The sequence below is a fragment of the Nelumbo lutea genome, chromosome 1 (genome assembly GCF_056320005.1).
Source record: "Nelumbo lutea isolate HS-2025 chromosome 1, American lotus-T2T, whole genome shotgun sequence".
NCBI lineage: Eukaryota > Viridiplantae > Streptophyta > Magnoliopsida > Proteales > Nelumbonaceae > Nelumbo > Nelumbo lutea.
In genome coordinates, this window is record NC_142684.1 from 180326983 (window position 1) to 180394428 (window position 67446).

General features: G+C 40.1%; 3 protein-coding genes and 1 pseudogene across 4 annotated transcripts; 3 read left to right on the forward strand and 1 right to left on the reverse strand.

Moving 5' to 3' along the window:
- Positions 1 to 11787: 11787 nt before the first annotated feature.
- Positions 11788 to 12333, forward strand: LOC148879571 (berberine bridge enzyme-like 22 pseudogene; annotated as a pseudogene).
- Positions 12334 to 26584: 14251 nt separating this feature from the next.
- LOC148879572 (choline-phosphate cytidylyltransferase 2-like) lies at positions 26585 to 37005 on the forward strand. 2 transcript variants are annotated; one of them, XM_088961138.1, is made up of 8 exons: positions 26585 to 27042; positions 29497 to 29610; positions 33868 to 33963; positions 34238 to 34280; positions 34375 to 34530; positions 34630 to 34698; positions 36559 to 36669; positions 36747 to 37005. In XM_088961138.1, the coding sequence occupies exons 1-8, from the start codon at positions 26786 to 26788 to the stop codon at positions 36834 to 36836; spliced, it is 936 nt and encodes a 311-aa protein (XP_088817264.1). In that variant the 5' UTR covers positions 26585 to 26785; the 3' UTR covers positions 36837 to 37005. The 2 variants fall into 2 exon arrangements, with proteins under 2 accessions (XP_088817264.1, XP_088817266.1); XM_088961140.1 differs by having other exon boundaries at positions 26597 to 27042; positions 34630 to 34709.
- A 1985-nt stretch (positions 37006 to 38990) lies between these two features.
- On the reverse strand, positions 38991 to 39632 carry LOC148879573 (F-box/kelch-repeat protein At5g03020-like). The gene has a single exon (XM_088974705.1). It carries the CDS (start codon positions 39630 to 39632, stop codon positions 38991 to 38993), a length of 642 nt encoding a protein of 213 aa, XP_088830831.1.
- A 2936-nt stretch (positions 39633 to 42568) lies between these two features.
- On the forward strand, positions 42569 to 44254 carry LOC148879574 (F-box/kelch-repeat protein At5g03020-like). The gene is made up of 2 exons (XM_088961141.1): positions 42569 to 43082; positions 43174 to 44254. Exons 1-2 carry the CDS (start codon positions 43076 to 43078, stop codon positions 43575 to 43577), a joined length of 411 nt encoding a protein of 136 aa, XP_088817267.1. The 5' UTR covers positions 42569 to 43075; the 3' UTR covers positions 43578 to 44254.
- The last annotated feature ends 23192 nt before the right edge of the window (positions 44255 to 67446 follow it).

Consider the following 67446-nt stretch of genomic DNA (forward strand, 5'->3'; position numbering starts at 1 on the left):
AAGTTATCCACCGAGGTATTCGGGATAGTCTCATTCCCCGGCGGAGTTGTCTTCCCTGTTCCTCTTTGGTCGTGGTTGTGACGTGTAGTTGATGTGGCTGAAAGGAAAGGATGGGGGCCACCACACTAGTATAGCTTGGCCAAACTGGGCCGACGTGGCCGAACTAGGGTGACGTGGTAGGGCGATAGTTGGGCAGCCATGTGTCTTGTAAGGCCAACTCAGCTATGACCTGATCACCACTCCCCCAGTTCTGAAGTCGAGGAATGAAGTCTCTAGGTCCATTGCCCGGTTGAGGAACTTCAGAGCATGCGTGTTATTCAGGCCGTGCTGGTAGTGGCCGAGGAGTCCTCCAATCGTCATTTGCAAAACTTGAACAAGAGCCAAAATTTTGGTTCCCGAACCACTCCCCCAATTCTGTTGTTGAGCGGGGGGGGGGGGGGGGGGATGCTCGGCCAAGCTATTGCGGGGCATAGCCGAGGATTTGCGTCGAAAGCTGGACTAGTATGGTGGGTCTCCACGTTGAAGGTTGGATCGGAGCAGTGGCTGAATCGGCGTAATTAATGGGCGCAACCATCTATACCATTGATCTCTCTTTGGTCTGCGCCCCTGATGGCTATAAAAGGGAGAAGGGGTCCCCCCCCCCCTTTCCATCCTTAGTGTCATTTGCAAGAATTTGGCATCCCTTACTCGACAGATTCATCGGTTATAGTTCGGTAGATAGCTCGGTGGCTTTCGCTCATCAGCTCCGCAAATTGCCATGTATGTCTTCCTCATCTCGTGATCCTCTCCCTCGTCTGGGTCCTCTAGTAGTTCTGGTTCCAGCTCTTCTCACGGCTCGACCTACGGGCCGAGTTGAGAGACTTCATGGTTTCCGAAACTAAGGAAGCCAAGGCTGGTCCCTCTGGGATGGAGACGAAGTTTCCTCTTCGAGCAGGTCATCAATTTGGCACCACACTCGGCGTCTTGACGGACAAGGATATGGCTCAGATCCGAGCTACATATGCCATTCCCGTGGAATACCAGATTAGGTGTCCACTACCCGGGGAGATGGCTATTGACGCTCAGCCCGGTGAGTTGTTGGGCGGAGTTCCTTGACCACCCTTAGGCCTTGGTGGGCGGGGGCGTTCTTCCTTCACATTTAGGCTCAGTTGTTGGCAGCTAAGTTGGGTAGCTTGCTTTGGTAATACGTTGTCGGGTTGGGAGTAATAGGCTCAGCCGTTCCGGGGATCGATGGAGTCAACTCGACTGGTAGTGTGACTTAGCATGTGTGTAGCATGCAACGTTAGCCTGGGCATGCCTCTGGATCGAAGAAGTAACGTAAAAAGAAGACTTGTATTGCTTATGGGTCTACTGGTAGTACATCTTAAGGTTTCCCGAGCTTCAACTCCTCGGAATTGGTCATCCTTCGAGGTTTTGAAGTCTGTAAGTGCTCAGCTCGAGGACCTTGGTGACCCTATACGATCCTTCCCAATTTGGTCCGAGCTTCCCTTCTCCTGGCATGGGTATGATGACTTTACACAGAATGAAGTCGCCAGTCTTGAATTCGCATCTTCTTACCTTAGAATCATAATGACGTGCCATCTCCTACTGTTGCGCAACCATCTTCACATGTGCTTGGTCTTGAGCTTCTTTTACCAAGTCTAACTCTGCACACAAATCTTCAACATTATGTCCCTCATCAAAGACTAAAAGGGGTCTCTCCAGTGGCAGTTCATGGGGTCGTTCTGTAAGCCTAGAGGATGCTCAGCAGCTCTTCAACCCACCTTCCCTTGGCCTAATCCAAGCGTGTTTTCAGGCCTTGTAGTAGGATGCCATTGTTTACCTTGGTCTGCCCATTGCTCTGAGGTCGATGTATCGCGGTAGTCCGATGATCAATCCTTAGGTCAACACATAAAGCCTCAAACTTCTTGTCGGTGAACTGGGTTCCATTATCTGTGATGAGCACGCGTGGGATGCCGAAGTGGCAGATGATTCCCTGCCAAAGGAAGGTCTGGGCATTATGGGTGGTGATGCGCGCCAGGGCTTCGGCTTCTACCCACTTCATGAAGTAGTCCACTGCTACGACGAAGAACTTCTTTTGTGACACCGCGGTGGGGAAGGGACCGAGGATGTCCATTCCCCATTTGGCAAATGGCCATTGGCTGGCAATTGGTCTCAAAGGAGCCACAGGCTGGTGATGTAGGTTAGAGTGACGTTGGCAACTATCGCACCTCTGAACTAACTGGGCGGCATCTTGCTTCATCGTCAGCCAAAAACACCCATGTCGGAGCACCTTATGGGCTAGTGTGCATGCGCTGGAGTGATCTCCTTAGATGCCTTCATGTATTTCCCTGAGGACGTAGTCTGCCTCGGCTGGGGAGAGGCACTTTAAGTAGGGAAGGTGTGGGAACGGCGGTACAATTGGCCCTGTATCAGACAATACCTAGATGCTCTGTGTTGGAGTTTCTTTGCTTATGCCCAATCTCCTGGGGAGGTGCCCTCTCGAAGGTACTCGATTATGGGGTCCATCTAGAATGAGTCATGTTGCACTAGGAGGATGAGGATGGCTGATGGCGCGATGCTCAGCTGGGCCAGTGTCTCTAGCCAGACAGTTGAATCAAGGTCGGACCGTGGCGAGCTGGCAAGCTTTGAAAGGGCGTAGTTTCGAGTGTTTTTAGCCTGAGCGATCCTGAACCTTTTGTAAGTAGCTCGCCATAGAGGGGGCCCGAGCTTTGAACTGGCCGTTGACTTGGTTGACTACGAGCTGAGTCACTGAAGGCCTCGACCCGTCATGCCCTGAGGTCCAAGGCAAGGTGAAGCCCAGCAATCAGAGCCTTATACTCGGACACATTGTTAGATGCCTTGAACTCAAATCTGAGGGCATGTTCCAATACTACGTCCTCTGGGCTGAGGAGGATAAGGCTAGTGCCACTACCTTGTTTGTTTGACTAGCTGTCAACGTGGAGGGTCCATGCTGGGGGTAGTGGGGATGGTTCCTCCATGACAAACGTACATTCCGCAATAAAATCTGCTAAGGCTTGGGCTTTAATCGTTGACCGAGGAGCATATGTGATGTCGAACTCACTCAGTTCCACGCTCCACTTGACTAGGCGACCCAACACTTTTGGTCTCTGTAGAACTTGCTTGAGGGGCTGGATAGTGGGTACTCGGACGTTGTGGGCCTAGAAGTAGGGTCTGAGTTTCCTAGCCGCAGTGACGAGAGCCAGAGCCAACCTCTCGAGATTGGAGTACAAGGTTTCTACGCCATTGAGGACTTTACTGGTGTAATAGACTGGCTTCTATGCTTGGTATTCCTCTTTAACTAACACTGAGCTAACGACCTTGTCCCTGGCCGATAGGTAGAGCAATAGCTCGTCCCCTAGGCTTGGCTTAGCTAGGAGGGGCGGCAAGCTCAGATACTGTTTTAGTTCCTGGAAAGATTACTTACACTTCTCCATCCACTAGAAGTCCTTTGGTCGTTTGAGTGCTTTAAAGAAGGGGAGGCACTGGTCCGCAGATTTGGACATAAACCTACCAAGGGCAGCTATTCTCCTAGTGAGCCGCTGCACTTCTTTGTGGGTCCGGGGGAATGGCATGTCAAGTATGGCTTTTATTTTTTTCGAGTTTGCTTCGATTTCTATCTTTGTCACCATGAACCTTAGAAACTTGCCAAAGCTGACCCCGAAAGCGTACTTGGTCAGGTTCAACTTTATCTTGTACTTTCTAAGTGTGTCGAAGACTTCGCAGAGGTCGGCTAGGTTGATGCTCGGCCTTTTTACTTTTTACGAGCATATCATCGACATATGCCTCCACATTCCTACCAATCTGCTCCTTGAACACCTCGTTCACCAGTAGTTGATAGGTAGCGCCAGCGTTTTTGAGGCCAAAGGGCATTACGTTATAGCAGTACTGACATTGGTCAGTGATGAAAGTCATTCGCTCTTGGTTGTCCGGATCCATCCGAATTTGGTTGTAGCTTGAGAAGGCACCCATGAAGCTTAGGATCTCTTGCTCTACTGTTGCATCGACGAGCTGGTCGATCCAAGGAAGGGGGAAGTTGTCTTTGGGACAGGTCTTATTTAGGTCGGTGAAGTCGAAGCAGATCCTCCACTTTTTGTTGGCCTTCTTCACCATCACTACGTTGGCCAGCCAATCGGGATATTTGACTTCCCAAATGAAGCTAGCGTCGAACAATTTTTGTACTTCCTCAATGATCATCTGCCACCTTTCTAGGGAAAAGTTTCTCTTCTTCTACTTTACAGGTCGGTAACAAGGGTCGACATTCAGCCGATGTGTGATGACTTCGGGATCAATCCCAGGCATGTCCTCTTCTGACCAAGCAAACACATCGGCATTGTTCCTCAGCAATCGAACAAGTTCCTCTTGGAGATGGTCAACTAGCAGGGAACCAACTTGGACTATCTTTTCGGGGTCTTCCTCAACCAAGGGGACCTGGATGAGGTCTTCCACAGGTTGGCCTCGTTGTGCCTTTACTTCATTGCGCAGGTCGTATGCTTCTGCCATCAATGTCTTGATCATAGGACGTGGTCCTCAGTAGGATAACTAGTAGCAATGTTGGGCTACTTTCTTTGCACGCCACCCCTATGCCATACTTGGTTGAAATTTTCATAGCAAGTTGGTATGTTGAGACTACTACCTACAGGGTGTTGAGGGTCGGCTTGCCGAGGATCACATTGTAAGAGGAGGAGCATTGTTCCACAATGAAATCCACCATGGCCGTTGCATTTATGTCACCATCCCCGACTAAGAGGGGAAGAGTTATTCTCCTTGTTGGCTGGAGGGACTCTCCGAAAAATCCTATCAAAGGGGTGCTGACTGGTGCAAGCCCTGGTGATGTCGAGCTTTTCGAACGCATCTTCAAACAACACGTCGGTGGAACTCCCCTATGTCAATTAGGATCCGTCGTAGCTCGAAATTGGCTACTTCGGCGTGATGACCAAGGAATCATCATGCGGTGTCTAGACTCCTCGGAGGTCATCGCCTGTGAAGATAATAGACGTGTCACACATCCTCCCATGATCTCGATCATCAATCTTGCACAATCGAGTATATCTCTTCCATCCCAAGCTGCTTTCCCCCCCGGAGGTGCTTCTGCTCGATATCACATGGATGACGTTGGATGGGAGGCCATGGGTCAGAGGTTGTCGAGCTTTGTCCGCTCTTCTTTCCTCTTGGGCAGACTTTTCCGTTCTGTCTACGAAACCGCTGAGGTAACCGCACCTAATTAGATATTCGATATGGTTACGCAGGTCAAAGCAGTTCTTTATGTCATGGTCGTGGTCCTTGTCACAATATTTTTCTTGGTTCCTCTTATTCCTTTGAGTCTTCATTTTCTCAGGCCATCTGACATAGTTGTGGTCGCGGGTTTGCATCAGGACTTCAGACCGCAGAACATTAAGCAGTGTGAAATTCCAGTAAGTCGGTGGAGGGGTGCGAGGCCTATGGTTGGCCTAGCTATCTTGCCTCTTGGGATCTCAGTTTGCCCTCTCTGATTTCCGTTCGTTGCTCTCTCTCCTTTTTCTATCGGGTTTCTCATCCTCATTTCTGAGTTGTGCCTGGGCCTCTTCCACGTTGATATACTTTTGTGCGTGGCTCATTAGCGCGGCCAGCGTTTGAGGAAGGTTCTTGGAAATGGAGAAGTTGAATGGGGAAAGGCGAAGTCCGTGTTTTATGGCAGTCACCATGATTGATTGATTTAAGTCCTTGACCTGAAGTACTTCTCTATTAAATCTCGCCAAGTAGTCCCTTAAGGAGTTTGCCTTCCTCTATCGGATTTGCATGAGGTTGGTCGAGGTTTTCTAGTGCTTCTGACATGCTATGAATTGTGCCAGGAAGGGCCTCCAGTTGTGCCCAGGATGCTACAAACCTTGTCGGAAGGGAGGAATACCATGCCAAGGCCGGACCTTGCAACGTGGTCACAAGGGCTTTGCACATTAGTCCCTCCGACATACCATTTAGCATCATTTGGGCCTGGAGCGCCGCGATGTGGTTGAAAGGATCAGAATTTTCGTCGTATTTATTGAGTTAGGGGGCTCGCCATCCAGTAAGCGGTACCTCATCTATGATGTCCTGAGCAAAGGGCAACTCTTTGGTAATGTGTGCGGTGGCCTGCACATGTTGGTTTGTGGTGGGGATTGCGCTTCTTGGGGCAGACATACGTTCTAACTCTTCTAGACGTTGTCGAAGTTCCTTAATCTTGGCATCTATGCTATCTGGGGCTGTAGTATGTACAGCCTCCCTTTTGGGCCGTGTAGGGTGATCCTTGACTGAGCTTAACCCAGTGACGGAGACTACAAAGGGTGGCGTCATTTTGCCGAGTCTTTCTCTAGCAAGGGTGCGCATTAGCTAGTGTGCCTAGCTGTGGCGGTCCCGTCCACGGGAACGGGTTGTGGCGGTGGGCCTTCGGGTCATGTTCTGCCTCATGTGCTCAAACCGTTCTCCCCTTGTATCTGTCCAGCGTGCTTTGGGGTTCCCAGTCTGAGGATCGTTCGTGCGCATCGGGACATGGGGAGTAGCCTAGTTGAGCGGCACAGTAGACCCTAGTGTCTGCATAAATTCGAAGATCCTGTCAACCTTTTCTTGCATAGCTCGAAGTTGCGCTTGATCTACTGAGGCTAAAGGCTGCGGGACTTCTTGGTGTAGGGAGTGTCGGTTCTCCCGAGTCGGGGAATGGTTGGCTGATCGCTCGTGCTGGTTTTTAGGCATCTTGATTGCCCAACGAGGAACGATATTTTCGGGAAGGCTTTTTGTACTATTCCCACAAATGGCGCCAATCTGATGCTGCTCAAACCGGGGTGGTGCACGAATTGAGGAAAGCAACTAGATAGCTCCTTGCTAGCAGGGCGGGGCCAAGCTAAAAGGATGAGGCCGCGCCTCAAGACCTGTAATCAAGGAAATAGAAGTCAGAGTCCCAAGGAGTTATCTCTGGGTAAGCACTCCGACACTCAAGTCAGTAGGTGGTGGATGGTCAGGCCAAGCTATCAGGATGTTGGTTTGAGCAAAATAGCAATATGGGTGTCAGAAGTTGGAATCCTTTACCTCGAGCATGGAGTGCCTTTTTATAGCCAAAAATCCATGTCTTGGTTGGAATTGGCTTTCGGGGTTGTTGGGATGAGGTTATCCGCCGAGGTATATGGGATAGTCCCATTCCCCGATGGAGTCATCTTCCCTGTTCCTCTACGGTCATGGTTGTGACGTGTAGTTGATGTGGGTGAAAGGAAAGGATGGGGCCACCACACTAGCGTAGCTTGGCCAAACTGGGCCGACGTGATCGAACTAGGGTGACGTGGTTGGGCAACAGTTGGGTGGCCACGTGTCTTGTAGGGCCAGCTCAGCTATGACCCGATCAGGTTCAACCACCTAGGTCAATGGTTTGCTGACCAAGTCAACATTTTTTGGCAAAAAATCCGGTTTTGAAAACCATGATTGCAACTAATTGAATTCGGATTCAGTCCTCACAAGACTATATTCACAGTGAATTTAGTATTTAATATTCAGTGCCAGTTGCAGTTGTGCATTGGAAATATTTTTTCATTGATAAAAACATACAAGCACCAAGATATTTCAAATATATGATTGCAGGTGGCTGTGTATACCGTGTGCATGGTCTTGCGAGGACCGAATCTGATCTCTAGTTAATCCAGACAAAGTGCTCTCATCCTATATCACAAATCTTTTGGATATTTCTCTTGGCATGTAATCCACATATTGCCCCACTCACCAAGGCCCATACATAGGAATGGCAATGGGATGGGTTCAGGGCAGCACCCTCTCCCCATCCCTGACCCATAGCCACAAAAATTTGCCCCATCCCCAATGGTGGGGTGGGTTCAAGGTAGGGTAGTAACTCCTTATCAGGGATAGGGAATCTCTGAATTTTCCCCACCCCGAGGCAATCACCTAAAACTATATCTAATTTGAAGATATTTTTTAAACAGTATTATGAGAATTTGAGAGATACTTAAAGAATTGAATTATGGCAATTTGGGAGTATTTTAGAAATGAAATTATGGAATCTTAAGATTTTAGGAATTTCGAAAAAAAAAACTTACAGATATTTCTAAAATTAATATAAAACCTAAGAACATTTTACTAATTTATCATCTAAATCCGGGCAGATTCGAGGAATTATATGCAAACTACATCCCCACCCCATTTTTCCATCTCTGTCCATCCATGTTTAAGACCAGGTAAAACCCATCCCATTTGGGGCAGGGCGGGGACCTGATTTTTTAATTAAAAATGCCATCCTACCCATCTTGGAGGCCAGAAGCTTTGATAAAGCTGCTTTGGAGAAGCCACTAAAAAACGGCTCTAGCAGAAAGCCATATTTTCCATCAAGGAGACAGGATCTAGTAGTAAGCATGATAATATTCTGACATAGTAGTTTTTAATCTTTTTTCAAAAGTAGGCTGTGATTATTTTTAAAGGATAGATGTCAAAAAACTTTCTAAGTATTCATTCAACGTGCTTACAATCCGATCGGACTGTCCATCAAACATTGTTCGTAGGCCGTGTTTAGGTGAGGCCCACCTTGTAAAGCCAAGAAACCATTGCGTAAAATTCCTCCCAAAACGGGCCCCAAGTTGAATGGTGCACATAAAGACAAGCTTAGCTTTATGAGGGAACATCAAAAGAAAGAAAGGAAAAAATGCAAATAGCCAAATAGAAATGAATACGTGTACAAGAGGGCCCATTTGCGCGGAAGATTTTTATGAAGAACCCTGACAAATAAACTGGTGGGCCTTGGGCTTAGATATCATCAAATTAAATTTCTTTTTAGTTTCTTGATTTATTTTCCCGTCGTTGATCTGAGCGGTCGAACTTTCAACAAGCAACGATCCCAGTTTTCTTGTGGTTTCTATGTAGGTGGGGGCGTGGGGCATCTATAAAATTATATTTATGAAATTATTATTTTCTACAATAATACTTTTTAATGATTTTGACTAACCTTTTGCAATCTATGCAATGAAACCACCAGGAATCACTAATATAGCCTATTAAAATTTCCTATTTTTGCCATAAATTTTAATTTTTAGCTTTCTTAATTAACAAAAATAAAACAAAATAAAATAAACAAATAATCTGAACATGTGGGTATACCTCTATATATATACATATATATTGACCTAACCAATTGAACCATTTATGTTAAATATGTGATTAGGACTTTGAAGTGACATTGGTAGTGGGCTTTCACACGGACTGTCAAGGATCGGGTCTGGTTTGGGTCTGTATTGAGTCCGTGTTGAATCAATTCCAAACCGATAATTAATCGGGATAAAATTATAGACTCAAAACCATCTCGGTTAATAATAATTGGGTCTATTGGATTCAAACCCAATTATATTGAAAACTATATTTTGTATTTAAATAATAACATAAATTTTAATTTTGATAATATAAGCTTAATAAAAATTATAAAAAGGACTAAATTATTTACGTATTAATAAATTAAATATTTTTATTAATATTATCTTATTTATTATCTATCAAATTCTCCGTTCCAAACATCAAATATGATAAAATTAATAAGAAATTTAAGAAAATATTATATATCTAATAAAATAATCAGTTTGGGACAAACAAGAACTAGAGCCAACATAATTATTAATCAGGACATTTTCATGAAACCAGAAACGTTATAATTGATTTGGGTTCATCAGGTTGACCCAACCCATTGACAGCCCTAATTGTACACCCATAAAGAAAGAGGTATTGCACATTTTTAAGAATACATAACTGTTATGTGGATTTGGCCCATGAATTTATTGCCTATCCATTAGTGTAAATACAGATATGTTCAATGCAAATGCAAATATACAAGGTTCATGAAGATGATTAGGAATGGCAATGGGTCGGGTTCTCCGATCCCAACTTTGAAACAAATCCCCATCCCAGACCTTGATCTCCGCTAGGGATAAAAATGATCATCCATCCTTGATCCCTGATATTGATAGGGAAAGGTTCCCTATTGGGACCCAAATCCCCAAAATCATTAAATTATTTAAAATAAAGGACAATTTTAAAATGTAAAAATATTTTAAATATACTTTGATATATATAATATAAATATTATCATAAATAATAGATATATATATATATATATATATATATATATATATATATATATATATATATATAATATAGCTAATATATATAATTGGGATCGGGGTGGTTAGGGAATTCACTTCCCATTCCCATCCCCATCCCTAGTTGGGTATCACTATCAATCCTCGTTCCTGTCAAGACAATTCAAAAGAAGCCTTAGGCTCAGTTTGGAAGGAATACAAATACAAATATGTAGAGTGTAAAACCTTGTATTTTGTATGTATTTATATTATACATATTTGTATTTGTATTTGTACTCTTTCCAAACTGAGCCTTAAGAGTAAAGACCTACAATTTGATGGGTTTCATCAAAGAGATTAGATGTGTTATAAATTGTCATATACATGGTTGGTTCATCTTTTGGACTCAAAACATTTTCAACTTTTCTATGTGGCTTACATGTATAGAATCAATTCATCTATCATGGTTCAACTTTGGTCACATGGCAATTTATTTATTATATGCTAATAATTAATAACTTAAAATGCAATAAAAATATAATATAATATATTAAAATATAAATATATTATAATACAATTAAGGTTCAAAGTTCAATACATATCGAATTGTATTGGCCGATATATATCATATCAAGAGCTTTCTGATACACTTTTTTTGAGGTCTGAGCTGGTTCAGAGGGTAGAAAGACCTTAAATCGATCCCTCTGAACCTGTTGCAAAAGAAAAAAACTAAAAAGTAAATAAAACTGAGACACAATACAGCCACGATACCGACATATCGGTTTGTATCGATAGTTTGAAACTTGAATACAATTAATATGTTTAAATGCATATATAATTATGTATTTTATCATATGTATGAAATTTATATTGCATTTAATACAATATAAACAGAATCACTTAGCGACATTGGCATTCTTTTTGAACCATGTAGTTGTATTCAAAAACTATCTTACATGGTTTTCTAATTCACTAACCAAAATGAAAATACCCTCCAAAATGTTTAGACGTGTTGATGAAATACCAACACAACCCCTAAAATGTCACAAGAAGCTGCTGCTGCCATTTGTTCTAGATGAAATCGTCAAATTTAATGACATTAACATATTTTCTAAAAAGGAACGTACCTCAAATATCGACGAAAGTCACAAGCTGCTGCTGCCATTTCTATATAATTACATAAATCCTAGCTGGTTGGACAATTTTGACCTTTTTGATCTTCTTGTGCTTAATTAATGTCGTGGATACAAAGCTATATATGAATATTATTAGAAAGTAGAGACATCGATCCTATGGTTAAAGGAAATAGAAAAAGTCATACTTTCAAGGTTTTGACCAACACCCAGATTCCAGAAAAAAAAAAAAAGGTATAAATAGGCAAGCCCATTAACCTTTCCTATACACCAAATACACGTAAAGAGCAAAACCAAATTAAATCATGGGGAGTTCATCAACTTCTGCACTACTTTCCTTGCTTTCAATCCTTGTGTTGGTTCCATGGGCAACCTCTGCCTCAGTGGAGGAGACCTTTCTTCAATGCCTCTCCCTTCGTTCTAATCCTTCCTCTCCAATCTCTGCTCTGGTTTATTCCTCCAATAACTCCTCATATCAATCCATCTACACCTCTACTATACAAAACCTCAGGTTCCTCCAGTCTGACACTCCAAAACCTCTCTTTATCATTACTCCTTTGAACGAATCCCACGTTTGAAGGAATATGTTAAGCAACCAATTCCTTCAGAGCAAGAGCACCTACAAGATGAAATCCGACTATGTTAAGCAACCAATTCCTGAATCTGCGTTTGAAGGAATATGGAAGAGGTTTCTTCAAGTGGAGACACCTATAATGGAGCTAAATCCCTATGGAGGAAGGATGAGTGAGATATCAGAATCTGCAACTCCATTCCCACACAGAAAAGGGAACATATACAAAATCCAGTACCTTGTGTACTGGGAACAAAATGAAACTCATGATGAAGAAACCAAGAGGCACATCAAATGGATCAGAGAGCTGTACAAATACATGACTCCTTATGTCTCCAAGTTCCCAAGAGAAGCATATCTCAACTACAGAGATCTTGACATTGGAACAAACAACAAGGGCAATACAAGCTACTCACAAGCTAGCATCTGGGGCCGAAAGTATTTCAAGAACAACTTCGAAAGATTAGTATATGTGAAGAGCAAGGTCGACCCACGGAATTTCTTCAGAAATGAGCAGAGCATTCCAGCAGTGACAGCATGGTAGAAGAGAAGAGAAATAAAAGGCTTAATATTGCACATTCAGATACAAGCCATACAACTATTAAATGTTTTTGTGATTATGTTTTGTTGCATTCAATATTGTACGTCTTAATAAGTTGTTTCTGATATCTTATTCTTTGTTAATAAATAAAAGTATTGTGTGATTTTTTTGTCATCGGATAATTCTGTTGTAATATTTATGTTTGTTTCAATGTCCTCTCGAGGTGTTGTATTATGCTAGTTCAAAATCAATTTATATAAATTTGGACTTGGACTTGGACGGGCCAACAAGACTTATTGGATTGAACCAATCTGCTAGATTGGATTGGACCTAGTCCGTCCATATAAATTTATATTGTATTGGGTTGGATTAAACCAATATCTGGTTCATTGATATAAGATAAGAATATAAGCGTCAATGGATCAGGTTTGAGTGGAAACCAATTTAAATCAAAATGAATTTGAATAGATTAAATGGTCCAGACATTGAATTGGATTGGCCCAAAATAGTTTGAAATATTCATTGGACTGGATTGGACTTGGTCCATTTATAATGGACTCACATTGGATTGGATCGGATTAGACCAAATCTAGTTCAATTAACACCCCTATATTACTAAATAAATTATGGGCCTAGGCCTGGCCCATTTTGCATAGCTCAATCTTGATGAAAGTTTAAGGTGGTGTTCGGTGGGGTGGATTGGCAACAATATATAAAGTTTCAATCCACACCACTTCCATGGCATGTGTTCGGTTGGCTGTAGTGTGGATTGATCCACACCACAACCCATTTTCTCATCGACGGGTTTATCTCGTGGAAGCATCTACACCACACCGTTTTGCATATGGAATAACGATCCTATACTTCATATGGATGTTTAACCCTAGTATAAGACCTCTTTTCTTTTTACCGTTGCAACACTTCTTTGTGAGCTCGTTGTTGTTATTCTTCTCTACTCGTCATTGCTATTCTTCTTTATTTGAACTATGGTTGTAATCGGATCAAACTCAGATTGGATGCAACAAAGCCTACATTCAATCAGATTATTGATAACCTACATCTGAATCCAATTGATTTGGATTCGAATTCAAATCCTAACAGACTGGGATTGGATCCGGATTTAATTCAACTACGCTATAAATTTTCTAAAATACCAGAAAATTAAAATTTATTTATTTTTTAAAATTTACATATAATAAATTTATTTATTTTTTAAAATTTTAATATATAATTATATAAAATTTATATATTAAAATTAATAAATATTATAATAATTGGTTTCATATTTTAATCGGATCATATGGGGTCAAATCCGAATCCAATCCAATTATTAATCAAATGTAGATTGTAACATTTTGAATCTGATCTAATTACATAAATACATCATTTGAATCTGAGATAATCGGATTGGATATTAGATCAGGCCTTGGATTTTTGAGTATTACTAACAAGCCTAGTTTGAACCACTCGTCACTCCTCCTCTGACCATTGCTACATCGGATCGTCGATGGTAACTAGTAAGTATTCATCCTTTGTTTATTCTCATGCTATATTACTCTTCTCTATTTGAACCACTTGCCACTACTACTCATGTTTATTAATTAATATTAATATTATTTTATTAATTATTAAGCTTTAAATATTACTTTTATTAATATTAATTGTTATTGATATTATTAATTATTATTAAATATTATTAAAAGTGTTGTTAATACTATCAATTATCATTAATAATACTACTCATTTTTAATTAATATTAATATTAATATCATTATTTGTTCTTTAACATTATCAATTATTACTAATATTATTTTTATTAACTATTAAAATCCTTAGCAGTTTATTAATATTTTTCTATTGTGTATATTATCAAAAATAATATATTGTTTTTTAATGATTAATGGCATAAATTATCTCAAATGTTGTAGTTGAAATTCATGGAATAAAATACAATATGCAAACTAAAATATGCCACACCTTGCAAAACGCCCATGAAGGTATAGTGTGGATCAGTCCACACATTTTTGTTCATGGTGTAGAACAACTACCTTATTGGGGTGTGATTTGTTTTCACCCACACCACAAACACTACCCAATTTCTCATCTATGCTATAGAACACCCCCTAAGTTTCAACTATAGAATCAATCTAAACAAATGTGTGATTAGATTGGATAAATTATAAAATTATCATTTCCAAATACGGGGCTCTCCTTTTGCAAATTTATTAAACCACAAAACGCAGCAGTATATGCTTTACAAACTTTCTACTTTTTGTTTGATGTGCCATGAAACCAAAAATGCTATCTGAAACTAGTTTGGTTGTCCAAAAATTTGGTTTGTTAACTTGCCTTCATTTTTCTTTGAGGACAAAATCACGTGAAGGTGTTTGATTTTATGCATTTTAACTAGACCTATTCATGAGTCGGGCCAAGCCGGGCTCGGGCCGAGCTTTCACTCTGTATTAACAAAATTTTCTAAGGTTTGAGCCCGAGTCCGACTCGACCATTAGGCCTACAACTTGGGCCCAAGCCCAGCCCTCATAAAAAGCCCAAAGCCCGGGCTTGGGCCCGAGCCCGAAATTTAGCCCATGCTGTTACTACTGCTGAAGCGGCTGAAGAGAGAGAGAGAGAGAGAAAGAGAGAGAGAGAGAGAAATTATAAAGAAAAAAATAAAAAAATGTATATATTAAATTATAAATATATATATTTCAATAAATATTATATTATTTATATATTTTATATAATATATAAAATACACATTATGTATTTTGTAAAATATATAATGCTGAATTGGGTCGGGCTGGGCTCGGTTTGGGCTTTTTTGACAAATCCCGAGCCCGGCCCGAAACACAGTCAGGCTTACTGTGTTAGGCACGAGGTCAGGTCCGCGGGCCTAATTACATGACCAAACCCGAAAGGGTGCAAGTCGGGTCGGGTCGGGCTATCGAGCTACCCGGCCCATGAACAGGTCTAATTTTAAGTAAGGGATTAGTAAATGTGAATATACGTTGCACATGGCAAATTCATATGATAATCATGATCATGATGAAATTGATAAATGGGCTTTTGGAAAAGCACTTTTTTGAAATGGATTTTTTGAAAAAGAACTTTTTAAGTATTGGGCCGGTCACCTGTTTTTGTTCAAAATAGCTTTTTTACAAACTTAAATGAAAAGTACTCCCAAACGAAGCTTTAGATGATGATGACCTAGGCTTTGATGACAAAAGAAAATATGGCATGAACCGGTCTTTTTAATTGGATGTCAGTGGGTGGGGGGTTCGGCATGGGTCAAGCGCGATGTGACCTGTTCCATTCATAGCACACCTATACACGCCTACACATGCAAATACTTCAATACTCCAACATCAACAGAGTGGATCAATACGGGTTCACCTCAACCCAACCTGATTATGGCTGACCCGACCATAGATAGGGTCAGGTCAATGCGGGTGTACTCCACTAGGCCACTACCACCTTACCCCATCCATTGGCATCTCCACTTTTAGAGTTGGAAACTGTAGAAATTGTCTAACATAAAGGTTGTAATGGATTGAATTATTGAAACAGATGTGGACCATATCCATCATCAATAATGATACGCGGCCCTTAATCCATATATTAGAGTGCGTGGTCCACATCGAGCTAGCTTGGGCCAGTGGGCTCATATATTCCATCTTTATAGTAAAATCAATTAGGGTTGTTCATAAGAAGATTCAAATCGATCAAACTGACTAATCTGATCTAACTTAACCTAAGTTGTGATGGAGGCCCATCCCAAGGCCCATCTCACCCCTAGGGGCGGCAGCTCCTAGGATAAGGTCAAGAGTCCAAGATAAGTCAAGAAAGGATAATAGGATAATTCAAGATCCATTAAAACTCTTCCAAGACTCCAAGACTTATCAAGAATCCAAGATTATCAAGACTCTTCCAAGATTAACAAGAACTCAAGACTCCAATCAAGATCCAACAAAGACTCCAAGAAGCAACAAGAAATCCAAGACTCCCAGATTCATGCATAAGGAGAGCCAGGGAGATTGGACGGTAGAAGATCAAGCCCAAGAAATCCAAGAGGGTTCGACTTTATCAAGACAGCCCAAGAGGATCAAGATCAACATCAAGATTCATGTTCTTTCCTAGTCCTTTCACAATTTCCAAATGTATTATAAATACTGCTATTTTCCCAAAGTTATTCATCAATTCATACTTCAGATTTTCAAAATTTCTTCAAGTTCTCTTCTTCTTATTTTCGCTACCTTTTCTCTCTCCTAGAGAAATCGGTGTTTTTCGCTAGGTGCTAGCGAACGCCCGGTGCTTGCATAGCCAGCTCCGGTTCTCATTGCTTCCACGCTGCGTCAGGTGGTATCAGAGCAGGGAATTCGCCCAGTCATGTCCAACCCAGACGGTAGCAGTCGCAACCCACCCCGTGATAGAGATCAAGGATTCCCAGTTGTTTGGAGAGCAATCGAAGAGCAGCGTACAGCCACACGTAACATCGAACGACAGTTGGAAGAGGTGACTGAACAACTGCAAACCTTGTTACGAGAAGTTGTCCCACGAATCCGGGAAAATCCACAGCAGATCGCAGGAGACAACCACAACAAACCACCCATCGCTACTGCGTCCCGACGTCCAGTTCTTGACGACGAAAGTGATGATGATTTCGAATTTGGTGGTGCTCCAGTTCTTCCCGGCAACGACAAAAACGGTAGAAATTGGCACAATCAAGGTAATTTCAACCCCCGTAGGAATAATGATGAATTTAAACTCAATGTAGATATTCCTATTTTTAGTGGAGATCTTGGTATAGAGGGACTTCTGGATTGGATCACAGAAGTCGATAGGTTCTTTGACTATATGGAAATACCAGAGGAACAAAGGGTAAAATTAGTAGCTTTCTGATTAAAGGGAGGCGCATCTGTTTGGTGGGAACGGATGAGAGAGACCCGGATGAGAGAAGGAAGGGGTCATGTTCGAACCTGGAGGCGCATGAAACAATTAATCAGAGGTAGATTTTTACCTCTTGACTATGAACAATATATGTTTGAATCTTATCAGAGGTGTGCGTAGGGTTCTCGTAGTGTTAATGAATATACATCTGAATTTTTTAGATTAGCTTAAAGAAATCAATTATCTGAAAGTGATAACTAGCAGGCAGCCCGTTATCTAAGCGGTTTAAGACCGTCTATCAGAGATAAAATTGGTGTACAGATGGTTCTTAGTGTGCAGGAAGCAAGGAACCTAGCCTTGAAAGCAGAATTAATGTTCTAGGACAAGGCACGCAGTGATAATTATTGCCGGTACAGCGGGAGCGACAACAAACCGGCAACTGTCGACAGGAACAAATCAGTTCCGGCAGTACAACCTTCTCACCCGGAAAGTACAAGTAACGCCGGTAAGGCTACTACAAGAGGGCATACTTGAGGTAATCCTTCCAACCCTCCTAAAACCAGTAACCCTTATGCAAGGCCTGCTCCTATTAAATGTTTTAAATGTAATGAGGTTGGACATAGATCTAGTGACTGTCCCAAGAGGAAGGTAGTTAATATGGTAGAAAGGGAAGAGGAAGAAGATATTGAGGAAGAAGTATATTGTGGACCTGATGGGGAGGATGAAGAGGGTCCATATGAACATGAGGAGTATACTTGTGTGGTAAGAAAATTAATGTTGTCCCAGAAAAATAAGGATACTTCTCAAAGGCACAGATTATTTCGTACCAGATGTACTGTCAAGGGAAAATTATTTAATTTAATTATTGACAGTGGTAGTCAGGAAAATATTATTTGCAAGGATGTTATCCAACAATTACAGCTGATTCCTGAAAAATATCCCAACCCATACACAGTTGGGTGGATCAAGGAAGGATGCGGCGTACGAGTGGAAGAACGCTGCAAGGTACCTTTTTCAATTGGTAAGTACCATGATGAAGCATATTGTGATATTGTAGATATGGATGCTTGCCATATTTTGTTAGGGAGGCCTTGGCAATTTGATACAGATGCAAGGCACATGGGTAGGAAGAATACCTACCAACTTGAAAAAGAAGGTACACGTTATACTTTGTTACCCATAGCAGAAAAAAAATATTACAAATACTCCAAAGGCACATGAGAAAATTTTCCTTAGCATCACCCATCATCATGCTGAATTTGTTAAAGAATGTAAGGATACTCATGAGATACATTTGTTAGTAGTAAAAGGAGAAGATGTTAATGATGAAAATACAATTCCAGCTGAAATACATGGACTACTGGATGAATTTAATGATGTAGTTCCAGAGGAGTTACCAAATGAACTCCCTCCCATGAGAGATATACAACACCATATTGATTTTGTTCTAGGTGCTAGTCTACCTATCCTCCCATATTACAGGATGAGTCCTAAGGAGAATGAAATTTTACGAGAAAAGGTAGAAGAATTATTGAAAAAGGGACACATTCAAATCAGCATGAGTCCTTGTGCAGTACCTGCCTTATTAACACCTAAGAAGGATGACAGTTGGAGAATGTGTGTCGACAGCAGGGCCATTAACAAGATCACCATTGGGTACAAATTTCTCATTCCTAGGTTGGACGACATGCTGGACCAACTAAGCGGAGCTGTAGTTTTCTCAAAAATAGATCTCAGGAGTGGATATCATCAAATCAGGATCCATCCCGGAGATGAATGGAAGACAGCCTTCAAGACTAGAGATGGCTTGTTCGAGTGGTTGGTCATGCCCTTTGGACTAACCAACGCACCCAGCACTTTCATGAAGCTGATGAACCAGGTATTGCGCCCCTTCATTGGTAAATTTGTGGTAGTCTTTTTTGATGATATTTTGATATACAGCAAATCTATCACTGAGCATGTGGGACATATTAGGGAGGTCCTGAAAACATTGAGGGAAAATAAATTATATGCTAATTTGAAGAAATGCATCTTTATGAATGATAATTTATTATTTATGGGATTTATTATAAGCAAGGATGGTGTGAAAGTAGATGAGGAAAAGGTGAAATCCATTAGGGAGTGGCCGACCCCATCCACCGTCACAGATGTCAGGTGATTTCATGGGTTGGCAACCTTCTATAGGCGTTTTATTAAGAATTTTAGTAGTATCATGGCTCCCATTACTGAATGCTTGAAAAAGGGGAAATTTCAATGGGGAGAAGAACAAGAGCAAAGTTTTGCTCTCATAAAAGAAAAGTTATGTACTGCTCATGTTCTTGCCTTACCAGATTTCAATAAATTATTTGAAGTTGAATGTGACGCCAGTGGAGTTGGCATAGGGGCTGTATTGTCCCAAGAGAAAAGACCCATTGCCTTCTTTAGTGAAAAATTATGTGAAGCCAGGAGAAAGTGGTCTACTTATGACAAGGAGTTTTATGCTGTGATAAGAGCCTTGAAAACATGGGAACACTATTTAATTGCAAAAGAATTTGTTCTCTATACTGACCACCAGGCCCTAAAATATCTTAGTGGGCAAAAGCAATTAAGAAGTGATTTACATGCCAGATGGTCTGCTTTCATAGACAAGTTCCCATATAAAATTGTGTATAAGACAGGACAACAAAATAAAGTGGCTGATGCACTTAGTAGGCGTGTAGCTCTCATCAAGACCCTCAACGTTGAGATTGTGGGTTTTGAGTGCCTAAAAGACTTATATGCCCAAGATGAAGACTTCCAACAGGTATGGGAGAAATGTGTGAATAAGCAGTCAACAGAAGACTTCTTTATTTATGACGGGTTCCTCATGAAAAGGGAACAACTGTGTATCCCTTGCACCTTCCTCTGCGAAAAGATCATCAGGGATTTGCATGGGGGTGGACTAGCAAGACACTTGGGAAGGGACAAAACAATAGAAGCTGTTAAGGGGCGATATTACTGGCTGAAATTGAGAAGGGACGTGTCTACCATCGTAAGCAGGTGCTATGTTTGTCAGACAACTAAGGGACAAACCCAGAACACATGTCTCTACATGCCCCTACCCGTTCCTAATGCTATATGAGAAGACTTGTCCATGGATTTTGTGCTAGGCTTGCCAAAGACCCAAAGGAACATGGATTCCGTCTTCGTGGTGATTGATAGGTTCTAAAAAATGGCTCACTTCCTCCCATGCAAGAAAATAGCAGATGCATCCGCAACAGCCAAATTATTTTTCAGGGAGATTGTTCGCTTACATGGGGTACCCAAGACCATCACTTCAGATCGTGACACACGGTTCCTCAGTCACTTTTGGATGACCCTGTGGAGGTTGTTTGATTCATCACTTAATTTCAGCAGTACAGCCCATCCGCAGACAAATGGACAAACAGAAGTGGTAAATCAAACCTTAGGGAATTTAATTCACAGCATATGCCAGGAACGGCCGAAACAGTGGGACTTCGCCATAGCTTAGGCTGAGTTCGCTTATAACAATGCAGTGCATAGTTCTACAGGCAGATCTCCATTCTCCATTGTGTACATGAAGGTCCCTAACCATGCACTGGATTTAGTGAAACTACCCAAGGTACTCAGCACCAGTATCTCAGCAGAGCAGATGGCAGAACAAATCCAGTCCGTCCAAAACGCCATGAAGCAGAAGCTAGAGCAATCCAACGCCAAGTACAAGATGGCCGCAGACAAACACCACTGACCTCAAGTGTTTGATGTAGGTGATGAGGTTATGGTCTTCTTAAGGAAGGAAAGAATTCCCGTAGTTACCTACAACAAGTTGAAGCCTCGGAAGTATGGTCCATACAAAATCATGAAGAAGATTAATGACAATGCCTATATAGTGGACCTACCAGATCATATGGGTATATCCAAGACCTTCAACGTTGCTGACCTTCACCAGTACCTGCCAGAGATAACACTTGCCTATCCTCGTCACTACTCGGGGTCGAGTTCTCTCCAAGTGGGGGAGAATGATGGAGGCCCATCCCAAGGCCCATCTCACCCCTAGGGGCGGCAGCTCCTAGGATAAGGTCAAGAGTCCAAGAAAGGATAATAGGATAATTCAAGATCCATTAAGACTCTTCCAAGACTCCAAGACTCTTCCAAGATTAGCAAGAACTCAAGACTCCAATCAAGATCTAACAAAGACTCCAAGAAGCATCAAGAAATCCAAGACTCCCAGATTCATGCATAAGAAGAGCCAGGGAGATCAGATAGTGGAAGATCAAGCCCAAGAAATCCAAGAGGGTTCGACCTTATCAAGACAGCCCAAGAGGATCAAGATCAAGATCAAGATTCATGTTCTTTCCTAGTCCTTTCACAATTTCCAAATGTATTATAAATACTGCTATTTTCCCAAAGTTATTCATCAATTCATACTTCAGATTTTCAGAATTTCTTCAAGTTCTCTTTTTCCTATTTTCGCTACATTTTCTCTCTCCTAGAGAAATCGGTGTTTTTCGCTAGGTGCTAGCGAACGCCCGGTGCTTGCATAGCCAGCTCCGGTTCTCATTGCTTCCACGCTGCGTCAAGTTGGATGGGTTTTCTTTAGCATCAGCCGATTTTGGGTTACTAAAAAGTATAAATCGATGGGTCGATTCGATTTTGGTTTTCACACATGAAAACCGAAACTGAATCAATCCAAAGCTGAACCAATCCGAACCGACTTAGTTCCTATCTAGTACTTAGTAGTTAGTACCTAACTTAGTTTCTACTTTCTAGTTACTTATAGTTTCTACTTTCTAGTCTTCTCTTTAGGAATGCCATTAATGACAAGCATTGCAAGACAATGAATGCTATTAATTCCATTAATAGCTTCTTGCATTTTTTTTGAAAGGTTTAAAGAAAGAATCTTATTCTCTAAGGTCCGTTACATCAAATAGGTAATTACAATTAAGTATCTTTTTTACTTAGATTAGAAGCTTTCTTAAAAATTTCAAATTTCAGTCTTTTTTTTTTAACGCAATTTGACTTTCTCTTTTCTTGGTAACTTCTAACTTGGTCTGCCCTTACTCCCTTAGCCCCTCAATTCAAGCACTCAAACCGATCAGGTCAATTTTGCCTAACATAGAGTCGGTTTCGATTTCATTTTCAGGCAATCCAATCAGGTCGGGTTGGTTGGAAAAACAGCAATAAACCGACCCAACCTGACCCATGAACAACCCTAAAATCAATAATTGATCAGAGGGTAAAGAAACACATTTTGATTCCAACCTTTTTGTTATTATTTTGCGTCTTATCTCGGCACTGCCACTGCCACTGTTCCATCTAAACTAGTTGTACAAACAAAAAATACAAAATCATTTGTTGCAAGTGCTCTCAACCATAAGTAAAGTGGGCTCCACCAAAAAATAGTGGTGGGTTCGGATATTATTCACCTATTTATTTTCTTAAGGCTACATTTGAAAGTGATGTAAATCAATAATCGATGTAAATTTTACATTGGTTCTGTTTTGTTTTGTAGGCATTTGAAAGGAATGTATAATTATGATCGCCATAAAATTCCACTTTGGTTCAGCTTTGCATGTGTTTGGATTGAGTGGAGTTTTACGTCAATAATCGAAGTAAAACCTCATCAAGTATAAAGTTTTACACTGATAATTGATATAAAAACTACATCTTTTTTATCGATATAAAACTTTACACTCTTCCACCTATCACGTTTTTCAAAAAGCAACGATCACTTTCATGGTTCAATATAAAATATTATCAGTGTATTTGACATTTTACACTGATTCCAAATGCAACTTAAAGAGGTTCAAGAAATTTTAATTTAAAATATTGATTATGTTAAGTGGCATGTGTCTATCCTTACTTTTTAAATCATGTTGTTTCATATCGTTTAATAACAAATCAAATCTGTCTGCAAATTCAAATAAAAGCCTCAGGAAAAAGGGGTTTTGAATGAGAGTGCAACGCGGTCAGGTTGCATTAGAAATTTGTTAATTATTTTATTGGTCCGAACCCTAACCTGAGCTTGATGTAGTTAGAAATTTTTAAAGTTGAGCAATCTGATTTTCAGTCTAATTAAAATGTTATATTATTCTAGGTCCTATTCTTCTAGATAAAGTGTGTTGTTTAATATGAATAATCTCCTAAATCAATCAAATAAAAAAATCAAACCTAAGCTCAAAATAAAATATTTAAATATAGTTTCCCAATGGTTGATACAGGTCATAAACTAGTTAGAGTTTAAAATATTGGAGCTTTCCAATCTAACGGATACCATATTTGGTTCAATATTGATGTAGTTACCACTAGGGATGGAAATGGGTGGGTTCATAGAAGGGTTTTGTAAAGTTTTAGACCCTATCACCTCCCTTGATCTCCCAACCATACACTCGTGGATTTATGAAAATGAAAAACCCTCCCTGATCTTCCCTCCGTGAGTCTAGATCACATATATCTAGTTTTCTATTATATATAAATAATAAGCAAATGAAATAGCATGAACAAATATCAAAACTTTCTATTATTTGATTAAGTATGTAAACAATGCATAAACTATCAATTATACTTTATATAAAATTAAAAATATTATTATATTTAATACCTAATATATAAATTCATATACATTTCTAACAATATACAAATTAGAGAGGATTGGATTTGGCTTAATATCAATACCCTATCCATACCCATACAGATGATGAAATCCTCCAAAATCTGCAAGGTCGAGTTGAACTTTTATCAAAATCTAAATGAACACGCCTGAAAGTACAAACTAGAACCAGGGTAAAAGGCCAGCTCGGGCCAAACGGAGTTACACACCTGGTTGCTTATATATATCTGCCTCTATCAAATCCCTCCTTTTTCATTTCGGTGGAAATATCAATTTTTTGTGTCCGATGATTTGGGCAGATCACACTTTTGACTAAGAAGAAAACAATTTTAGAACTTAGAAAATCAAAACATAAAAACTAAACGATTTTATCTTCATGCAATGCATATAGAGTTGACCAATTAGTGTGTGCCCACTATATAAAAATAGGATGTGCTCGAATCACTCTTTTTTTATCTATTGGCTACAGAAAATTATTGGTTGGAGGTTGACAGACACGTATAGATCTCTAACCAGCAGCCACCATGTATAAAATTCAGAAAGGCATGAATAGAACACAAAACTTAGACACTTATTTTAATTTATTAATCATATTTTAAATAAAATGCCTAACTTACCCCCCCCCCCCCCACAACCACAACAAATCAATCAAATGTTTTCACTTTTGAGAGTGCTTAAGCCTTGGTTGATTTGCTTTAACTGAGCTGCGGAGCTGCTTTGGAAAAAAAAGCCATTAAAAGAAAACTTTATTAGAGAGCCGCATACGTGGCTGAGAATGAGAATAATAGGACTGTGAGTGGATTAGATCAAATCAATGTTCCTAGATCCAAATTTGATTTGTTGATGTTCTGATCAAATTAATCAAATCTTATCCATTCGATTCGAATCAATTCAGATTGAAAACAGACATTATATAATATTAATAAATTGAAATAAAAAGATGAAATATTTATATATATATATATATATATTAATTTATTAATAAATGAATAAAAAAAATGAATTGATATTATATCATCATCATTATGAACAAAACAAACTGTATGAAAATTAAATGCATCCGAGCTGATTATTTAATCAAGCCTAGATCTTGAGTTCGAGTATGGCCTATGTATTTTTAGTGTATTTTTATAAATTAATATTTATATAACATAAATGCTTTTAATTATATATAATAATATTGGACCGAGCTTATTTGAGAAGACCTGGACCCAACCCGAAAAATGACCAGGCCTGGTATTTAAAAGCCCGAGCTCGAGCCTGAGCCCAAGCCCATAGGCCTAAAATTTTGTCCAAGCCAAAAAAAAATAGCAAGCTAAGCCAGACCGGGCTATCAAGCTACTCGACCCATGAACAGGTTTAATGGCAATCTAACCTATTCATGTGGGGCTCCACTCCACCCTATTCTACCTTAGTCAATGGTCGGGGTAAGTTTTTTGACCATTGACTGGGGTTCAGGGTGGGTTTAGGGGAAACCTGAAAACTTTAGGGAATGAGGAACCCACCCCAATTATATTATATGATATAACATATAAAATTATTAATACATGTCAATATATATAAATAGGGAAAATCTATCATGCAAAAAATATATGATATGGAAAGAGTTTTGACCAATCAAAACCCACCCATGAATTTTGATAAATAACACCTTATTTGCAACCAAATTTATGATTTCAGTTTATTGGTCAGTTGTTTTTTTCATATCATATCTTTTCTATATCATAGTTGAACCCATATAAATTTTATATTATATTATATTATAATACATAATATAAAATAATTCTAGATATGTTTCATAAAATAAAGAAAATAAATTTATAAATATGCAAATAAGAACGACCAGAATAGGATAAGACAATTTCCTGTAAAGATGAGGTTAACTAGTTAAGATTCTTAACCTTGATGGAGTTCGAGTTGAAGACGAGGCATTTGGATGATGAATACGAACTCATGAAAAGGTTGCATTTAGGAGATGTTTGCAAATGGCTGAAATGGTTGAACTATATGGCTTATTGATTTGTCTTTTAGTGAATAAAATAATTAAATTGTAGGAAATTTTCTGATTTGTGTCCTATAATTTGGGTCTAGTGTTATTTTGGTTTTTGAACTTTAAAATGTGATAATTCAGAACTCGAATTTTCAAAATATGACAATACAATACCTACTGTTAACTAGTTATTAACCAACTGTTAAGTGGCAATTGAAAAAGAGACAAATGTCCTTTGAGTGTCATCTAATTTTCTTTATTAATCATCCAAACATTAACAAAAAGTTAATATTTGGTGACCCCAACTTTCTTAAATGGAAAAGGCAAGAATTTGAGACTGTTAACTTTTTTGTCAATATTTAGATGGTTGATTAAAAAATTAAATAATACTTGAAGAGCATTTATATATTTTTCAAATGTCATTTAACAGCTGATTAACAACTAATTAATGACAGGTACGTTTTAAAAGTTTGGATACTGTATTATTGCATTTTAAAGTTCTGGGACCAAAGTGACACTAAGGGTATTAAATTTTTAAGAAAAAAATAAAATTCAAAGGACTATTAAATAATACAAAATAGAAATATCTATTAATATTATAATAAAAATAAAATAGAAATGCATGCATCTTACTTCGGATTTAACTTAACAAGTAAAATTTAATTTCGTAAATAAACGAACACTGAAGGCTATTTTGTTAATTATAAGGTGATGTAAACGATGTGAAGTTCAGTGTTTATTGTTTAACCATTTATTTAATTAATAATAATAAATTAACGAGAAAATCAAAATCTGTATCAGTAGTTCTTCAATACGTCCCCACCGGCCCATCCGTCTGATATCTGTCACTCTCGCTCTCGCTCTCGCTCCTGTTCTCTCTCTCTCTCTCTCCTCTGTATGCCGAAGGGAGAGATTAGAGGTGCGGCTTTCACATTCTCTCACTCTCTGACTGAGATCTGACATTGGAAGCTGTCCTCTGCCTGACCAGACACGGTTATAGGTCCATGACGCGCTTGCCTCTGAAGCAGCAGGGTTTACCTAAGGACGACGATTCGGCCGCAGCCGACTTCGGAGAATCAGCAGCAACTGAGAATTCTTCTTCTTCCGTAGGATCCGAGTCGCATCTAACTCCGTTGTCGGCTGCGGCAGCTACAGAAACTGATAGCAATTCCAAAGATAAGCCTGTTCGCGTTTATGCCGATGGCATCTACGACCTCTTCCATTTCGGCCACGCTCGATCGCTCGAGCAGGCAAAGAAACTGTAAGTTGCCTCACGTTAATTGGGTGTGCGGAACCTTGAAATGATTCTCGAAATACAGAGTTATCTTACTGTAATGATTTGAATTCATCCAACTTTCTTTCTATTTGCAGGGGATCTTGTTTACTGATAGTTTGAATGTTTGTTGGTTTATTGCATACTTATTAATAATTTTGCTCGTTTATCCATACTCTGAACTCGAAGAGGTGGTTATCAGCGTTTGTAACGACCATGTTCTTCGGAGATTTTTTTTTTTTCAATTAATTTAATTATGAACACGCTGGTTTGCGGTATTAATGCCAAGAATACCCGTTAATTGCTTCCGTGGAAACTATTCCTATTGTTAGCAGGAAATGAAAATGGATTTACCGTTTATTAGAGCTTAACTTCAAAACTCTTTTTTTGTTTGAATTATTGCCAACTTCTGGTGGTTGGAACATAGAAATAGCATTAACAGTCAATAAGGACCATAGTTGTTGGAATCAGTTTATAAATTTTACTTAAATAAGATATTCAATAAGAGGAATATTGATAATCTTACCTATTTCTGTTTTCTGTCTTTGATGGTGATGCGTCACCAAGTTGTTTAATTAGCAGGTTCATGTTAAACATTGCTACATACAATTGTTGTTCAGTTGTTAACTTATTATCAGTTTTATCAATGCAATGAAGCTATGACCAGCGGTTCTGGCCTCTCTAGTTAATGCAATAACAAGTTGGTGCTTACGTTCTGACTAGTTGATAAAATAAGATATGTTCCAAATTTAAGATACTCATGTTCTCGTATAAATAAGTTAATATAGACTATAATTATGCATGAAAAGATTGGTATTTAACATTTAGTTTACATCCTTTGTGTTGCAAACAAAGAAAAAGTTAGGTTGGATAGATTAGAATAGGGAATCACAGTCCTCGTTTTTTAAAGAAAGAGGGCAACCTTGCCTGTTTTATGTGCCCTTTTTTTGCGGCAATTCCATACCAACACGCCACTGATTGGATGGTTAAAAGAACTCTGCTGCCTTCTTTTATTTTATGTTTTTTTTTTTTTTTTCTATTTTATATACCATCATCCAATCATGTTATATCACAAATATTCAGAGCAACAGCATGAATATAACAAAATGTAAACATATTCTATTTTATTTTAAAAAATCAGAGACATTAACAAACAAATAAAGATTTAAAATGACTTTTTTTTTGTGGTTGACTAGTTATTAATCAACTAGTTGACTTAGTTGACGCTTAGTCATCCTAGATGACCACATCATGAGTATCAACCAACTAATTAGTAATGCAGTTGGTCTTGCCCTCAAGGCCTCAACTGACCCCGGAAGCAAGAGCCTCGTATCTATCCTTGGGATCTCAAAAGATATTGCTGCCATGGGAAATATGGTGCAGCAGCTCCCAAAGCAGTTTCTTGACTCATGGATCATTTCAGAATTTTGTTTGGTTAGTTTATGTATTTTGACTTTGTGGGTTTCTTTGAACACCAGTACCTATGAGGAGCCATGAAAATGGGTGACAAGATGTTTTTTTTTTATTTATTAATTTTCTTGGATTTTAATTTTATACTTGATGAAGATTGGATTGCTTGGTGAAATAGTAAATCTAGGGCCGACAAGTGTGAGAATGTGAGTTCAAGTTTGAGAGTGGTCAATTGTGCAAGAAATGCCAAAGGTTTAGCTTGTAAACAGTCCATCTCTACCAAGACCCTGAATAACTAGAACCAGCAATTTGGTTGGTAATTACCCCTCTATTATGAGATTTTGTTTGTTAGATTGATTCTCTCTTTGGAGACATGCAGATTTTGCCTTTCCAGTTTTTCTCCTTTGAGGAGTGGAGCAGTAATCACTACTGTGGTTGGGAATTTGAATTTATATTTTAATTAAACATGTCTTATTTCTTATATGGAGTCAAGTAAAAGTTTCTTTGTACTTACTGTGGACAGAAATGCCTTTTTCTTCTTGATTTTTGGTTTCTTACTATCGTGCAATGTTTTCTTTCATTCTTTGCACACATTTTGAATTAATAATATTAATGCATCTTATTGATAAAAGATAATAATATAAATGCACCTTATTTGGGTCTGGTTGGTCTAATCTCGGGCTGACAAGTGTGAACATGGATTCCCCATATAGCTGGGACCAACATTGGGTAATGGTCTTTTTCTTTTTATTTGAGCCTGGTTGACAACTAGAACCAAATCTAAAATTCCATTTTGTGTTATCCATTCTTTCTCTTCTCTTAAGCACCAAGTTGGATTCATCTTATCAAAAGAACCCTTAGTAAGGTTGTGTAAGTCCATGTCTCTGTGTTGCTTTTTGTTGCTTACTGAACTTCAACTTTTCTTGACTTCCTATTTTTCCTCATGGTTGTTCTTTCAATTCAGGTAAATCTATTCTTCCCAGTAGAAATACATAGTTGTCCTTAGTTTGTTTAATCTGTTTATGTTTTCAGGTTCCCAAACACATATCTACTTGTTGGTTGCTGCAATGATGAGGTTACCCATAGGTACAAAGGAAAAACTGTTATGACTGAAACTGAACGATACGAGTCACTTCGTCACTGCAGGTATTGTTGGTTAATTTCATGGGTGTTAATTATCTTTAGGATGCATGAGGTATGGTACTTAGCACTCCTAATGGCATTTTTAGTATTCATGGAATAAACTTTCTGGAACCTTTTCCATGAAGGTAGATGCCCAATTTTCAGATGGTCATCGTAGTTTTTTTCTTTCCATCTACTTTGCTTCATTTTCTTGGTTTACTCCATTTCATGTTTCAATTATCAGGCATCTACATGATATTATTGAATTTACCTTGAATTTTCATACTTGTAATTTCCTTTGTAAAGTGGATCCATAGCATAAGATGGAGAAATTTCATATTCTTTATCTATGTAGCAAAGCAAAATTATTATGTAAGAACTGATAATAAATGATTATGTAAGGGGACATCACAGATCTAGAAACAAATCACTTAACTTTATAGAGCAGCATGTTTTCATCTGCTTCCTCTGATTGAAAGGTTTTTGTGCTCAAAGAGCAGTGTTTTCAAAACCAGACCAGACCATATGGTTGGACTGGAAAAACTAGAATCCGGTCACCTGAACGGTTCCGTTTCACCCCAAAACCGCTTTTGGCCAAAAACCATTGATTTGGTCAGTGAACTGCTGACCCAGGCAATCAAACTGTCGAACTGTCAACCAGGACAATAGTTTTTGGCTGTTTTTTGATTTTTGATTTTTTATTTTTTTGTCAGAGTGGGTCAGGGGATGCCTTGTCGCCTAGCCGCCTAGGCAATGGATTTTTTTTTTTAATTAAAAATCACATATCCTAGGGTAGTTCCCTTGGTTCCATAACCAACTTTCTTTAATAACTGTCCATAATTTTCATAAGAAAATTATAAACTTGATGTTTAAGTCTAGAAAATCAACATATTTATGAGAAAATAAAGAAGAAAGGAAAGAAAAGGTGGAAGAAGAAGAAGATGATGATGTGGAAGAAAAGATGTGTCGATTAGACAAAATTTTAAGTTCTTCCCTTATTTATTGGTTCAGATTTTGAAGTCATTGAGGGTTCAATACAGCAGTTAGCAATGTTTGTGTTGATTAAATCCTAACAAATAAGAAAATAATAAAAAGAAATTAGTTTATAAACACAAAAAATGAATATTTTTCTTTAATAATATCTATTTTATAATTATAATCTCAAAAAAATAGCAATATAAAAGTATTTTATCACACAGTATGCAAAACTGCTTAGCAACTGGGCGAGGCAAGCCTCCAAGGGCACCTTGTCGCCTAGGCATCGCCTTGACAACTATGGTTCGGACCATTTGACTCAGGAACTGGACCCCAGAATGGCTCCCTGTCTGGTCCAGTTTTAAAAACCTTGTCAAAGAGGGAGGTGGTAATGTCAAATATTGGGATCACCTCTTTGTGTCATGATGTGGTTGTGCTTTTCAATATTTCTTATCAGCTGTGATGTGAATAGAAAACAATAGAGTTTACTAGTGAAAAAGATTTAGTCATGCAAAATGTGTATTTAGAAGATCTAGGTGGGTCAAAAATAATGTGGGTTGATATAGTGACAAAAAAACTGAAGATTCACAATTTAGCAGAAAATATGGTCAATTAGAAAGTGGATGGCAAAATAGGATTCATTTAACTGAAGCCAAATAGTTGGGGTTATGCTTTGTTGATTTGCGTTGAGTTGAACTCAGGTGAAGGTGAAGTTGAGATGAATAACTGGCAAAACTCAGGACAGAATCAATACTCTGGGCAGTTATGAGAATATCCAGGTAGGGCCAATAGATGACAAGACCCAGCAAGGTTTGTTGAGATGGTTGCACTGCATAGAAGACCAATTGATAGATCACTGAGGAGCGTTGATCTGGTATTAAGTTGAGGGCTCTAAATGAGCAACACAATACCAAAGAGTTTCCAGGAAGTAGCATAAAAGAGTTGAGGACTTATATGGTCAAGGCATATAAGCAAACCTAGATCACAGTGGTCAGTGGAGCACCAAGGTGTTGCTTTGAAATTTTACAGAAGACAGAGAATTCTAGTTTAGTTCCCGAGCTTTGTATTGCCAACAGAAATCATATAAATTGAAAAATATTAATGACCTCTACTATATAACAATGAATTTCATATCAACATTGTAATATTCATAAAGCAGTAGCACTGTAAATCTATTAATTTCCATATTTAAAACACAATATTGCATAACAAAAAAGCAAATAAACAAATTAAACGACACGTAAAAAGATGAATTCAATAACATGGGAACAAATCAAACTAAGTAATAGACATATGTATAATTTAAATTAACTAATCAACAAATTAAAAGAACTAACAAGTAACAACAAATTAAATACATTATGATACTTTTTGTTGTTTCGTGATAATCTTTACTTCTGTTTCGTGGTATTTGACAGTAACAGCTCAGGCATATGTCTAGCAAGAAAGTAATGGCATGGTGGAATAAATATTAAAGCAACAAGCCCACAACAGACTTTAAAACAATTCAAGTTCTCTATTTTTATAGAAAAGAATTCATTGGAAATTGGAAACTCTAACAAAGTTGTAGGAAGTACATAAATTTTGTTAAAAAGGAAAAAGAAAAAAAAGGGATGAATAGACAAGTGAAAACCTCTGGAATCTTACTGATAAAAAAACCTCTGAAATAACTAGAGAGGGTAAGAATCTTTCCCAGTTCCTGTCTCTTTGCTTCAAAGGTATCCTTTGTTTCACTCCAATTTGCAATTTGTGAGAGCATCTTCAGGACTGCAATAACCTCTTGTTGGGTTCAGCAGAAATTCTAGAAGTAAAAAGTTTGAACTACCATTTTTTTTTTATTGGAGAATGGGGGGGACCCTCTTTGGAGTTTAGTTGCCTAGGTGGTGGTGTGGTGCCTTGACAACAATGGACAGAATATAGCCCTTTTCTAGTGTGGAATGGCTGAACATGATTTGTGTAACTGAACCCAAGCAAATATGACAAGTCTGTCAATCAAAAGAGGAAAAAAATGAAACAAGAAAAAACATTTGGTATGAGGATTTCTAGGTTGAGGAAAATACCATCTCATTCTCATTGTATCATTACTTCACCAAAAATGTCTAAGAATTCATGCCTATACTTAGTGGCACTCATTCAGCGAGGAAGACATTCCTTACTTACCAGAATCTTTACTTGGGACTTAGGCCCCATTCGTTTACCGCTATGTTGGGGTGGGAAAGTGACCAACTTTCCCATGTTCTTTTGCAAATACATGTGGGGCCCATGGAAAATACAGATCCCCCCGGGTAAGTATTTTGGCCATTTACCTGGGAAAATCTTACCCACCTCAGAGGTGGGTAAGTTACTTTCCCATCGTGGGGTGATTTTGTTCAGTCAAAAATACCCTTGTTAACAAGTAAGCAAACCAAAAAAGAAAATTAATTAAGAAAAGAACTCACCTATGATGAACGATGCAGATCTCCAACCGCCGCTCTTGGATCTGCTAACCCGGCGACCTTTATGATCCACCATTCCTTCTACCATATCTCCTCCCAGCAGCGGGGATTCACTTGCTGAAGGTCACACACCTCCATTCTTCCCAGTCCCCTCCCAGGCCTCCTCTTTCTTTCTTTCTCTCTCTCTCTCTCTCTCTCTCCCTTCTACACAGTCAACAAAGAGAATTGAGGAGAGACAAAAGGGTAATGTTGGCAATAGTGTAAAAAATGGGCCTCTTACCCAGGAAAGTTGGTGAGGCAAAAGAACATGGGTAAGTTGGAGTGTCTCATTTACCTGGGTCAATTTCAATAGAAAGAACATGGGTAAATAAACTTACCTGGGAAACACTTGCATGGGTAAGTGAATTTACCTAGGTAAGTAAGGTAGCGGTAAACGAACAAGGCCTTAGGAGATTGTTCCTCTCAGCTGTTTCTGCTCCTGATTTGCTATAACAGAATATCTTAAAATCAACAGTTATCAGTCTGCACAAAATTCCTTTTACGCTCAAACTATGTGCATTTTTTTGGGTCTGTAGGTTCTAAATTTTCTAAGTAAGACATAATTGACATCATAACATATGAAATTTGTTCCTACTATAATTTATAAATATGCTAATTGAAGTAAATGTTTTGTGACATCAAGCAGCATTTTTACCAATTCCTAGCTCCTAATCCTACTTCATCTAATAAGACTTTGTTACAGATATTTAAAGTTTCTTCTTAATAAAAAAATGCAGGGATTTATCTATTGTTCCTTGTTAATGTTAAAAAATAGAAAGTGCTTTTGTTGCTTGATGTTTGGTTGGCTAATAACTGTTCAATGCATATATAGGTGGGTTGATGAAGTTATTCCTGATGCTCCATGGGTCATCACACAGGAGTTCCTTGATAAACACAAGATAGATTATGTGGCCCATGACTCTCTTCCGTAAGATTGATGAGCCCGTATCTTTCAAATATTTGGTAGCTTTACTTTTAGTTCTTTCTTACTAAGACTTACATTTGCTTACATCATGTATCCTATGAAATAGTTTGCTTGTTCCACATACTGGTCATGAATGTTCATAATATAGCTTCAAGCTTTAGTCCTTGACAATAATATGAAAACTGGTCTCTTTTTCATCTGTAATTCTAGATGTAGAATATATAAAGTGTTTTATCTCACGACAAAGATCTGACATTTTTTAACGGATTCTGTTTAGATATGCAGATGCAAGTGGGGCAGGCAAGGATGTCTATGAATTTGTTAGTTGCTTCCTTTGTAGTTTCATCATAGTTATTTGCACAATTAGTTTGTTTAATTATGCAGATTAACCAATCAAAACACATATGGGTATAGGTTAAAGCAGTTGGGAAATTTAAGGAGACACAACGCACCAAAGGAATATCAACATCAGATATTATAATGAGGATTCTTAAAGACTACAACCAGTACATAATGCGAAACTTAGCTCGCGGTTACTCAAGGAAGGACCTTGGTGTGAGCTATGTGAAGGTGCAATCAGATGCATAAATGTTAATAATTTTTATTACCATGTGACAAAGGATTTCTTAACAGGATTTCCTGACTGAAATTGTCTTTTATTGGTGGTAGGAGAAACAATTGAGAGTGAACATGAGAATAACAAAATTGCGTGAAAAAGTGAAGGAACATCAAGAGAAGGTTGGACAGAAGTTTGTATTTCCTGACTGAAATTCTATTTCTCGATCAGATATTTATTTGGGCCTGTTATTAGTTATTGTTCTAATGAGATCGGCTTCAGTGCTCATAAGACTGTGCTCACACCGTTTGCACAGCCTTTTACACCATGCATTGGGAATATCTCCATACTTGTATGTTTTTTTTTTCATGGGGAGATATTCCCAATGCAAGGCTACAAGGGACTGTGTGAATGGTGTGAGCACGGTATTGTGAGCACTGAAGTCGATTTCTGTTCTAATGATTTGAAAATCCTTTTATGTAGTAATATGGTCTCTTTGTTTAGGAATTGCAACTGATATGTAAGAGTTAACTGTAATAGGTTCAACATTGTTTTTTTTTTTTTTTGTATTATCAATAACAGCACTCTTATTAAAAGAGATAAGTAAGATACAACCAGAAAGGAGGGGTAAAATGTCTTAACCCTCCCTTTCAAACCCGAAAAAACATATTACAGAATAGCCCAAAACAAATTAGATCTTCCCACCCCCCGTTTAGCCAAGGAGTCAACCATGGAGTTGGTACTCCTCTTAGCCCATTGAAACCTTATAGTCATGTTCTGAGTTAATTGCTTGATTTTCTTTCTTTCATTTGAGAACTTCCACATGCTGGACTCTTCCATCTGCAACCATCTAACAGTCAGTTGGGAGTTACCTTCCACCAGCAACTTGCTAATATTCAACTGCTTAGCCCTTTTGACTCCTTCTACAACTGCTAGGATTTCAGCTCTTAGAGAATCCCCCCAGCCTATAGGTCTTGAGAACATAGCAATAATTCGCCCTTCTTCGTTCCTGAAAATACCACCTGTGCCTAAAGGGCCTGGAATTCCTTCACTACTACCATCAAAATTCAATTTGATGAAACCCAAGTCTGGTGGAGTCCAAACAGGTCTGATATCACTAGACAGGAGCTGACTGAGCCACTTCTTTCCAATTTCTAATGATGTCTCCTACTGAATAGGCTTCAAAAAGTTACAAAGACTTGACCCAATGAGCCATCTTGACCTATACAAGTTCTATGAGGGCTTCCCTGCTTTTCTCCTTTTCATGAAATAATCTTTGATTTCTTTCTTCCGAGACTGTCCAGCAAACAGCAGCTCTAGCGCATCTCCACAAAATTTTACCTCTCTTCTTTAGATCCCTCACGGAAGTGGAGCTAAACAAGCTTTGCACACTTGAAGGGGAGGGCCACTTGCAACCAAATAAATAAAAAAACAAATACCAAATATTTGAAACAAAAGGGCAAGAGACAAACAAGTGATAGCAGCTTTCACCATTCTTCTTACATAGGTTCAACATTGTTCTAGAGTGAATTGTATCCATTAACTCTTAATATTAGACAGAATTTCTTTGCTATGTCTAGTTACCTTCCCTAAAACATGTCTAATTACATCTGAGTGACATTCTTTTATGGAAGGTCACTGTGATGGGGATGCAAACCACACTGGTACACATGGATGCAAAAATACACAATAGGCATGATTTGCTAGGTCTTTCCTTTAGAGAAGATATCTGAACAACCAAAAGAATCTTTCATGTGGCGGCATGTTTTGGATTGAAAAGGTATCCACATGTTCCACCCTATGTTCATGGGACAAGCTGTGGCCCAAAACCCCTCCCCCTTTTCTAAGAACCTGTTGAGTGAACAGAATGAACCTTTGGACAATTTTTTTTTTCTTATTTAATTGATCATTGAGGCATTGCATTTGAGGGGTTGCACATATTCAAATAATTTATTTAAAGTAAGATATTATGTGAATTTCAAAGGATGTTTTTTCGGAGAATTGGAGACCTTTCTGATGGCCTTATGCTGTATTGATTTCAGTTGCATATTGTGGTCAAGACAGCTGGTATGCATCATGGAGAGTGGGTTGAGAATGCAGATCGCTGGATTGCAGGTTTCCTTGAGAAGTTTGAGGAGCACTGCCACATAATGGTAAGTTAAGAGTTACTTTCCTCTAACTTCCCATCCATTACCTCTTTCCTTATCCTGTCTTCTTATGTTATGAATAGGAAATTGCCATTAAAGACCGAATCCAAGAAGGGCTGAGAAGGCAGCAATCAAGAGTGATGATGAGCCTCCTCCATGATGAGGAATCTTGAGATGAATGGTTTCAAGTCCTTTGTTGGAAATGGAGGGAAAAAATAATAAACTTAGGTGCGCAGTCATAGTTGGTATAATTTTCTTCTCTTATGCTATTGTGTGCATGTAAAATTGGTGGTGGTGCATATTCTGACAATGGTAATACTACGATTCACTGCATCTAGCCTACACCATTGCATAGAGGGGCTTGAGAATTGTACCAGTGTCTTCATCTAATGTTTGGATGTTTTCTAGTCACGTATCATTTTTTGGCTAAGTACCTCATCATCTTGTTTGCTCTTAAATGGCCGATGATTCAGAGGCTGAAGTAGAGCTTTATAGTGTAGCGCAACCTGACTGCTCCCTGCAAGAGATAATCTACTCATCTCTGTAGACGGGGGGAACTGAGGAACCTGCAAGAACTGAATCAGAGAACTTGGGGGGGTTTACTCGGCGAGGTCACTCCGATGGTTAAGTTAGCGCTTAGTTGTGAGCTGAAAGTGATATTAGAGAATGGGAGAGTTAGAGGGCAGAAATTACCATCTCCTCTCTCCTGGCCCCTGGGGGGTGAGGCCTTTATATACTAAAGTCCTCGTGGATTTGGTGGAACAGTTCCTAGATTCCCGTTGTCTACAAAGATGAGCAGATCATCTCATGCAAAGAGTATCTGGTTTGCGTTACACTAGGGAGCTCTACTTCAGCCTCTGAATCATCAGCTACTTGGGAGTAGACAAGATGATGAGGTACTTAGCCAAAAAATGATACGTGACCAGAAATCGGTACATCAATTGGTGTCGTCTATGGGAAACGCTATAAAAAGCTAAATTTTCATCCTACAAAAAGCTAAGTCCTCTTCTCCCAGAAAGTTAAGTCCTCACTTTTTAGAAATTGAAGCTTTCGTTTTATAGTTTCCATTTTTTATGAACTCAAAGACTATGCAGTGAGCTAACAGACTACATAGCTCTACCAATTTTACTTTTAATTCAGATAAAACCTCATCAGTCTTCTTTGTGAGGTCCCCTTTACAAAAATGAGCTCTTCGTGGCTTCCGCGGGAGTTGACAGCCAATAGACTACATGGGCGCCTTTGCTGATCGAGCCTTCCAAGGCTCTCATGTGAGTTGGTGACCTAAAATTAGTAGTGCTGCCCCCGAAGGTCGAGCTCCTAATAGATTCTTATAGGACTGGGTGATCGGCATTACGAGGCTGATGCAGCGCAATCATAGCTCTAATGCGCCCACCTGGCGGCCTGGCCCGGCTTGACGTGGCTTGGCGACCTACGCGCGGCTTGGCAACCTGGCACGTGCGCCAAACTGGCGCAGGAGCCGACCTGGCGGCCTGGCCCAGGCGTGAACTAACGAAATGATAAAAGACTTCCTCATCACTTAAGATCCAGTCGCCTCTTCGGCATGGGTGAGTTTGTCCCAGTCGCCTCCTCGGCATGGGCACTTAAGATCCAGTCGCCTCTTCGGCATGGGTGAGCTAGTCCCAGTTGCCTCCTCGGCATGGGCACTTAAGATCCAATCGCCTCTTCGGCATGGGTGAGCTAGTCCCAGTCGCCTCCTCGACATGGACACTTATAAGACCTAATCGCCTCTTTGGCATGGGTGAGCTAATCCCAATCGCCTCCTTGGCATGGGCACTTAAGACCCAGTCGCCTCTTCAGCATGGGCGAGCAAGTCCCAGTCACCTCTTTGGTATAGACACTTAAGACCCAGTCGCCTCTTCGACATGGGCGAGCAAGTCTCAATCGCCTCCTTGACATAAACACTTAAGACCTAATCGCCTCTTTGGCATAGACGAGCTTGGACGAGCTAGTCCTAGTCGCCTCCTTGACATGGGCACTTAAGACACAATCGCCTCTTCGGCATGGACAAAATCAACAAAAGTCGACTATAAGTTGCCTCCAAAGCCTAAGGGCTACAGTACACAACCAGTAGAGACCTCAGCACCTTACGGGCATCTCGCTTCCAAGCAGCTCCTAGAGCCTAAGAAATTGAATCAGCGCTTACGAGCTCGTCGAATTACGGGCCAAAAGGAGAAATCTACTCCCTTTGCCAAGTTACTTTCAGCTCAGCAATCAGCAGACTCAGCACTCATAAGTCTCTGAGTTCCTCTGCTCTGTCTATTCAACTAATCAGAAATTGAGCTAATCAAAACTAGAATAACTTAGCTTCAAGAGAGGGAAGTAAAAAGGACCCACTTTCTCTCTTCTACAAATGTATTAAGGTGCTCTATTAGTCGCTGAAACTCATCCAAGCCAAGCTCTGAATCAATTCTCTTCCAACTCAATTGTCCCCTTATTTCTCTAGTTTGAACAGTTTCTTCAGAGGGCCTAGCCCATTTCAGAGCCATCTCTACACTGGTTTCAAGCTCAAATATCATGAATGGCTCCTTAGTCAAGGTCCAAAGACTGTCTTCCCCAACTCCTAGAATTTTCCCTTTGAAACCCTTCTCCACATATGTTCTCCCTATCAGACCCAGGCAGTCCCACCCCTTCCTCCCTTCATCCCAAACCACAACCATGTTAGACCCCATCTTCAGCCCAAACATCCTTCCCTTGAAACAAACTACACAAGGCACCTTCTCCTCCAGTGATTGCAGGTGCTTCGGCCACATCTCTGGCACTAGATGCCACTTCTGCAGCTTGGGCATGAATACTTCCCCAGAAGAAATAATCTCCAATCCTGCCCCTCCAAGTCGCCTGCCACCCAGCACCCAGACTTCACCATTAAAGACAAACCCAGCAGCTATGAATCTTGGCTCATTCAATTGAGCAAGCTTGTTCCATTGGCACCCATCAAAGGTCATAGTCATGGACGTTGCTTGGTTCCCAACGGTTCCACCAGCAACAACAAGACACGAATCAAGGCCAACCCAGGTAGACCATAAAGGATTGAAGTCTTCATTCGGAACCTAGATTATGTCGTAGGCCAATTCTTCACCCTTGAGCAAACAAGAATCAGTGTTGCCCTGACAAGTGGCTACAGCATCAACATCAGGTGCTTGTGAGCTGCCTGCAAAGGGAAAAGACGTTTCAAAATCATGGAGAATGCATTAAAAAAGAAAAAAAAAGCATTGAAATAGGAGTGGCTTATTCATTTACCAGCCATATGGGCAGTTGCAGCCCCAAAGTTGATGACAAATTATTCGACGGAAAACTGGATGAGGCTAAGATAAGGTTCATCTAGGCTCCGAATGAAGTGCAGGAAAATGTGGCCAGTAGTGGAAATGGCACGGCGAGAAAGTAGAGAAGTGAGGGTATCAGTAACTGGTTTAGGGAGCGACAGGCAACGATGGTAGAGAGGATCGATAATGCACCATTGGAGATCATCAGTAGAGGAGTCGGAGGGTGAGAGGGAAAGGAAGAGGAGTTGTTGGGAAGGGAGATTTAAGGATTTCCGAATTAGGTTGAGAATGGAAGGAGAGAGAGTGGCTCTCCAGATGCGTGAGGTAGAGCGAGTAGAGGCAAGATGGGAATGTGAGAGATAGGCAAGGCAGAGCAAGGCAAGGTCGTCGGGAAGGCCAGGTATGATGGGAGTTTCTTTAGCTGCTGCTTCTCCTTCCATTGTGGTCTATGATGTTGTGGCCTGTGGCTTGTGGGTGCCGACTGCTGCCGATTGAGTTACTTATGCAACAGAAGAGAAATTCCTGTTTGATTTGCTGTCTAATTGGATTGGGGGGGGGGGGGGGGCTTGGGGATTTGGATTTTGGAGTGATGTTGGGTCCGAGCTGAGGTGAGTGTGCTTCATGTGGGGAGCCGGGGGACAGAAGGTCAGTCAAACAACACTTTTTCTTGGTTTACTACGTAACAGGGACGATGGGTGTACAGTGAAAGAGGGACAGATTGGGGGCAGAGGGAGTTCACATCTACGCGCCACAACGTCCCACAACACATCCCCTCTGTGTATTCTCAATGATGGTATCATCATTTCTGGCATATCATCTCGAAATGTTTCCAATACATAGGAATTTACTGTGAGACGTTGTGGGGACGGAGATGTGAATTCCCCTTTCCCATTCCTGCTAAGTAGACTTATCAACGATACCTGTAAACCTGCGACCCAATCCCATAATGTCAATCGGATTGGATTCAAATGGCATAATTAGAATCCAATTAAAAATTAGATCAAACTCGGATTCACCCCATCTGATTCAATAAAAATCCGAGTCTGATATATTTATTAAAATAAATATATTTAGTAACAGTTTTATTGCTTCAACCTATAAAGCTCACTGTGCCACCGGGGTGACCGATTTCAACATTCAAATCCTATCCAAATATAATTTGTCTAGGAAATATAAAAAGCTTTTTTAAAATCACATGGTGCGACTATGATACTGAAAAAAGGCTTATAATAAAAGTGATGTCGGGATTGGGTCGACGACTCCAAGAGTAAGCAATAAGGAGTAAAGTGTGGAAGCTTCTAACCATGCATAATAGTCGCAATTAGACTTGATAATCGGTCAGCCAGTTAACCCTTGATCCAATCTAACATTCTAACCCAACTTAGTTTTTCCAGGTCAGGTCGGGTCATTTTCGCATTCAGATATTTAAATATGAGACATTAATCCTGTTTTTTTGGGTTGGATCGGGTCGAATTCACGGGTTGAATCAACTTTTTGCCAGTTCTATGTGCAGTCCAATAAGTTGAAAAAATAAGCTTGGAAGGTAGAAAGGCTAAGCCTGGCCTCGTTTTGACTTATATTCCTTTTGTGGAATCAACATTGCCTAATGGTTAGCGCTGTCATTGGACTCCGAAAGTCCCAAACCCGATTCAACATCTAATCCAATTATTTTAATTTCTGATCCTGGAACCTGCATTTATAGCGGTCAACGACTCCAAAAATCTGATATCTGATCATAGATTTAGATTTGAACCCATCCGATTCAATAAAAATATGAATCAAATTATATTTAATTTAATATTTATAATGCATATATAACAAGGTTAAATTTATGAAGCCAGAAAAGGTATATCATTAGAAAAACTTTGACTAATCAAAACATCACTTTTATTATAATCCTTTTTTCAGTATCATAGTTGCACCATGTAATTTTAAAAAAGTTTTTTATATTTCCTAGACAAGTTATATTTGGATAGGATTTGAATGTTGAAATCGGTCACCCTGGTGGCACAGTAAATTTTATAGGTTGAAGCAATAAAACTGTTACTAAATATATTTATTTTAATAAATATATCAGACTTGGATTTTTATTGAATCAAATGGGGTGAATCCGAGTTTGATCTGATTTTTAATTGGATTCTACTTATGCCATTTGAATCCAATCAGATTGACATTATGGGATTGGGTCGTAGGTTTACAGGTATCGTTGATAAGTCTACTTAGCAGGAACGGGAAAGGGGAATTCACATCTCCGCCCCCACGTCTGACAGTACATTCCCGTGTATTGGAAACATTTTGGGATGATGTGCCAGAAATGACGATATCATCATTGAGAATACACGGAGGGGATGTGCTGTGGGGTGCAGATGTGAACTCCCTCTGCCCTCAATTCGTCCCTCTTTCACTGTACACCCATCGTTCCTGTTACGTAATATACCAAGAAAAAATGTTGTTTGACTGACCTTCTGTCCCCCGGCTCCCCACGTTAAGCATGCTCACCTTAGCTCGGACCCAACATCATTCCAAAATCCAAATCCCCAAGCCCCCCCCCCCCCCCCTCCCCAATCAAATTAGACAGCAAATCAAACAGGAATTTCTCTTCTGTTGCACAAGTAATTCAAATGGCAGTAGTCGGCACCCACAAGCCACAGGCTACAACATCATAGACCACAATGGAAGTAGAAGCAGCAGCTAAAGAAACTCCCATCATACCTGGCCTTCCCGACAACCTTGCCTTGCTCTGCCTTGCCCATCTCTCACATTCCCATCTTGCCTCTGCTCACTCTACCTCACACATCTGGAGAGCCACTCTCTCTCCTTCCATTCTCAACCCAATTCGGAAATCCTTAAATCTCCCTTCCCAACAACTCCTCTTCCTTTCCCCTTCACCCTCAGACTTCTCTGCTGATGAGCTCCAATGGTGCATTATCGATCCTCTCTACCATCGCTGCCTGTCGCTCCCTAAACCAGCTGCTGATATCCTCACTTCTCTACTTTCTCGCCGTGCCATTTCCACTACTGGCCACATTTTCCTGCACTTCATTTGGAGCCTAGATGAACTTTATCTTAGCCTCATCTAGTTTTCCGTCGAACAGTTTGTCATCAACTCTGGGGCTGCAGCTGCCCACCATATGGCTGGTAAATGAATAAGCCACTCCTATTTCAGTGCTTTTTTTTTTTCTTTTTTAATGCATTCTCTATGATTCTGAAATGTCTTTTCCCTTTGCAGGCAGCTCACAAGCACCTGATGTTGATGCTGCAGCCACTTGTCAGGGCAACACTGATTCTTGTTTGCTCAAGGGTGAAGAATTGGCCTACGACATAATCCAGGTTCCGAATGAAGATTTCAATCCTTTATGGTCTGCCTGGGTTGGCCTTGGTTCGCGTCTCGTTGTTGTTGGTGGGACCATTGGGAACCAAGCAACGTCCATGACTATGACCTTTGATGGGTGCCAGTGGAACAAGCTTGCTCAATTGAATGAGCCAAGATTCATAGCTGCTGGGTTTGTCTTTAATGGTGAAGTCTGGGTGCTGGGTGGCAGGCGACTTGGAGGGGCAGGACTGGAGATTGTTTCTTCCAGGGAAGTATTCATGCCCAAGCTGCAGAAGTGGCATCTAGTGCCAGAGAGGTAGCCGAAGCACCTGCAATCACTGGAGGAGAAGGTGCCTTGTATAGTTTGTTTCAAGGGAAGGATGTTTGGGCTGAAGATGGGGTCTAACATAGTTGTGGTTTGGGATGAAGGGAGGAAGGGGTGGGACTGCCTGGGTCTGATAGGGAGAACATTTGTGGAGAAGGGTTTCAAAGGGAAAATTCTGGGAGTTAGGGAAGACAGTCTTTGAACCTTGACTGAAGAGCCATTCATGATATTTGAGCTTGAAACCAGTGTAGAGATGGCTCTGAAATGGGTTAGGCCCTCTGAAGAAACTGTTCAAACTAGAGAAATAAGGGGAGAATTGAGTTGGAAGAGAATTGATTCAGAGCTTGGCTTGGATGAGTTTCAGCGACTAATAGACAGCACCTTAATACATTTGTAGAAGAGAGAAAGTGGGTCCTTTTTACTTCCCTCTCCTGAAGCTAAGTTATTCTAGTTTTGCTCAGCTCAATTTCTGATTAGTTGAACAGACAGAGCAGAGGAACTCAGAGATTTATGAGTGCTGAGTCTGTTGACCGCTGATGTTTTGAGTACATCTGTGGTGAAAAGACAAGGAAAACCCTATTGTTCATATGTAATAAAATCCAAAACACAATGGTGTTTTTGTATTTTAACGTGTGTGCTAGGTAAATTTATCAAAAATTGGATGTGCCCAAATCATCTCTAATTTAGCTGGATTGATTTTGTCGAACTATGTATATATCCAAATAGCATACATGCATAGTACTCAAATTCATGGTTAACAACAAAAGAAAGAAAGTTTAAAACTTTTACTTCTCACACTGTTTGAATCTTTGGTTTAATGATCTTTGTAGTCCCTGCTGTACTTGTTTTGCTGTGTCAAGTGAATAAAAGAAAAGAAGAAAAAAAAGAACTGCAGACCCTAATTTAGGTGAATCCACTTGTTATAGAGAGTTATGGATCCAAATTATTGTACCCGATTAGTTTTTCAAATCAAATTATAGTCTATACCTTAAAACTCTGATTGGAATGTGAGTTTTTGAAGTAGTTAGTTAGATTTGTTGCATACCTGTCCACCCTTCTAGTCTATCTATCTACATCAATATTCAAATTCTGGTCTATTATTACTTCCTTTTCATTAACACAATTGCACCGGTGACTTGCCAGCATGGTTTTTAAAAACGAACCGGTGATCGAACCGGTCAGGGGTCCGATTATCGGTTTGAACGGTTCGACCGTTCAACCTGAATGGTCAGCCCATTTTGACAAAAAAATAAAAAATTTAAAAAAATTGGAAGGCAATTAAAACCGTTTGAACGATTAACCGGTCGATTCAGCAATTTACTGACCAAAATCAACGGTTTTGGGGGAAAACGGAACCGATCAAATGACCAGTTCCAGTTTTCCAGTCTGGTCTGGTTTTGAAAACTGATGTAGGGTGATTTGGCTCAACCTCGTAGCACGAGGACACATGGACATGACCTGGCATAAGTGACAACTCAGCTTGACAACCTGGCCACTATTCGGCGCAACAAACTCGTCGAGGCCCGGTCAAACGACTCGTCGGGTGTGACAGCTCAACGAGAAGCCAAGCCCTGCTCGCCCCGAACCTGAGGATGAAGCCCTCGAACTCCCCCGTGCAAAGGGACCCGAGCTCCTCGTGGGACCCGAGTTCCTCCTAAGGGACTCTGAGCTCTCCCTTCCTAAGAAGGAAGCACCCCAACTTTTGGCTAAGTGTCCTGAGGGAGAAACACCTCGGGACAGCGCCATCAAGACTCCTACTCGTACTTGCTTAAGGCTCGCCTCCAGTACGGGCACCTCGGTGCAAGGCAAACTTTCCCCTGGTGGTTCGGTGCACGGTAGCTCGGTAGACTGCAGGGAGATCTGCCTGACATCCGTACCTGCCGGATCCGGTGGCAGTGCTCGGATCCCTTTCCAGGCGGCATTCTGCCTACCATCTCTAAAAGGCATGGTCCACCTGACGTCCGTGCCCTGCAGTAGCAGCCTGTGGCAGCAGCCTGCACCTGCCACCTCTGCCCAATTAGTAACGGCTAGGGCAGTGACGGTTACGCCTGATATGACCGAGCTCCGGTGTAAAAGGACCCAGACCCTCACAAAGCAAATGTATTGAAGCTTAAGCACTTTCAACACTCTTACTCTCTGTTCTTTCTTTGAGATTTCTCCTGTTCTAACTTAGCCATCGAAGTATTCCCACCTGGAGAGCTCCCCGGGAATCCTTCACATTCTTCTTCATTTCAGGGCCACCCGTCCGAAGTAGAAACCAAGTCACAGCCAGCTAGGAATGCCCAGATTGTGCAGCATCAAAAACCATGCTTGGTAGAGTTTGGTCATTCGGGTATGGGTTTAACTAAGACACAAGTTGATAAACCTACCAAGAGTACAAATTAGTTCCATAGAATTTAGAAACTCAGCTACTGGCTATAGAAAAAATGGGGTCGGGTCAACAACCTAAAGATCCAGGCTTGTTCTAATTCATCGAAAGGTCTAATATGGGGTCATACCCCACCAACCAACAAATGCCAATTAAGATGTAACTTACTAAAACCATTTTAGAAAGTGCATGAAAAGGAAAGCCCAGACTGTTAAAAAAGGAAACCCAAGAGTGCTTGCGTTTGATTCTCTCTCTCTCTATATATATATGGCTTGTTGATGAAAAAAAAAAAAGAAAGAGAGAACAGAGGATGAATGGTGAGAATCTCTTGTTGTTCATGTACGAGGAGGAAGATCTCCATGAAACTAAACTAGTACGTAGTCTGCATGTAGCCCAGGAAGGAAGAGGATTGGGGAAGAGAAAGTAAGAAGCACGGAGAAGTGTAGGAACGTGCAAACAGGGCATTGAGGAAAACTGATTTCGTTTCAAAGCTTTTCGCTTTGGTAATGGAATGAACCTTCTTCTTCTCTATGTTTCTTGTTTTGATTTATTGTGATCAAGTTTTGGAAATAAGTAAAAAGACATAAAAGAAAAAACATATGTAAGAACTGTTATCTCAACGGACTAAAAATTTCTTGGCTGGATCTGGCACATTATAAACCCTACGTTGTTTATGTTGCACCCTTAATATGGTGTTTCTTTTCAATTTTGACTGAAGATCCATTCGTGATATCTGATCTTGAAACCAGTGTAGACCGTAGAGATGTCTCTGAAATAACGGTGTCAATTGGGCCAGATTTGGTCCAATCTGATATGGTCCAATATTAATCCATTACAGATGAATCAGGTCAAATCCAATCCGATGAATATTTTAGACCAATTTGGACCAGTCCAATTTGATGTCTAGACCATCCGATTTGATCAAATTAGTTTTAATTTAGATTGGTTTTAACACAAACTCAGGTTCATGCATACCTGTGTTTGTATGCACAGGATATCGGTTCAATTTGACACAATCCAAAATAAATCCATTGCAGATGGACCAGATCCAATTCAATCTAATAAATAACCATTAAGTCTGGACTGGTCCAATTCAATATGTTTTATTGCTTTGTCCAACCCATCTAAATTGATTTTGATTTAGATGGATCATGGGATCCAACCGAAAATCGGTCCATTCACACCCTACTCTAAAACTAAAATGGGCTAGGCCCGATTAGGCTTGAATTGGTTGACACAAGACAACTAACAAGAAGCACCTTAATGTAGGAGAGAAAGTGGGTCTTTCTTATTGTTCAGCCTTGAAGCCATGTTATTAGAGAAAAGTTTTAAAAACAGGACTAGACACAGAACCGTTTTAGCTATCGGTTCTTGGGTCAAACAGTCTGAATGTCTAGTTCAAATAGACAGTCGGTTCCGATTTAAAAAATTAAAATAAAAAAGTCAATTATTATTCGAGTCAATGGGTCATTAACCAAATCAACATTTTTTATTTCGAAGTAATTTTAGGATAAAACGGAATCGATAGCCTGACTGATTCCCTGATCAACCAGTCTGACCATCCAGTCCGATCCGATTTTTAAAACCATCTATTAGACTGCTACTAACCAATAGAGAAATTGACCATCTCCGCTACTGGGTGATGGGAATGACACTTTGGCAGTCCTTTTCCATAGACTGAACAAGCCTCATAAACTTGGTTTAGTACAATAAATTCATTTCTTATCCAGTTGTCTCATATCTGATGAACGAAAACAGTTATGAATTTCAGTGATCAATGGCTCTGATGGGTTTGCTCCCATTCTATTTTCTTTTCCTCAGAATTGAAACTAGTTTGTCAAATATAAACTCTTTATCGAAAGGAAGGAAAATATATCATCAATCTCCCCAAATGTTTCACATGGCAGGCAGACGTAATGTTGAAGTGTGGTTTGTGCAAATTCCAATATCCTTTAGAGGAGCTGAAATTAAATCAAGAAAATGTGATAGGCCCTCTCATGTATCAACTGTTTAAATTATAGAAAATAGAAACAAATTGGGTACCCAATTTGGCCCATCCAAGATTTGATGAATGTTCAACCCAGACACCCATAGTTGCAGCCCTGATTACAATACGGCATCATGATATAGTGAGTCCACACAAGTAATTTGATGGCACTTTGCAAGTGAGGAGGGCTTTAAATGGGGCTCAGTGCTTCCATGACATACATTCCCAAGCTTGTCAGCTTTCAGATTTTACCGTATAGCAAGCTCCCTCATAGTTTGGAGCATCATCACCCAAGAATACTTTAGGTTATGTTTGGTTTAATATAAATAAGAGCGAAAGATTTTTAAGTAGGGGTGCAACTTGGGCGGACATAGCCCAAGCCCGAATGGATCCGGCCCAAAATTTTATACGGGTTTGGTTTAAATTTTTGGTCATTGGATTGGGTTCGGGTTCAAGAAGTTGATCTTTTTAATTTTTTGGGTTGGACCTGTGCATATCACTTAGGTAACCCGAACCCGGTCCAAGCTTGACTCAACTATACACATTCATACATACACATGTATATATAAGTAATTTTTGCATTTATATTAACAATATATATATATATATATGCCTACATTTCTACATATTTACATAAATGCATATATACATATATAATTTTAAAGTGGGTTCATCGTAAAATCCAATCCCAACCCAGGCCCGAACCTGAACCCAATCCAAGTGCATCAAATTATAGTGCGAATTGGGGAGATCAAATTTGACCTCAGGCTCGGACCTTCATCCCAATCCACTGGACTTGCACCCCTATTTTTAAGTAAATTCACAAAATTCTAAACTTTCTATTTCTCTTATATTTTCTATCATACCAAACACTGCGTTGTGTATATTGGACTGTAGGAATTGAGGGGGGATTGAAATTTCAGGAATTATTATTTTGGGCATTTGGACATGATCAATATATTCACATGAATTATAATATTTATAAATTTTCTGTTCATACATTTTGTGTGAAGTTGAGCCCGCATTCTGATTTCTGCATCCACTTCGAGTGAACAACAAATGCGAAGTTGGGGTTAAATTTAAACCTCCCCAATTGCCATAAACGGTGAAGGGAGCAAATTCTGCTCATTGTGCACATACATATCAAGGGCATAATTGTAACTTCAACATATCAGTTATAGGATTATTAATGGAAAAAATGCATTTTCATTTTTAGAGAGGTTTGTACAGGGGAGGGGAAGTTTAAGTATTTATTTTTTCCCAATAAATTCATAACTTGACTTAAAAGGTATCCCGTACCCTGTACCTTGAGTTTTTCAAAAGGAGTTAAATACATTTTGTGAATTTTTTTCCCTTTATTTTTCTTTCGAATTTTCAAAACATATCCTATCAAACCCAAACTCATGTAAGTATTGTACATATTTATTAATAAAAAATGCCAAAGCACATGGACAAAATTGGATGTGCCCAAATCATCTCTAATTTAACTTGGTAACATAGCATGCATGCATGCATAATACTCATTTTCATGGTTAACAAAAGTAAAAGAAATTTCCATATTTCTAGTTTTTATTTCTCCATTTACCACTGATATAGATTTGATTAATTACTTAAATATACCTTACCTTTGTGATTTGATATACCCAACGCTTTGCAGGGCGCCTCACATCCACATCACCTTATATCCTATCATGCATTGGGAACATCTCTCATACTGAGATGTGCATATAAGGTTGGGCGCTGATGTGATTTTGGCCATCCTATTAAATTATGTGTGCCACATCATCTTAAAGTTTTTGTGAGAGCTAACGCCAGTGTTATGTTGTATTTAAAACCGCTTCAATATCAAGGCAATTCCTCCTCCCATTATCATTGATAGAGTTAAAAATTCTTTTTTGGAAGCTTCTTCAAATTATGGTAATAATTCAATGATGGAACATCAAAACAAATTTTGATGTTTTGTTGCATAAACAATCCATGCATCATTGCTTGTGCGGCCAGGAACTATCTTGACCAGATTTTGGATTTCAAAGTCTATGGTATAGGAATCACCACTATCAATTTTGCTGAAGTGTGGGCTCATCAGGAAGCTCACAATCTCACTCTCAACTTCAACAGAAGATCCATTATCATTGAGGGCGATTCAAAGCTAGTTTATTGGCTGTCTAAAGAACCAGGTAAACCCTCTATGGAGACTGAGAATGATTGTTGAAGGGAAGGGACGATGCTATGGAGCACGGTCACACTTTCTGGGAAAGAAACCGAGTTGCTAATTGGCTTGCTAATTGTGCTCATTCAAACCTTACTTCTGTTTCTTCGTTGCCTATCTCTTTAAAGTGTCTTTCTTGCGCTGACATTTGGGGATGGGCTACCCCCCATTGTGTGTAGCTCTTTTTTTCATCTTTTGTTTTCTATCAAAAAAATAAAAAGAAAAATGAATTAGAAAAGTGAACTCAGGGCCATACTTGATTTGCTTGGATGACAAATTGAGTTTCAACATCTCAAGAGCCCACACATTGAAATCCAGTGAGACTCTAAGGTTGTGTCTGGTTTAAAGGAAAATGTAGGGAAAGGAAGTGAAAGATGGAGAAACTTTTATAAATCTTGCATAGGTTTTCCTACCTTTCCCTTCCTTTCTTTACCTTTTCCTTCGAATCAAACATAGCCAAGGTGAACTGGATCCAACTGAAGAAGAAATTTTAATCTCTAGAGATGATTTCTTTGGCTTTCCAAGGAGGCAGAGGGAGATGGGTTGGGCATAGAGTAAAGAGAGAAGGGTGAGGATGAGGAGATGGCATATCTGAAAACGTTTTCTCGGTAATTTGAGAGTTCAGCGGCATAATCTGAGCAGCTTTAAATATGGTGTGAGACACCTTTTTCTTTCGTCCCTTCTCACTTTCCTCATCCTTTGTTGTGATATTGGGTGGGTTGGGGACGATGGAGCAGAAAGAAGAAAGATGGAAGAGGAATAGTAAGGAGCCGGGGAGCTATGGCCACTACTGTTTGTCTTACTGAGGAAGAAGATGAGGAGCAAAAGTTTTAAATTGGAATCTGCTCCTCACACCAACCTCACAGCCACATCCCACTATGTATTGAGAGCATCTCCCATAAATAATAACATATAATTGAGCTCGGATCTATTACCCACGAGATGTTCCCACATCTCTACCCATAAGATATGATAACTGCACATTGGGAATATCTCCCTTGTCATTCATGGGGAGATGTTCTATGGGTATGGATGTGGGAACACCTTGTGAGTAGCGGGCCCCGAGTTCATACAAATACAATTATAGGAGACGTTCCCGATGTACAACTGGAACATACTGTTAGGTCAGTGAGGAGCACTCTACGAGGAGCAGATCCAAATTCATAACTAGTACATATTTGCATTTATAAACTGAGCCAAAAAAAATTTAGTTTAAAAAGAATACAAATACGAGTGCAAACCCAATTAATTAAGCATGGCTCATCCAACAGATATCCGGCCCAACCAATTAAAAATTAATTATTTAGAACCAGCAGCATGTTACCCATACGATAGCTAATAGCTTAATATGAAACTAAGCTATTCAAATAAAACAGTCATAAGAATACATCAGGTTAGTTGCAAAATGCCATATTCTAAACTTGGAGAGGTGACAAGAACGATTACCTTTAGAAACCAGGCATCCTAAACACATCCGTGCAGCTTTTATAAGGCAGACAAAGGGTGCAAACATGGAAATTTGATCCGTAAATCCAAGAAGCTTTTTTGGCGAGAATGACGGTTCAGTCCAGAGTTAGAATTTTTAAGTCCAAAGTATAATTACGGAATTGAAGCCAATTCAATAAAATGGGGATTTTTAATATTTTAAATGTTTATAGCTTTGTATTAAAAATCAAAAATCTGCATTGGACCTATTCCTATTTCTCCGTTTTATAAAATGATAAGAATTAAGTACAGCGGTGGGAGAGAACAACACATGGTGCATCTTTTAACCCATTGCACTCTTACCACTATACCCTGATTTAGCCACGTAAACTGGTGAAGTGTCACAAGCCATTACCTTCCTTCCCAACCATCCCATTACCACTCTAAAGGAAATGATCAGTCTGTTAGCATTTAGTTCCTCAACCCCTTTTACACCTTTCATCAAAGCCACAATTTCTGCTCATAGCGAGTCCCCATCGCTAATTAGGCCTAAATACAAAGCCATAAAATATTTATATGAGCATTTATTTTTGTAAGTACTTATGTGCATATGTATATATTCATGTTACATGTAGACCTGTTTATAGGCCGAGTTCGGGCTTGGCCCATGAACATTTTACATTATTTCAGGCTTGGGTCCATTCAAATTTTGGCAAAAAGTTTAATCTATAAACAGGTCTAATTGCATGCATGTATATGCGCAATCATACATCTATAAATATGTGTATGTGTATGTATGTATATCAACTAAGGGTATAAATAAGCTGAAGCAATTCACGGGCTATTCAAGCTCATTTTGCTAAATATTTGAACATAGCTTGAAGTACTTGAGTTTGAACCGAGCTCAATTCAAGTTCAATTCAAGTTTCATGATACTTGGCTAGAGTGGTTGGCAATCTTAATTGAGCTCATAATAAAATACTATTTTTAATATATTTGCATTTATAATATAAATAGACATTAACTTTTTTGACATTAAATTATCTATAAAAATAAATAAATAGATTTGTAATTGATTTTCATACTAAATTTTTATTTATATTATCAATTTATCTATAGCTCTTTAATATATACTCAAGTTTCATAATATGTTTTTTTTAATATGTTTAATATAGTTTATTTATGATTTTTAATACTAATTTATTTATAGTTGACTTGAGTCGAACCCAGCTCGAATAATTCACGAGTATTGACTCAAGTCATGTTTGAGCTAGAAACATGAAACTCGATGGAGCTCGAGTTGAGTCTCTAAGTTTTTACTATAACATGTGCAACCTGATACTCACCTTGATTACACATTGGATAAATTTCTTAAACTACACTTACGATTTAGCTAATTGGCTAAGTATACTCCTATTGTTTGACTATTGTCTAGCATTACCCTATTATTTCTCATTATTACTATTTTTGTTAAATTTGTACCATTATAAAAATAAGGATGGTGATAACGTTCCGTCAAAAAGCCTGATTTTTTATTTTTCATTTTACCCTTTATCATGTTTTTTATTTTAAATCTTGATTTTCACTTTTCATTTTTACCCTTTATTATGTTTTTTATTTTTCCAATTTTATTTAATTAACAGTTAACACTTGTAATTAGATAATCTCTGTATCTCATCATTTATAAAATTGAGGGTGGTGACAATGTTTTGTCAAAAAACCTAATTTTCATTTTCCATTTCTACCCTGTATCATTTTTTTTTTTATTTTAAAGCTTCATTTTTCACTTTCTATTTTTATCCTTTGTTGTGTTTTTTATTTTTCAATTTTATTTAATTTATGGTTAACACTTGTAATTGGATAAAACAAATAAAATAACAATAAGACTACTTTGGAACCTATCCCTTGCCTTATCTAATCTTCTCCCAAAGCACCTACTTAATTAACCTCTTCATTGATTAGAGCCAACACGTGTCAAGTATCGGATGATTTTTCCAAACCACAAATTTGAATTGAAGGGAAGAATGGATTTTTTTTCAACCTCTATTTTCATTAGGGAACAATCAGATAATTAAATGAAACTTTTTTTTTTCAATTGTCTCTCTTAACATAATAAGTTGTATTGGATCAAGAAATGCTCTTAGGTTCATTATATTGATTCATTTTAGGTGCTTTTTCTCGATGATCATCAGGCCAGCCTGATAATCTAACACCCTACCAACATAATATCATAGGGATTGTACTTGATAGGGCCATAGGGATTTGGAATGCATTTTGTTGGCAGGAGATCTGGATTCTTCTATATAAATCGAACGGATGTTCGATTCGAATCTGAATATAAATGAATGTTAAGCATTAGATATGTAAATAACAACCCAACCATTGATGAGTAGAACGGTAGGAGGCAAAAGGCCAAATGTCATCATTCACACATGAAGCGAAAACATAAACCCTAAAACCCCAATTCTCTCCTTTAGACCCTTCTCTACATAGTGTATATCTTATCCACTCCCCCTACTTTAAAGTAGGAAGGAGGAAGCAAAAATGACATCTCTCTTATCCTAAGCACCTTTTTCCTCAAAATGAAGAAAACAATATAAATTACAGAAAAAACAAAGAAATACACAAAAAAATACAAAAATATAGAAAATCATAAAAATTTATAGACCATACTAAAAAATGAGAATGTTGTCTGTACCATTTATAAAAATGAGGATGGTGACAATGTTTCGTGAAAAAAACCTGATTTTCACTTTCCATTTTTACCCTTTTTTAGTTTTCTATTTTTATCTAATTAACGGTTAACACTTGTAATTAGATAAAACAAATAAAATAATAATATTTTTTATTCTTCCAATTTTATTTAGATAATGGTTCACGCTTGTAACAAATAAAATAATAATAAAGCCGCTATGAAACCTACTCCTCTCTCTCCCCTTAAGCCTTATATGATCTTCCCCCCAATAAGGCTGCAATCGGATCAAATTCTAATTGGATGTAGAAAAATCCGCATCCAATCCGAATATTAAGAATCTACATTCAAATTTGATCCAAAATTCAATTGGATTTAATCCAACTCCACTTTAAGTTCTCTAAAATACCAATAAAATTAAAAAATTATTTATTTTTTAACTTTTATATATAATAAATTAATATAAATATGGCATACTAAATTTATTATATATAAATCCATATATAATATAATATTTAAAATATATTTTTATAAATTTTAATATAATTATATAGAATTTATATATTAAAACTAATAAATATTATAATATAATCATATTCAAATTTTAATCAAATCATATTGGGTCAAATCCAAATTCGATCTGATTATTAATTGGATGTAGATCGTAACATCCCAATCTGATTCGGTTGCATAAATACATAATTTGAATCCAAGATAATCAGATTGGGTGTTGAATTGGTCCCCAAAACCCATGAATTCAAATTGAAGGGAGGAATGGATTTTTTCGACCTTTCTATTTTCATCCTCGAACAATCAATTTGATGATTAAATGAAACCTTTTTTGGTTTTCTCCCTATTTTTTCAGGTATTTTTTTCCCATTTCACTTCTATTTCAATTGTCTATGTTAACATAATAAATTGTATTGGATCGGGAAATGCTTTTAGGTTCATTATATTGTTTTGTTTTAGGGTGTTTTTTCTCGACGATCATCAAGCCAATCCAATAATTTAACACCTCACCAACGTAATACCGTAGGGGTTTGATACTTGGTAGGGTCATAGGGGTTTAGAATGCATTTTGTTGCCAGGAAATCCAAACTCTTCTACAAAAATCAAATGAATGTTCAATTCAAATCCAAATATAAATGAATCAAAATCAATCTATATCCAAATGCTAGTCATTAGATATGCAAAGAACGGTCCCACCATTGACGAGTAGAATGACATGAGACAAAAGGCCAAATATTATCATTCACACATGAAGCAAAGAAATAAATTCTAAAACCCTAGTTCTCTTCTTTAAACCCCTCTCTCTATAGTGTAATATCTTATCCATTCTCCCTACTCCACAATAAGAAAGAGGAAATAGAAATGGTGTCCCTTTATCCTATTCACCTTTCTCTTCAAAATAAAGAAAACGATATAAATTACAAAACAAAAAATAATAAAGACATACACAAAAGCATTTACAAAAAAAATAGAAAATCATAAAAATTTCTATACCATGCTAAACAAAATGAGAATGTGAAATACACAAAAAATTTACAAAGAAATATAGAAAATCATAAAAATTTCTATACCATGTATATCTTATATACTAGAAAATGAGAATGTTGCAATTGGTTTGGTCAAAACACCCTAATTTTACTTTCCAACATTACCCTCAACTTTCTATTTTTCCCTATATATATATATATATAATTGCAAAATAATTATAAAAAAAAAACACATAAAATGAAGAAAATAATATATATTATAAAAAACAAAGAAATACATAAAATATTTATCACAAAAATTAAAGAAAGTAACATAAATTACAAATCTATAATCGTATATAAAAGCATAATCAAACATCACCTCAGTATAAAATACTCCATTCCACTAGTATTTATGAAAAATATGAAATGTCTGTTTCGCCCTTAAATCAAATTCACACGCAAAAAGTTGAAATTACTTTGATAATGGGATCCCTGCCGAGAGAGAAAGCGCCGAAAGACCAGTTATGGTCGGTGTTAGAGTTGAAACCCAGCTTCATCCCGAGTAACTAGGAGTATGTCGATGGGGTAATCGAAGCTCTGCCACAAGACCTAGAACACGGTTCCATTAGAATCGTAGCTCTCCGCTATGTGTGATTTACATGCTGCCATCGGAGGAAATGTTTAGAGCTGTAGAGGAGAAGAAAAAACAGCGAGTGGAGGACACGAGTGTCGATCTGTTCCTTCCTAGTCCACTGGTTCTTCCTGCCGTTTCCATAATCAAGTTTTCTAAGTCCACCATTGCTCTTCTTCTTCTCCATTAGACTAAGTTCTGAGGTGGTTTAGGGCTCCTGTTTCGTTGGTAACTGACCTTCTGTGGCGAGAAGAGAAAGAGGAGGTGAGAGAGTGAGCAGGGAAAAAGTCAACCCAGTCGGAAACTGATCCGAGATGCAGTTTGGTGGGAGCTCCTTCAGACGGCAGTGGTTCTTTCTCTTTCTTCTCCCCACCACTACCGTTGCAACTTATGTGGGAAAGATGAATGCAACATCGGTGATGCTGAAGGGACCCAGAGCTTGTCGAAATGGTTTTGGGTATCCCTCTGATCTCCTTTTCTACGGTTGAAATGAGATATCAGTCTGAATCTGAGAGAAGAGATAACCAGAGAAAGCGAGCAAAGACCAAAGAGAACTGGGTTCTATCACTTTTTAAAATTTCTTTCTTTCTTCAATTTTAATAGGAAATTAAGGAAATACAAGAAATTGAGGAATTTCGTGGTCTATCTGTCTGTCTTTACCTCTCGGCAGGGAGCCAGAGACAGATGCAGCTGCAGCTGCGTAGAGAAGAGGTTCTGGGTCTGGGTATTGGAATGGAGACATCAATTACAAGTAATAACTATGTATCATATCAAATAGATACATAGTAAGAACCCAGATTTCCTACACTCGTTTTGTTGTGAGGATTAAATTAAACACGTCATACGTTATATGCTTCCCCATTTCACATGTGTGGATTAAATTAAACACCAAGTTTGGAGTGTTATGTCCCAAAATTTAATTCTTAAACCTTAAAAAATAAAAACGCAAAGAAAAGGAGATCATTTTCTAGGACAGATCGTTCTTTTGTCAAGAGGCAGAACAGTGCATTCTTCAACAGCCCAACAAAGATGCCATTTAACAAGCGATTTACAGGAATAAATCGTTCTTCAATCATTTTGTGGGAAATGGGGTTTCTTCTTCGCTGGTTTGTTTTTTTTTTCTTTGGGCGCCATTAACAAGAGATTTGTAGGAAATTGTTTTGCATATAGATTCAAGGGACAAAAATTGTTTTGCAAGGGTGTGAGTTTTACAAAGACAGCATATAGTTTCTTCCCACAAAAGTCCTTCTAAGAGCTTTAATCATCTCAAATGGATCCCAAAAAATTTTTTTTGTAGCTTGATGTCGCAAATGCTATTGCTGTTGCTATTGCTTCACTCGCAAAAAGCAGTGTCTTCAAGCTAAGTGAGAAGAAGAAGAAACACAGATGAAATCAAACGATTTCTTGTAAATGGCTTTTGCCTTTGGCTTAAATCTGAAGAACTAAGAGACATCTGTAAATCTCTGCTTGTTAATGGCGCCCAAAGGAGAAGAAAAAGAAACAGTGAAGAATCTTGAAAAAGGATTTTTGCCCCTTGACCAAAGAATGACCTATTCCGGTAAATTGCTCGTTAATAGTGTCTTATTCGTCTAGGATTTGGAGAGCAAAAATTCTGTTTTGTTTTGTTTAGTCTATAGTCAAATTTTCATTTTTCACTTTTTCTTTTTTTTTTTAATTTAAAAAAAAAAAAAGAATTTTGGAGGCATAACACCCCAAATTTACCATTTACCTTAATCCACACATGAGGAGGCATGTGACGTGTGACGTGGTTGAATCTGATTAGAAGTTTACCACGACCCACACCAAAGTGAGTGCAGAAAATCCGGGTTCACATAATAGAGCTTTCTGATAGAAAGAGCTTCCACGCGATGGCTTTTGGCTTTTCGTGGTTACTGGTTATAGGCAAACAGTATCCATTTTATCGGATTGATCCTAATATAGGCACACACGGCAAGGTCCAGGATTGTGCCACGTGTTATCAGCAGACGATATCCTGGCCATCTACTCCTAACAACATCTAACCACTCTATGGCTAGGTCAAGTATAAAAGGGGGTTCCTAGCTCACGGTAAACCATCTTGCTCACTCTTTCTCTCTAGCTTATTTGCTCTTGAGTGGCCTCATCTCAGCCCTCATCTCAAGCTTAGTCCGATCCCTATCAAGCATTTGATTAACTTGATCATCAGAATCTCCGCCCCTGGGATAATACTCTAGGCCTCTGACATGTGATCTCTTTTTTACTCTCAGGTTGGACTCGTTAGTCTCATCTAGAAGCGAAGTTACCTTGTTGCCCTCGACCCCCTCCTAAGTAGCAACAACTGGCGCCATTTGTGGGATCAATTCTTAAGACTTCCCTTAAAGAAAAACACTTAACTTAATCAACTAAGCTTCCAAAATGGCTGAGAAACAAGACAACAACCAAAATGCTCATAACCTAGTCACATGGACCAATTTAAGCTAGTCCTCGATAGGCTAGATAACCAAGCCCAAAGACTGGATGAGGTGGGGCACTCGACAGAAGGCCACCCGAATGGCGGCCACCCCATTGGAATCCAGGCACATCACAGTCGACATTCCACCCACGCATCGCTAGTTCAACGCCCCATTGGCCCTGGAAAAGCCAACACTCAATGTCCAATAACAATAGCCGATGGGCAAGCAAGCCTCCATCAAAGACTTCCTAGCTCCCCAGTCAAAGGGGAGATGATCCAACTGGGTTCCGCGGCAATCGCCGGGACCACAACCGCTACCACCATTTAGAGAGCAATTGGGACGAAGGCGAGCACTCTGGCCACAATAGTCCTTCTCCAAGGGTTGGGGGTCAACACTATGCCTCTCCCCTACCAGTATCGGACCTCCACAATCTCCTCAATGATCGTCAAGAGCCCAAGAGAACCAAGATGATGCCCAGGACCCATTCCATGTCAAAGAGAACCAAGACGAGGCCCAGGATCCATCGGCCAATGTCTTGGCGACTTATAGGCGCAGATAGGTGCCACTCAAGACAAAATCTGATAGGTGAAGGAGGGCCGAGGTGATGCCTCCACTAGTTAGAACCCATCGTCCACCTGGATGGATGCCTTCCCTAACTCCATCACCTCGGAGTCACTCCTACCTCATTTCAAGGCTTACACATTAGAGATGTATGGTGGAACCATCGATCCGGATGACCATTTGGAGAGCTTCTAAGCACTCACGCTTCTCTACAGGTATTTCAACGCCCCTATGTGCCGAGCTTTCCAAGCTACCTTCAAGGGAGTGGTGCATAGATGGTTCTCCACGCTCCCTCCTTGGTCCATCAACACCTGGGAGCAATTTGCCGATCTCTTCCTCTCCCACTTCATTAGTAGCTGATGATGCAAGAACACCATCATCTCACTCATGTCGATCAAACAGAAGCACGAAGAGAGTCTCCGAGCCTACATCGACCATTTCAAGAAGGAAGAGTGTGAAGTCTAAGACTCGACCCCTTAGTTTCCATGCATATCACAATCAACGGCCTCTAGCTAGGACCCCTCAAATGGTTCATTTCCAAGACCCCACAAAAGAACAAGGTGAAATTCTTGAACAAGGAAAAAAAGTACATTGCTGCTGAAGAGGCCAAGGCCAATGAACGCCTCCATGAATCCGAAGCCAATCCCAACTAAGGGGCCTCCAAGAAGAAGCGGAAGGACAGAAATGGCCATAGCCATAGCCACAACAACAACAAAGACAATGACAAGAAGCCGTTGACCCCTTCCTTTAGCAAATACACACCACTCAACTCCACCCAAATGCATATCCTCATGCAAGTAGGAAGAAGGAATATATGAAGTGATCTACCAAGATGAAGGGGAATCCCAATAGAGGTAATCCTAAAAATGCATATCCTCATTCGTCGTGGTCACTTGAAAGAGTATGTAGGGGTGACGCCGGCGCCTAGTTCTCACAACAGCAACAACAAGCAGGGGCCCAAGCCCATCACACCTTGGTAGGGGTCATAAATGTCATCGTCGAGGGCATGGGCTCAAGCAGAGCATCAACTTTGGCTAGGAAGCCATACGCTAGGAAACTCAGCACCTAGGGCCTAACACCTAAGAATCCGAAGCTAGATTATGTTATCTCCTTCTTGGACAATGACCTGCAAGGGGTCTTGGTACCCCACGATCATGCATTGGTGGTGTCATGACAATCGCCAACTACATGGTGAAGAGTATACTCTTCAGTAGACATCATCTTCTACGACACCTTCAAGAAGACGAACCAAACCCCGGATCAGCTGCAGACGATCAACATGCCATTGGTTGGCTTCTCTAGGACCGTCAACAAACTAGAAGGAAGAATCACCCCACCAGTCAAATTAGGGACAGAGCCACGATAGGTCATCAGGATGACCAAACTCTTAGTCATGAAAATAGGCTCCCCATAAAATGCCATCATTGGGAGGCCGACCCTTCCTGCACTCAAGGTGTCCATCTCATCCAACCACCTTGCCATGAAGTTTCCATCGAGCATGGTATCGAAGTCATTAGGGGAACTAACAAACAGCTAGACAATGCTATGTGGCAGCATTAAAAGGCAAAACTAAAGAATCTTTGCCGTTGGAAGGGCTCGACTTTAGGGACGAACCAGTGAACTAGGGCCAGCCGGTTGAGGACCTCATCTCGGTTCCCCTAGATGAGGCCGAGCTCGAGAAGACAGTGCATGTCAGGTTTCGCCTTCCTCCAAACACTTTTCGAATTAGTAAGCTTCCTTAAAACTAATGCTGATGTCTTTGCTTGGTTAGCTGCTAACATGTCAAGAATTGACCCCTCAATCATTACTCACAGGCTAAGCGTGGACCCAAGCTATAAGTAGTTTGACAAATGAAGAGGAACTTTGCACCAGAGCATTGGAAAGCCATCGGAGAGGAGGCAGACAAGCTACTCAATATTGGCTTCTCCCAAGAGGTACATTATACAAAATGGTTGTTTAATGTGGTCATGGTTAAGAAGGCTAATAGGAAATGGCGAGTCTGCATTGACTTCACTAATCTCAACAGATCCTACCCCAAAGAGCTTTCCTTTGCTGAGGATCAACCATCTCATCGATGCTACCACAGGGTATGAGCTGTTAAGTTTCATGGACGCATTCTCTAGATACAATCAAATCAAGTTGCACCCTGAGGACGAGGAGAATACCTCATTCATCACTGAGCATGTCACCTACAACTACAAGGCCATGCCCTTTGGATTGAAGAATGTTGGAGCCACCTACTAGTGACTTGTGAACAAAGTGTTTAAGGATTAGATGGGAAGGAACGCTGAGGCCTATGTCGACGACATGGTGGTGAAGAGCCTGAAGGCCGACTAGTACACCTCGGACCTCAGTGAGACCTTTACAGTGTTGAAAAAATACAACATGAAGTTAACCCTAGCAAGCGTGCCTTCGGCATCACCTCAGGAAAGTTCTTGGGCTTCATAGTTACTTAGTAGGGCATAGATGCCAACCTAGAGAAAATACAGGCTATACTTGACATGGTGCCACCTCAGTCCATCAAGGAAGCACAAAGACTCACCAGCTAAGTGGCTGCCCTCAGCCGATTCATGTCCAAGTCGGTCGATCGGCCAACTCGCTGCCATCAAGAAATTGAAGGACTTATAGTGGACTGAAGAATGTCATAAAGCCTTTGATGAACTAAAGTCCTACCAAGAGAGACCCTGCTCTTATACCTCTCGGTTAGGGACAAGGCCATCATCTCTGTTCTAGTACATGAGGACGGAGTGCAGAGGCTGATCTACTATGTAAGTAAGGTCCTCTACGGAACCGAGACTAGGTACCCAAGGTGGAGAAGCTAGCCTTTGCATTAGTGGTCTCGACCAGGAAACTCAAGCCCTACTTCCAAGCTCACATTATCACAATGTTGACCAACCAACCCCTCAAGTCTGTACTCTCCAAGCTAGAGACCTTGGGTCAGCTAACCAAATGGGCCATCGAGTTGTTTGAATATGCACTATGGTTCAGCTGGAAACTATTTGTAAATGGGTCTTCCAATGCCAAAGGAAGCAAAATAGGCCTTATACTTCTCACCCTAGATGACAACGAGGTAGAATATGCACTATGGTTCGGCTTCTCTACCTCTAATAATAAAGCCAAGTACGAGGCCCTGCTCGCTAGACTACAACTTACCAAAAACCTCAGAGTCAAGCACATTGAGGTTTTCAGCGACTCACTGCTAGTCGTGAACCAAGTGAATGGGGAGTTTAAAGCCAAAGAACCCAATATGGCTAAGTACTTGGCCAAAGTCTGGGAGCTAGCCAACCACTTCCAACACCTCGCCCTGCAATAGGTCCCTCAAGTCGAGAACATGAAAGCCGATGCCCTATCTAAATTGGTAAGTAGCTCAAGGTCAGCCCTCGACCGCACTATACATATTGAGAAGATTGCACTGCCCAGCATTGAAGATAAACATGTGTGTCCTATCCAAGCCAAGTCCTATTGGATGGACCCTATCCTTGCCTGCCTGCAACACGAACAACTTCGCTCCGACAAGAATGAAGCAAAGAGGGTCCGATGGTAGGCAGCCCACTATGCTCTACTCAAAGACAAAATATATAGATCTTTTACCTTGCCCTACCTTTGATGCTTCCATCGAGAGGAGGACGAGTATGTGCTCCAAGAGATTCACGAAGGCATATGCAACAACAACCTCGGAGCTGAGAGTTAGCATGAAAAGCATTAAGGCAAGGATATTTTTGGCCAACCATACAAAAGGACGTCGTCGACCTAGTGCAAAAGTGTGACTGATGCTAGAGACACTCCAACATCTCCAATAGACTAGCTACAACCCTCTTAGCACTCAGCAATCCATGGCCCTTTGCAAAGTGGGGAATAGACCTCCTCGGACCATTCACTCAAGCCATTGGAAAATGGAAGCACCTTGTCATCACAGTAGATTACTTCACCAAGTGGATCAAAGTCGTGCCCTTGGTGACCATCATGACTAAAATGATCCAAAACTTCTTCTAGAAGAACATCATCTGCCGATTTGGCATCCCCCACATGCTCGTCACTAACAACAGCAAACAATTCAACAATGCAAGGTTCAGAGAATGGTGTGCAAATTTTGGGATAAAGCAGTAGTACACCTCGGTCGGTTACCCCCAACCCAACAGCCTAACCGAGGTCAACAACAAAACCATCTTGGAGGGATTGAAGACAAGGTTGGATAAAGCCAATGGCCTTTGGGCCGATGAGCTGTACAACATCCTTTGGGCCTATCGAATGACACATCAGACTGCCACGGGTGAGACCTCATTCAACTTGGCATACGGAACCGAGGCAATCATCCCAGTAGAGATCGACCATCCGATGCTTGAAACTGAGGTGTACAATGAGGCTGAGAATGATGAAGAGTTAAGAAAAAACCTACACTTGTTGAAAGGCATTCAACAACAAGCTCAAGTCAGGGTTATGGCCTATCAACAAAGGATTTCCAAATACTACCATTCTCGGCTTAGAGAGAACCACTTCCAAGAAGGTGACCTCATCCTCAAAATAGCCATGGTACCTGAGCCCAGCATTGGAAAGCATGGCCTTAACTGAGAAGGGCCTTACAAAATCAAACAGGTGGTCAGCCCCAACACCTTTCGACTGAAGTATTTGAGTAGAAGACTGGTACCTCATACTTGGAACTCCGAGGACCTCCGAATATACTACCAATTATGTAATCTAATTTGTGAAAGCTTTATCAATTAAATGTGCAAACTTCCTCCCACCTCCGCTCAAGTCTTTAGTGTATATACTCTTGCTCTATGTGATAGCCAGGACCCCTTGGCTACACGACTAGCCATATCACACAACCTTCACTAAGGCTATATGCTCGAACTGGACAACAACCAAGGCACACCTCTTGAGTAGTCATACACATACTCTCCTTTTACCTAAGGCAAGAAACTTTTGGGACCTCGGCCACAGTATCGACCCATTACCTAATGCCAACTAAGGCGAACAAACACAATAAAACAAGTAGCGTTACTTCGCTAAAGCAGAGGTACTCCGCGACCTTGGCAGGGTGCCACTTGCTAGGCCTCAGCTGCATGCGAGTCCATTTGCTAAGTTCATAAGGAAGTCTAAGGCATTCGCCTCCCTTTCTTTCTCGCTAAGGAAAGGGGTGCCAAGTCCTTGACAGCAAAGCTCGGCCTCAGCCTAACTACCTTGACAGGAAAGAAGAACACTCCAGGTAAGCTAAGGAAATCGCCTCCCTTTCCTTCTCACTAAGGAAATGGGCTTTGAGTCCTCAACGACGAAGCTCGGCCTTGGCCTAACTTCCTTAACCTGAAATGGGCTTCGAGTTTTTCTACTACTACTTGTAAAAAACTTAGTCTATTTCTCATTAATTCATTTCCTTTGCACTATATGCTTTACAAAAAAAAAAAATCAGCCTCAAATGGGGGAGGCTGAGACCCTTACAAAAAGTGAACAAAACAAAAAGCAAAAACAAAGTGACTTCATGGAGGATACCTCGGCCCTACATGAAGCAACTTTTAGCCTCGATATCCACATGTTCATTGATCGCCTCAATTTGCACAGGCTACTCGGGGCCGACTTGGTCTTCGATTGGTTGCACCACCTCAACTGGCCCCATTGCCTCAGCCAACGGATGACTCCCATATTGGACCCCTAGCAGATTGACATCGAAGTCCAGTTGGAGCGCCAACACTTGGGCCTTTGTGTCTTCGATGCCCTACAAGTATGAAGTGACACCAAATCGGGCCATATTGTCTTTATAGGCCTCGGTGATCTTCCACTCCTCGATAGCCTTAGCCAAGGCCTCCTTTATCCTCCTCTCTGCCTCCTAGAGCTTCTCCCTAGTCTCCTTCAACTTCTCTTTGGCCTCATTCAAAGAAGCCTAGGCAGCCCTCAGCTGCTCCCTACTTGTCGAGACCTCATCTTCCATCTCCTTCCTACGGTCAAAACTCCTCACGCACCACCGCAATGGATGCCTCTCAGTTGGTCTACTCCTCGACCAGCTAACGCTTCATCTGGTTGATCTCCTCCTAGGAGGTCCTTAGCTACTGAAGAAGGACCCCCACCTTGTTGCATAGGCCGACGACGGTGGAAGACGTCTACAAGGAAAAAGCGATCGTTAGTTGAGAAAGCAAAGCAAAGAAAAAATTGGTTAAGTGTAAAGAAGAGGGGACCTCACCTCGCCCAGCTGATCGAGCAAAGTGTCCCAAACCCCCTGGATGGTCACCTAGGTCCAGAACTGCCTATCCCCTACTAGGAAAATCCCGATCACTAGGGCTCGATTGACAACCGGGGTGCTAAAGGAGTTGCCCTCTCGGATGCTCCAGCTAGGGCGGAAGATTCTATGAGCCTCCAACGGCATCTCTTTGCAGTGGTCAGAAGAGTGGGAGTCGGATTGTCGAGAGCCCCTAGCAGTACCCTCGGCTTGGTGGTCCCTCACTGCCAGTCTCTTCCCCTCGAAGCTTGAGGGGCTTTGGTAGGTCTCTTGGGCATGGTCACCTTTCTCCTCTCGACCTCGGTGGGAGCCTTCGCCTTTGGTGCAGTTGGCCCCTTCGATGCGGGCCTCTTCAAAGGCCCTTCACCCTAGCCTTTCTTGGTGGACTTCTTCATCTGCATGATTCATTCATTGATGCCACTGTCCATCTCTACAATTCAATATGAAACAAGTTGGAATAGTGACGAAATGGAAAAGGAAGACAACATAGACAACCGATGGCAAGAGTGCCCATATCGAGGCGGGTGAGGCTAAGATCAGCCCACACCAAGGCTTCCTTCGCTACCAAGGGCTCAACGCAAATCATTCCTGTCAGCCGAATCTGGGTCATCACATCAGCCTCATCATTATTATACGGTCATATCCTCTTGGCCATGACATCTAGCTCCCCCTAGTCAAACCTAAAAGGCCAACCCTTCAGACAAGACACAAAAAAGTACTTCTTCTTCTTCCAGTTGCGGACAAACAACGAGTTGTCCACTACTTTACCCTGTCAGCATTGGAAGTAGAACAAGTCGACCCCAATAGGATGCTTCCTCAAGGTGAACATACATCGGAAAATGTTCATGGTGATGTACACACCTTGGAGGCGGGCCATCTCCAGCACAACTATAATGGTCCTAATAGCATTCAAAGCTAACTAACTAAGGGAGATCTTATAATAATTAAGGAGCTCAAAGACAAGCAAAGGAATAGGGAATCAAAGGCCGAAGTGGAGGTAGTGCTCGTGCACACACACCTCCTCCTCGACTGGCTGCCACGACCTATCGCCAATGCTAGGGACTCTAATCCGACTCTAATCCTATAACCCCTGAGAATATGGTACATCTCAACAAGAGCCTTTACTTGCTCCTTACTGAGTTTACTGTCCAGGTCAAAGCATGGATAATGCATCAGCATCACACCTCGGCCTTCAGCCTCGACAACTTCCTCAGGAGTCAAATCCTTGGCTTCCTCTAGCTCCCCTACTTTGGGATGTGCCAAGGCATTCCCAACGGCATCACCCCTCAGCCTCATAGAGCTGGTACCTTCATCGGGAGATTCCCTACCCCGCCAATCACACTTGACGCCTCCAATGGCAGTCCTTTCCCTCAATACCTAGTCTCCAGGCACCCTAGGGGAGCTCTAGGATTCACTACCAGTATCCTCACTACTAGACGAGGTGGAACAAGGAGTGCGGGTGTTAGTGAGGTCAAGAAGGTCATAACACTAGGGACCAGAGTCTGAGTATGACATGATTTCAGGAGAAGTCCTTTACCTAGCTAGCTGAGTTTGAGGAAGAAAACTAAGGGATCAGCTAGTTGGTAGCTGTGGTCTTTGGAGAGACAAGTGGAAGCGAGCAAATGGTAAGGAATAGTCTTAACCAGTGCCCCTATTTAAAGGAGTATGTATGGCTCAAATTGCTTCAATCCAATGACCACGGAGCCGCTGACCTGATAGCCCAAACCGACATGTGCCACATGGCATTGACCTCGGGAATGCAAAATGATGCTGAAGAGGACTAGCCGGTTCAACCACCTACTATGGGTCAGGAGTAACTTGCCACCTGTCTCGTGCAATGACCACGATCGATCGACGCCAATGCTCGTCCCAT

What these genes read in the sequence shown, in the direction of transcription:
- LOC148879572 (XM_088961138.1), top strand. Translation starts at nt 26,786, where the DNA reads ATGACGCGCTTGCCTCTGAAGCAGCAGGGTTTACCTAAGGACGACGAT. An exon ending in GAGTCACTTCGTCACTGCAG is followed by an intron (nt 29,611 to 33,867) that starts GTATTGTTGGTT and finishes ATGCATATATAG; the next exon opens with GTGGGTTGATGAAGTTATTC. An exon ending in AGGAGCACTGCCACATAATG is followed by an intron (nt 36,670 to 36,746) that starts GTAAGTTAAGAG and finishes TGTTATGAATAG; the next exon opens with GAAATTGCCATTAAAGACCG.
- LOC148879573 (XM_088974705.1), bottom strand. Translation starts at nt 39,632, where the DNA reads ATGACTATGACCTTTGATGGGTGCCAATGGAACAAGCTTGCTCAATTG.